The 72,089-nt window shown below is 40.3% G+C and overlaps 1 long non-coding RNA gene and 1 other non-coding gene across 2 annotated transcripts; one reads left to right on the top strand and one right to left on the bottom strand.

The window, feature by feature from the left end:
- Positions 1–13,443: 13,443 nt before the first annotated feature.
- Positions 13,444–46,664, bottom strand: LOC123384414. The gene is made up of 2 exons (XR_006595464.1): positions 46,489–46,664; positions 13,444–14,487 (listed from the first exon to the last, which is right to left on the bottom strand). It is a non-coding gene; the product is annotated as an uncharacterized LOC123384414 (long non-coding RNA).
- LOC111560011 lies at positions 18,191–18,297 on the top strand. Its single transcript, XR_002741454.2, has one exon. It is a non-coding gene; the product is annotated as a U6 spliceosomal RNA (small nuclear RNA).
- Positions 46,665–72,089: the final 25,425 nt, after the last annotated feature.

Here is a 72,089-nt window from a genome sequence, read left to right as displayed (position 1 = left end):
TTATATCTCTAGATTAATCATAATTTCTGATGCATTTCTTTTGAAGCTGTTAATTTTATTTGAGACAGTGGTATATGTGCAGAACATAGAGAAGCATAAATGCAGATTTTTTTTCCCTCCTCCACCAGGCAGTATTATTCTGGAATCTAAAAGTATGTGAACATAGCAGTGAAGTTCCAAAGCAGATATTAGATTTTTATTCTAAAATGAATCTTGATGATGCATATCTTAATGAATAGGAGATATGAATTTCTTTTAATTAAACAACTCGTTATTTCAATTAAACAAACTTCATTTTGTTTCATTGCCATCCTTCAAGTATGGGCAACTTTTGTTTCCCACATTCTATTTCCTGTTGCTTCTCTGCTGACATTTTGCAAGCGAAGAGAGAAGCAAACTATGAGCGCACGTCACTTAGTTTTAATACAATATTAGTATCTGATCTCTGACTCATTAAATGACAAGGCTTGTCATCTTTGACTTGGTACTATTTAACATTGCAGGCCTGTCCCTGATAGCTCTAGTACATATTATTCCCTGAAACATTTGTGAGCAGTACGCATGACAGAATAAGAATTAGTTTAGCAGGGAAAAACAAAATGGTTTCATTTCTGGTGTGGAGATATATCATATTTCTAGATCATAACTATTGATTCTGGGGTCACTGTAAACCAATCTTCAAAAATTGCATTAGTTATTGACTTATCTATATTAACTTTTAAAAATGTGTTCTAATTTCAAAATATAGATACGTAATCTACAATTTAAAAACAATTAAACATTAGCAAAAATTGGCTTTTCATTTTGAAACTGTAAATGCTTTTAATGAATTGGTGCTTGGATACCGAGCTAGTTTAAAGTCACCAGAGGCCCAGGTCCTTTATTTCCTTGTTTAACCATGACAGGAACATTGAAAGAGTGGCTGAAAAACAAACAAACAAACAAACAAACAAACAAACAAACAAAACTCAACCTTTTCTCACGTCTCCATGGAGATTTATGTAAACCCAATGCATGCTTATTAAGTAGTAAGTTCTGTTAGAAATGCCAAAGAAGTCACGGCCTCTCCCCTCAAGGAACTTGTAATGTTGCAGGGTGATGTGAAAAAGACACAGGAAATAACTAAATAATATATCCAAGGCAGCATATTAATAATGCATGATAGTACAGAGGAGATTATTTAAATAAAGACTGAGGAATTTAAAGTAAGGGAAACTTTGCCTTGTGCTTTGGTGGGTCAAGGAGGGAAGCTAGGTCCCCGTGAATGTACCTGCTAAAGGAAATACACATGTAGGAGGGGTTAATTGAGGTGAGGGGGCTGATTGCAGTTTGGGGGCCTGGAAGGGCTTCTTGGGGAAGGGCCCAGTTGAGGGAAGATGCTGGAATTAAAAGTGACCTTTCTTGGGGCACCTGGGTGGCTCAGTGAGTTAAGTGTCCAACTTCGGCTCAGGTCATGGTCTCTCGGTTTGTGAGTTCCAGCCCTGCACTGGACTCTGTGCTGACAACTCAGGACCTGGAGCCTGTTTTGGATTCTGTGTCTCCCTCTCTCTCTGCCTTCCCCTGCTCGAGCTCTGTCTCTCTCTCAAAAATAAATAAACATAAAAAAATAAATTAAAAAAAGTGACCTTTCTTCTTTCCAGTCCGGAGGCTCTTTGACACTGGATCCCAGGAAAGTATTTATATGCTTCTTCTCTCTCATTCAGGTTGTTGCTTGTTTTTCTGGAAATCATGCTTTCCATGAATGCTCCTCCTATAGCTCCACAGGGTGGAGAAAGGATGTGCCTTGTAGAAAGCGATACAGACATAGGGGTCCCATGGGACATCTGCTGCTCTTGGCACTTGAGCTTTCTGATTCTCTGGATACCCAAGAGATGATAGATGGTGGCCAACTGTTGGGCCATTGAGCTGAGCAGTGTTTGCTCCAAGTGTTCCCTTATTTCCGCAAAGTAGGCTCATGCTTAGCGGCCCAAGCAGCCATGACTGTCGATGCTGGTGACACCTGGCATGGGGTAGTGCCACAGTTGTAAGAGCTCTGGGACGGAAGCACAGAGCTCTAGCTCCTTCTGAGATAGCCTGTCCTGATCCTTCATAGGCCTCCCCTTCTATATAGAAAGTGAGCAAGTTGGGCTACAGTATCTCTAAGGTGCCCTCTAGCAATTATATCCTAGTATTTCATATTTGTTCCAAAGCTACAAACATTGGCGTAGCAAAGAATATTTTCCCAGTACAATACTTAATTCATGCTCAATGAAGAAATAAAAGAAAATCAAAGGCTTTACTAATGAATTTAAGATAGTCTCCTCCCTATGACTACCACCATTTGACCAATGAAGCCTCTAAAACCCAGTTCAGTGATGTTACTCCACCCCCTTAGCCAGGGTCTTGCGGTATCCCCCCAGGGTTATCTAGTCCTTTGTGGCTGACTTTTCAGATGGACCTGTTGAGGTTCCAAATTCACCTGCAAGGAGAGGCAGCTGGGACTTTGAATCTGAGGCTCAAGACAGAACCTCAGACAGAGATAGGAATTTGGGGTTCTTAAAAAAATGGGACCCTCAAGACCTGACCTTAAATACTTCCTCTCCACTCCCTTCATAGTAGAATGAAACATTAAATAACCCATTGTATTCACCTAGTGAGTTAGTGGTAATACTCAGAAATCCAGATTTCTAGTCCCCCAACCTAGCCCACAGACAGTGCTTCCATTTAATTAGTCAAATTGATTGAAAACTTAATTACACATAATCCCACAGAAAAGGGAGTTATGATAATCACACATGCAAAGCTTTAGGGATGCAAAGTAGAGGAGGGCCAAGTTTGTGGTAGCCAAATGACTGGGAGAGAAGAATTCTCATCACAGCCATGCTCTCTTCATGGGGGAAGCACTTCGTAAAGGAAAATGTTTTCGCTGGAAGTGGTTTTTCTGCTGGTAACATTTTGCAAAGTAGAATTAAAAACAGGAAAACAATGGGTGCCTGGGTGGCTAAGTCAGTTAAGCGTCCGACTCTTGATTTCGGTTCAAATCACAATCTTAAGGTTTGGGAGATTAAGCCTTGTGTCAGGCTCTGAGGTGCTGACAGTGCAGAGCCCGTTTGGGATTCTCTCTTTCCCTCTCTCTCTGCCCTTCCCTGCTTGCACTCTTTCTTTCTTTCTTTCTCTCTCTCTCTCAAAATAAATAAACTTTAAGAACGAAACAGGAAAGCAGGGTTGGAGGTTTTTATAAAAGGATCTAGATGAACACTTTTTTTAAAAAACTTTGAATTTGCAAGCGAACTGGAGACAATTGATCTAGTTTGGAAATCCCCGGGCAAGGTGCAGTGCTGTCCTTGATGCCATTAGCAGATAAGCAGATATTCCTAAGTCCCGACATTCTTATGAGGCACTGGTGCTCCTACACTGGTATTTATTGGAAAGATTAGGGAGACAGTTTGAAACATCTTATAAATCAGAAACATGACTCTCGTAGGAAAGGAAGTGTGCTCGCAAATCTGAGGATTGGCATTCCCCACACCAAATATAAAATGAAAAAGAAGATAATAAAATAAAAAAATAAAATACTCTCTTGTCCCTCCCTTTTTTCATGTTAATACAAGCACACAGCAACAAAACAAAACCCCACAGTCTAAAGAAACTCCTCCTCTGTTAATGACTTCATTTCAAAAAGGTTTTCAAATTGTGCTTTTCTTCTAAAATAATCATTGCCTATTTTTCTTGCAATGTTTCTGAAAGCCAGAAATTATATCACACGGGCTGCCTACCTGGTGGATCTGTGTAGAGAATGCCAAAATAACAAATTGGAAATTGGGTCAACATCATTAATCGATGCATTATTGTGAGGCATAACTCTAGTCAAACCACACACACACACACACACACACACACACGAATATAACAATCGGTTGGCCCCATTCATGTGTTTCTTTTCTCTTTCTAAACACTGATTTAGCAAAATAAGTTTACTTAAGCTTAAAATGATAACCAAGAAAAAAAACTAAGCTTAAAAAAACAGATTTGGGGTAAGATTCTTCTTCTATTATTAGCTTATTTCATTCTAAAGATAAGGAAAAATAATTAGAAGTAATAATTTCCCTAAATTAAATACAAAAATGATTAGTAAAGATTTAAGTGAAAAATAAATATAACTTTCAGTTCTCCACAATCTAGAGCTCATCAAATTCACAGCAGAGATAACTGAACATATCAAAGATTTTTAATTGGATTAGCCATTGATATAATCTCCTGAGTACATTCATTTGTCAGATGGAGGCTTTGTCTGTCAGCTCTAAAGAAAATATTACCCTTGAAAATGTTGAGTTGGGAAGCATTTCAAAACTGTCCCTTATTCAAATTGTAGCAGACTATTTTGACAAGCAAGTGCACAGAGCGTTTACAGACAATAAAGGGCCTTGCCTTTCTCCTTCTTTGGATGAAGGCAAAAGGAAGGAAGAAGATTGTAATTTGTCTCCAGGAACATTTGTTTTCCCAACAGGACATTAATTCTCTTTGAAACCAGTGGTGTATATATTGGGTATACGATGGGTTTGATGATGCTGATCATTCAGCCATTATGTTACATTCTCATCTATGACTCAAGATTCCAAAATATGTCAGTAGCTCTTGTCCAGAGGTGACATGTAATCTGGCAAGGTGGAATGACCATAAAGACCCCCCCATATATATATGTATGTGTCTGTGTGTATATATATATATATATACACATATATATATTTTTCCCTTTCTTCTGAAAGAAACATTAACGTGGCCATTGGGACCAAGGAGTAGGCCACAGGACCCAGAGCTGAAGTTTCCAAATAAGACAGAGGACATGTATTGCCATCAGCATGCACCATGCCCTGAGAATCTGGACTATGTGTATGTCAACTGTCCCTGAAGAGGGAGGCTTTTCACTGTGACACCAGTGTTGCCATCCCCAAAGTCCTCCCACTTCTCAGGCCATTGTATTAGTTTTTTATGCCGCGCGACAAATTACCACAAATTTAGTGGCTTCAAACAACACTCACTACTATTTTACAGGTTCTGTAGAGCAGAGGTCCAAGCACAGCATAGCTGGGTTCTCTGCGCAGGGTCACGGAAGTCTAAAATCAAGATGTCTGTAGAACTGCATTCTTATCTGAAGCTCAAGGTCTTTTTTGTTAAACATTCATTCACGTTACTCAAAGAACTCAATCCCTTGCAGTTGGAGAACTGAGGTTTCTTGTCTGTCACCTGGGGATCTTTCTCAGCTACTAGCAGCTGGTCTTAGGTCGTATCCATGGAGCCCTCTTATAACACAGCGTCTTCTTTAATGCCAACAGGAGACACTTGGGTCTGCTAAGAGGGAGTCTATAACGTAACTCAATCACAGGAGTGACTATCTCATAACCTTCTTCCTATAACATGATCCAGTCAAAACGAAAATATTCAGCCAGAATTCGGGCATCCAAAATTAATTATAACACTGGTCTCAACTGAGTCCAGTACTGAGGTGAAGGAACGAGGCTGCCAGTTATGGAGGTTAAAGAAGAAAGCGTTGGTGATGAGATAATATGAGGGTTGAGGTTTACCAATGGCTTATGACATGCCAGGCACTCATTCCATATACTGACTCCCATATCCCGCAACCCAAGGACATCTACCTCTGTTGATGTCCTTATTGGATGGCTAAGGAGATGGGGCGCAAAGAGAGAAAGTAATTTCCGGGGACCACATAGCTAATAAAAGGAAGGACAGGACACAACAGTAGGCAATCTGACTCCAGTCCTGCCTCTCAGAAAAAAGAAGTGCAACAAATCTCACACACCCCCAGGGTATGCATTCAAAAGGTTGCCTTGTCTTCTGCCTAAGGCAAGGAAATATCTAAATAATTCTTTGTTGATTAGAAACTATTTCAGATAAAAAGGACTCCTCTCATGCAAGAACAGATTTTAAATTGTAAGTTCCTGGCTAGTAGTAGAATGCAATCGTGGATCTCTTTGTACGGAAAGTTAGGGCTGTGCTGGGGCAGGGGTGACACTAAGGACAATGGATCAGAACCAAGAGGTTCAGAGTTTTGAACGGGGTTTACGGATGTTTGGCTTTTTTTTTTTTTTAATACTTAGTTAACCCTACTAATTTGGCTTTGGACTCTGCCCTGGCATCGTTTTAGGCTCCCCTGAATTTTATTCCGTCAGTGATCTTGTGGCTGTATGTTTATTGTAGTTTATCATGTCTACTTAGTATAATGTCTGAAATGGGAACAAGGCAACAAGGCATGCCGTCCTGATATATCTCTCTGATTTATTTCTCTTTAGAAAAAAATTAGAACATTTTCTGTATGTGTCTTAAATGGTAAAATTCTGCTGAGGTATACAAATACAGTCATTATTGCGAGAGAGAATCCTGTAATAAAGTTATGACCACGTTTAAACCGTTAGTTTCATCCATGAACATAATAGTAGGAACTCCGAAATAGGTAACTAAATAGAGAAATAGACTGGCAGTTAAAACTGAAAGAAAATGAGTTAGCTAAATTCAGGACTGACATTATTTTTTTTTTTTTGAAAAACACATGCTAAAAAAGTGTAAGCAATACCATATTTTTGTTTCATATTTCTTTTCTTATAGGAGGAGTTTTTTGTTGTAAGTAATCATAACACCAACTAAAGTATTATTTAAAACTACAATGTTTTTTAAATTTTTAAAAAATGTTTATTTTTTGAGAGAGAGAGCACAAGTGGGGCAGGGGCATAGAGATGGGGACAGAGGATCCAAAGCAGGCTCTACGCTGACAGCGGTGAGCCCGATGGGGGACTCGAACCCGCGAACTGTGAGATCATGACCTGAGCTGAAGTCGGATGCTCAACCGACTGAGCCACCCAGGTACCCTTCAGGCTACAATCTTTACTCTTTATGGATCTTCTGTTTGCAAATTTGTCTACTTGCCAAAATTTATTTGTAACTCTAAAATCAGTACCTGTACACTTTCAGGGTCACATGCAAACTTGCACAGAGTCGGGGGCAGTCTGAGCCGCCTTACATATTTTCCCACCTGATGTTGAACAAGGGTGTCCTGCCTTTTCATCCCACTCTCTTTCAGCAAACAAGCTTCCTTCCCCTGGTATTTTCAGTGCCATGTTGTTTGCATTTTTTAAAAGTTTTGTGGATTTCACTGTTGAAAACAGCTCCTGCAGCAGGTTTAGTGTTGATGAATCAACAATATCTATCATTTAAGGTGTCTTTAAACCGAAACATACATAAAACAAGGTTATGTGTTGATCCGGTGATGAAAATTTTGTGACCAGAAGCTCATGGGAACCTAACCTTTCCCTTAAGAGCAATGGTTCAGTGTTTGTGATATCTTTATAGAACATAGCTACTAAGAATTATAAGAATTGATTGTAATTCTAATGTTTAGTTATTTACTTCATTGGCCAATGAGTCCTTCAATTTGTGTGAAATTTTTACAACTAGTGGATGATTTAAAAATTGGACATCCATTTTGTTACTCGAAAGCTAGGAGAAGGAACACTCCCAAATCATGCACAACAACATCCATGAGATATCATCTTTAATCCAGAAACAATAAAGAATATATGGTATATGTTCAATATAAGGAAAAAAATTAAATTATTAGGGATATATATATATATATATATATGTATATATATATACCACACTCAAAATATCTCATTCCCCTCTTGTCCCTAATAGAAAATGAATCCCAATTTAATGTAAGATACAGCAATTGTTTTTTTTTTATTTTTTTAAATGTTTACTTATTTTTGAGAGATAGAGTGTGAGTAGAGTAGGTGCAAAGAGAGAGGGAGACACAGAACTCGAGGCAGGCCCCAGGCTCTGAGCTGTCAGCACAGAGCCTGATGCAGGGCTCAAACTCACGGACTCACGGATCATGAGGTCATAACCTGAGCCGAAGAAGGCCGCCCAACGAACTGAGCCACCCAGGCACCCCTAAGATACTGCAATTGTAAAAGTAGCAGAAATCCTGATGGTCTGCGAAATTTCTGTTCCTATACTATAATGCCAACTCAAAATTAAATGACTCTGTTCTCATAATCAAACTGTCATGATAATTATTTACTTTTTGGGAAAAGCTTTATATTTATTCTTATACCTCATAGTATCATCCTACAATGGTGATGTTAACCTTTGATTGAATGTTGACTTTTGACCCTCCAACCATTTAGTAATCCACATGTGGCTACACTGTCTATTCAAGTGAACTTATACCTTGATCCCATTTGCACTTAACATAAGAGATACCATCTAGTACCTGCAGATAATACACGTAAGTCTTACAGTAATTTGAAAGTTCAACATAGCTGGTTAATATTTGTACCAGTTTCTTCTACTTTTGAAAAAATACATGTCTATCTCGCCAACTCATCCATTTAACAGGGATTGCTGAGCACCTATTTTGCCGTGCTAAGAAATGTGCCTGGAACTGAGGACCAAATCACATTATGAGGGACGGTTCCTGCCTTTGGGAAGCCTACAGTCTGGTGAACTCCTTCAGGGCAAGAAAAGGTCTTATCCAAGTTTGTCATTATGGTGCCTCTCAAAGTGTCTGCTTTATCCTAAAAATAGGAAAAAGAAAAACAACATTAAAAACCATACTGTAGGACCAATGCAAACACAGTTACAATGTGGCTGCATGAGACATTTTATTGTACAAGTTCTGCCTTGTACAAATTGTGGTAAAAGGCCTACAGTTATCGTCTCCATGTGTACTTGAAATAAACATTTACAAATATTCATCATCCCTGAATGTGTATTTTTTATGCTTTTACCATTTAAATTTTTTTTTAACGTTTATTTATTTTTGGGACAGAGAGAGACAGAGCATGAATGGGGGAGGGGCAGAGAGAGAGGGAGACACAGAATCTGAAACAGGCTCCTGGCTCTGAGCCATCAGCCTAGAGCCTGACATGGGGCTCAAACTCACGGACCGTGAGATCGTGACCTGGCTGAAGTCGGACGCTTAACCGACTGCGCCACCCAGGCGCCCCTATGCTTTTACCATTTAGAAGAATAAAGGAATTTATTACGATGATTTCGCAGCTAAGGGGTTAATTCTAGAAAATTTCTCCTCAATCTAAGAGAAGTAAACCTTTGTAACGACACCTGGAGAGGGGAGGAAAAACATTCTTATTCATCAGTAGGAAAAAGTGAGTGTTCTAACACATTGAAACACTCCCATAAATGTCGATGTTCCCTTTCCCCCAAAATATCGGCGGCTCTGGTACAGATCCGTGTAATGAGTGAATGCCATCTCATCTCTCTCTCTCAAATGCTATCAGTCATGACTAGTGAGGCCATGTGTAAATGATAACTTATCACTACTTTATTGTTTATAAAGTGGTTCCATGCATAATTTATTCTTTACAATTGTTTTAGTCCTTTCAGGATGCTACAATAAATATAATGCAGACTAGGTAGCTTATAAACAACAGAAATATATTTCTCACAATTACGGAGGCTGGAAAGTCCAAAATCAAGGTGTTAGATGATTCAGTGTCTGGTCCTCGCATAGCAAGAAAGGTGAGGAAACTCTCTGGGATCTCTTTTTGTAAAGGCACAAACCCCATCCACTAGGACTCCACCCTCATGACTAGATCACCTCCCAAAGGCCCCACCTCCAAAACTCATCACCTTGGGGGTTAGGATTTCAACATACGAATTTGGGGGTAGACACGGACATTCAGTCTGTGGCAATAGCTATCTTATGAGTCTGAGCTTTCTATCCCTTTGTAAAGGTCAGGATAATGAGAGTCTGAGTTTTATGCCATCGGCTCAAGTGGTTCAATTAGCAAGATCTGAATTATGCTCAATTCTAGATTTTTCCATTTGACATTTGTGGCTTTTTTAGTCCACGTACATGCCGACTCTCATCACTCTGGTGGAAATCATTAATCATTTGTTGGGCCCAAACCTTCTTATATCTCAGAGTATCATATAAATAATCCAAGTAATACTCAGCCAACCAGTGGTAAAGCATGACCAGGCTATTGATTGGTATCTCTTGTCTGCACATTCCAACTGTCCCCATTCTAGGCTTTCTGGGTCCTCCTGTTCTCACACCCCTATCTCAGCTCTTATCCCCCACCTGAGAGACTCATATCCCTTTCTGGTGCACAATCTGGCATCAGTCTCTAGAATGAGGTCCCTGAGCTACAAGTATCTCATTCTGGTCCAAAAGACAGCACACACATCCCCAAATACACTTCAGGAGATAAAGTCAGACAAGCCCGAGGAATGCAGAATTTGTGATGATACCGCACAACAACACAGAATAAGGAGAATTCTGGGCATTATAACTTCGGAATGACTTCATGTCCATTTCACTTCTGAGCGCTCAAATCTTAGGGTTTCATGGAGAAAGATTTTTACCTTTTTAAGCAGCAACATGCACACTCAACAAATAAAACAAACAGAACAAGAACATTTTTTTTTGCTTCTTGAATGAACAAGGTGATGATAAGAATAGGGGCATATGCTAAAACATAAATTCAATGAGGACGGGACAGTTTGTTTGCTTTGGCTGTTTGTTTGCTGTAACCAGGAGTCAACAGCATTGCCTGGCTTACAGCAAGCATTCAATACATATTTGTTGAAAAAAAAAATAACAACAACAAGCCAATTCAACTACCTTACGTAGAGTCAGCGCCCACTTTCCACCACAACCCTGTCGTGGCAAACCGACAAAGTTAAATCAACAACAAAGATGTATATTTTATAATGAGCTTCCCGTATACTATTTTGGGGATTCTTTTAACCTTCATCAGGAATCTGATAGAAATATTATGTCCTTTAGGAGATGAGGTAACTAAGATACAGACATTTCATGTCCAGGAGGTAAAGAAAAACATCAACGTGATGTGGAAAAAAAAGATACATAAAAAATACATGTAGATATATTGACATGAATGCAATGTTATTCACATCACACTAGGGAGTTACATTTCTCTCTCATCTTGTTGCCTTAGAATGCAGAAAATGCAAAAGACCATTTCAGTCGTTCAGAACCCAGATGAGTTCTATGGGCTCCCCTGAGAAGCTGAGTCCCATAACCAACCATAGCCTCCTGGGCTTTTGGTCCCTTGTTCAAAGAAATGTGCTTTTTCACAGCCTGATTCCCTGTCTTTACACCCTGACTTGCATTTCCCTCCAGATATGTGATCTGTTGAAATCAGTTGTACATCCTTTCTCTGGTATGATTCTCACTACCATCAAGGAGGATTTTATCCACGACTAAACAGAGGTGCAGGGCCACTGGCCCTGAGTCAGCCTACAAGTCAGATGCAGGATCAGAAACACCATCTTGGATTCTTCCCCCCTCGCAAGCCTTTTCACCGATCTCATTCAGTTATAAAGTACAACCTTTCACGCCCAAACCTGGGTGGAAACTGTGCTCGATGCAAATTAATATTGTAGTAAACTCGCATCTGTGAAAATGCAACTTTCACAATTGCAAACCCCTAACTGCGGTAGACGGTGTTATACGCAAGTAACAATGCAGGTGAAGCAAAACATCGCTATAAGTTACCTATTGCATGTACCTAAATGTCAAACGAAGTCGCACAAAGAATATTACTGCTATAAAAAAATAACATTCCCTGCAAGACATGTGTATACATATAGGTTGCATGCATACGGTCTGGAATGTAGCTATTGCAGGCTAAAATTATGTGACGGACGTAGATGTTTTCTCTTTCTTTTCTTTGCTCTATAATTCTATTAATCCAGGTGGTCCTCAGAGTTTGTGAGAGTCATTAATGGCTGTTGATTGTCATTCACAGAACTGGACCATAGTACCTCCGACTTGTGTAGGAGGTAAGTCATACTCCTGGGGAATAAGTGAATTCTATCATGTAACAGATAATCACAAAGACAGTTATGGATAAGTCACAAAAACACATTGACTTGTCTTGTCCTCAATTCAAAATGATTATATGAAAAAAAGAGAACATCTTATTAAATTGGAAATTTGGTTGAAAACCAGCCTGGGAAAATACGACAGCAAAACCAATACATTGAAGGACCCAGATTAAAGTAGTTCTAGAAGTAACTGAACATATCCCAATTTCATCCTTAACAGTTTCTACTAAAACTAACAATGATTGCAGTGAATAATTAGCCTTTGTGTCTCTTCACACTTCTGCAAGTTGAATTTATAGTTTTATCACACAGACTTTTCAAAGAAAGGAATGTTTGTTTGACCTACCTGTGTGTCTTGAAATATGTATTTAGCACAGCTGTTCTTGTGTGTTAAACTCATCACAAAATGCAGCTTTAACGTAACCCACCATTGATCTGCAGTAAGTGGAAACAAACTCTCTCCTTAATTAGTATCATCTAATCCCTTTTTTACATTTCTACAGAACACACACTGTGAACTGTTTAATGGACTATTATTTAGAAAAGTGGCAAAGAGTGCACACACACACACACACACACAAAGGCATAGGGAAAATGAAAACCAGCCGTGTCAATGAAAAATATGTTGTGAAATAATGGGAAAAAAAAGATGTTTCGTTAAGATGAGCCTTCTTGGCATTTCACTGTAGAGATGAATGGCGCCCCAATTACTGCCAACAATGGATACGGAGATACTGAGATTCATTACCTTCAACACCCTTAACTGTCTACCAGTGAATTCGCTTATCTGCTCCTTTTTCCACAGAACCTGCGCGGAGGGGGGAGGAATAAACAAAGAACTGAGTGGAGTAAATGTGTCACAAATTACCACAAACACACTGTGACTCAATGCACTTTTCATTTCTCTCCTCATTAACTGTGCCTTGCTCAAAATGAGCGACTGGGTCCAAACATAATCAAGTCCCACAGATAACAATTGACTTGACTGCTGGGGCAGTCACCACCTCCTAGCTACTGGGAAATAAATTCAGAAATAAAATGAGTTAAAATAAAATTCACTCTGCTCTCTTTTCGGCGCTGAGATAATTTGAAGACCATCAAGGCCCAAAGAAACAATCCATCTCCCTGTGAAAAAGAAGGCCTCCGTGCCACCGCCAATAAGGCATGCCTTTAGTGTTATCAAGAGTGAGTATAATTACACAGGGAAGAGGCCATCAAAGTGTCTTGGGCACTGGTATTTTTTTCCTGAGGTCTTTATCCATAGTGCTACCTGAAATAAAAATAAAAGTCGTATGAGGGAGCCAGGGAGCAGGGAGGGAGGATGGAAAGAAAAAAAAAAATAACCGCTCAGATGGGCATAACTGACCTATAAGTAGGGGAGTACGTTCAAATGCGAACACGCGGATAAAAGCCTGGCTGTTGCTGCTGCTGTATCTTATTTTAAAACAAGAAAGACTGGTTTGAAGAATTTTCGAACTTGTGTGTGTAGACTCCTGTGGACCTGGTCTTATCAAAGCGGCGATTCCCCAGCAAAGCTGTGGAAGGGCTTCTTTCCTGTTGCAGAGATTTTCGTGCTAGCCAGGATACTTTATTTCCCTCTAAAGCAGAACGGAGTGCTTGTAGGAGATTCAGTCACTCGAGGAAGTTGGGGGCTTGCCTCTTGGGAAGAGAAATGCAGGTATGAAAGCTTTTGGGTTTTGCACAGAGGAAATGGAAGGGATTCACGAAATGTGTTTCAAATTAAGACTAAACCAACACTGCCAACAGATGACTCTGAGTCTCCCTTTATTCCATCTGAAATTTTACTTTCCGCTTTAACTTCATGGTGGTGCTCCCCACGTCCCAGCCCCTGTGGCCCCCTTTCCGGCACCAGACATGCTGAATCTTGCCTCTCGCTCCCACTCTGTCCTGGAATCTGGACTGCCTGTTCTTGGGTTCCTTTCCCTCTTCTGTTCTTGAACCTAGCTCATCTTGGAAGCCAAAAGCCTAAAGCCTACTTTCTTTACCCTCACTGAGGTTATTATTTCTCTGAACTGGACGTTAGATTGAATACAGATGACATGAGTTCCTGATCATTCTGGGAGTGACTGAAACGAAACAGAGAAAGTCATTTATACATGACATCGTGTCATTAGTCTAAGAGGTAGCAGGGCAGTCTGCCAAGTGAAGCCAAGTTTCTGGTATGTCAATGACTGAAACCTCCTTGAGCAGCGTCCATGCTTTTAGAGTGTATGGTGAGTTTCATCTCTGCCGTAAGTTACCATCTTGCCAGCAGTTTCATTGTTTATGTCCCATATCTCGGTGCCAGGTGCATGTGACACAGGAGATGAAAAATAAAGCAATAAATTGAGGGCAGCTTCTATGTCAGCAGCAGAGTGCTTCTCAAACATGGTGACTTTCAGAATCACCTTGAGAGCTTATGAAGAACATGGAGTGAAATTCTCTGCTCTAATGCTAATCACCGGCTTCTGAAACATACTACCTTCCATGATCAGTTATCCGCTGCATCCTGCTGGCTCTGGTGACGACTGCTTGGCTGATAGTGAGCAGAAGAGTTGGGTTGGTCTTCTCTTTATCCCAATATACATTCGATGGTGGCATCTATACATACAAGCACTGGAGAGAGAGCAGAAAACAAACTCAGAAGAGCTGGGTTTGAAAAGTGGGCAGAGGTAAAGTTTGAACAAGATGCCTGAGTACTGGCCATGACAGGTGGAAGATTTATCTAAAGTCTGATGAGAGACAATTGTATTTACTCATAATTGTATGCACTTACAGTTTTTTTTACATTTGCAATGATTGAATACCTTTAAATGCCAGCCATCTCAAGCTATAGTAAAATCCCCATTGATGGGATTGTGATAGGATAATTGGCTCATTCCTGTTTCATTACCTGACAGCTCGAAATGGACATATGCAAAACATTTACAATATACCCATTCTACAGAAAACAAGACTTATGGTCAAAGAAGGTGAAAACAGTTGTCACATAACTTCCATGTGGCAAAGTTGAAGTCATGCTTGTCTGGCTGTTTGTGTACCCCCACCGGCATTTATTGCCTTGTTTTGTCTTTATACCTCCTCTGGTTGATGGATGATGTCATGCATTGACCAAAAAGGTTTCAGCTGGAAAAAGGCCCGTGAAATCCAGAGGGACCATCCAGTAGAGAGGCCAACAAAATAGCGTGTGGCAACCTTCCAAAATTCCACCCCAAAAATGGAGCGTTTTAATTTATACCACTTAAAGGTACTCTAAGAAGAACATTAACTCGGACCAATGCTGCCAGACAGCTCTGTGCTTTATAATACTGTGAAGATTCTAGCAGTTCTTTTTAGAATTAGATGCTAGAGTTGGAGGTAAAAAAAAAAAAAGCCTATCTCACTACATTTTTATTCAAATAATACATAGAAATTTTGAACAACTCTGAAATTTAGTGGCACGCAGTTATAAATCCAGTGAGCTAAACCATGCTGGTTTTCATTATACTTCCATTTAATTTTCTAATTAATCTCAGAAAACATTAATTAATTTTGTCTTTTCCACAGTTGGCCTGGCACCCTTGGGCCTGAAACACACAAATATTGCTGGCCTCGAGCAGTAGTAATCAAAATTTCTAATTTGTTTGAGCACGCCACTGTCTTTCTCCTTACTTCTTTCTCTGACGGGTACTTTAAGAATCCTTTAACCCCTTGGCTTTAGATTTTCTACGAATTCATGAATGAAAAAATCAGTAGATATCTCAGGCCAAAGAGATAGGATAAGACAGAAATAAAGCAGGTCGAAGTTTTGATACGGAGACAAGAGTCGGACTCTGTGCTGGGGAATTACTTGTTTACGTTCTGGAGTCATCGTGATCTGGTGCCATTTTGAGTGTGGCATTACCCTGACATCTGCCCAGTGACCCCTCAGGATTGACTGCCTGACTCATCACATAGTGTTTGCAATGTTAACTCACAATGAAGTCTGTGTAGAACCACAGAAAAATGGGCACCCCTAAATGCCAAAAGTGTTAGAGTGGTTAGTTGCCTCTTACCTTTTTCCAGCAAAAGAATATATCTCATAATTTCACTTTTTGCCAAAGCAACAACAAACAAACAAGCAAACAAACAAACAGGAGAGCACCGGCGATTTCCATGTGTCAGGGAGTCCAATTTTGGAAGCAACGAGAGAAGAGTGTGTTACATAAATGCTAAAATGCAGTGGGAAGTGACTTTTGGGAAAGATATTTGAGCTGTAACGCCAAAACATCATTTAAAATGAGTAATTTGTCTCTGTTGACTACAAAGGGCATTTAGGCTTTCTATATTTTATAATGTATATGTTGAAGAAGTCATCATGCCGTTCTACTGAAAATGCCTTCGAAATTTTATTGTGAAATATGCCAATAAAATGTTTGTACTGTATACTTAAAAACAATAATAATAAAATTAATGCCCTTGGACCCACAACCGAGATTCGGAAACAAAACATTTTCTGTCCTTAGCAATTCCCTCTGTGCTGCCATCAAGAGTAGGTCCCTCTTTCTCAGAGAGATAATTATAATATTATCTTGAATTTGTGCCAATTCTTTGCTTTTTCATTCTGGTTATATTCGTATACCTGTATCCTCAAGCACTACTTTATTTACTTTCACCTGTTTTAGAGCTTTTTAATCAGTAACTGTGCTATACTAAATTCCCCTTTTTCAATATTATGCTTTTCAGATCCATTCATATTAATGGATGGACAGTAATTCACTGATTTTGACAGCTGCACTTCATTATGTGAATATAGTAACATTTAGTTGTCCATTGTCATTACTTAAGGCTATTGGCTGTTTCCAGGATTTATTATTACTATTATTATTATTATACATATTTTAAAATATTTTATTTTATTTTATTTTATTTTATTTTATTTTATTTTATTTTATTTTTAGAAAGAGAGAGCACACGAGCAAGTGGGAGGGGCAGAAGGAGAGAGAGAGTCTTAAGCAGACTCCATGCTCAGCATGGACCCCAACACAAGGCTCAATCCCATGACCTTGGGATCATGACCCAAGCCAGTAGACAAGAGCCAGATGCTCCACTGAGTGAGCCACCCAGGTACCCTTCAAAGATTTATCATTATGAACAATGTTGCTATGGACATTTTCAAAAGCATCATTTGGTTCACTTGTGCAACCAGGTAGGATTGGACTTGGGGATTGAAAGGTACGCTCATGTTCAGCTTTAAATGGTAATGCCAAACATTTTGCCAAAAGGTGTATCAGTTTACCCTCTTACCAGTAGTGAAGTTTCTGATATTTCACATCCTACTCCATGTCGGATATAAACTGATTTAAAAAAATTTTTTTAAATGTTTATGTATTTTTGAGAGAGAGAGAGAGAGAGCGAGAGAGAGAGAGTGAGCTGGGGACGAGCAGAGAGAGGGAGACACAGAATCCAAAGCAGGCTCCAGGCTCTGAGCTGTCAGCACAGAGCCTGACACAAGGCTTGAACTCATGAACCACAAGATCATGACCACAAGATCATGACCTGAGCCGAAGTTGGATGCTTAACTGACTGAGCCACCCAGGCGCCCTGGGTATAAACTGATTTTTTAAGAAAATATTTGACAATTCAGTGGGTGGGAAAATGTATCTTATTGTAGTTAACATTTGTATTTCCATGGTTCCAAATAAGATCGAGGCTCTTTCCATGTATTTAAGAGCCTTTTTATATATCTTCAGTGAAATGTCCTTCCACGGCATTTGTCTTAATTTAAAAAGTCGATTTGTTTTTCTCTTTTTGATAACATTAGGAGTTCTTTACTTTTTCTGAATACTACTCCCTTGTCAGTTATATGGATTAGCAATATCTTCTCCCGTTTAATGGCTTATCTTTTCACCACGATCGTGGCCTTTTTTATAAATAGAAATTTGCAGTATTAAAAGATTTAAATTTATCAATTTTTATTACAATTCCCACTTCTTCTGGCATGAATTCTTCTTTGTATTGAGGTCATAAAGATTCTCCTAAAATGTCATCTTAAAGTTTTAATTATTTGGCTTTTGCTTCTAAGCCTTTAATCAACCTGAAATCGATTTTGATGTGTGGTTTCAGGTGGGAATCCAATTTCACTTTCTCCCATATGGGTAACCGACTTGCAAGTTAACAAGTTAGTTTCCGTTCTACTGAAGGAGAACGTGAAACTACAAGACAGAGACAGAGGAGATCTCGTTTGCTATAGCTGATAGAAGTAGCCAGACTGTCGTCATTTCTGTGTAGGCTCTCCAAGCCCCATTCCCACAGGGCAGGGGATGCCCGAACACGAATTGTGTTATAGGAGAGGAAACCCGCGCTCCCTTTGGCAGCGCATATACTAAAATTGGACCCATACAGAGAAGATTAGCGTAGCCCCTGCGCAAGGATGATGCACAAATTCGTGAAGCGTTCTATATTTAAAAAAAAAAAACAAAAAAACAAAAAAAACAAAAAACAGAGAGAGAGGAAACCCAAGCTTAAGGCACTCAAATCTTTTTTTTTTTTTTTAAGTTTATTTATTTATTTTGAGAGAAAGAGAGAGTGAGCATGTGTGAGCGGGGGAGGAGCAGAGAGAGAGAGACAGATAGACAAAGAAACAGAGAGAGAATCCCAAGCAGGCTCCGTGGAGCCCAGCACGGCGCTCGAACTTACAAACCAGGAGATCATGACCTGAGTGAAACCGGGAGTCAGATGCTCCACCGACTGAGCCACCTAGGCGCCCCTCAAATCGTTCATGATGGGCAATGAGCCTATCTGAAGTTTGCCCCAAAAGGAAATATTGTCTTTTTCGCATTAAATTCATTGACTTTTTGGGTTACAATGGATATCTTTAAATATTAAATCCTGTACATAAGATGCATCTCAGTTTATTCCAATCTTTCTTTTTCTCTTAATAAAGTTTTCAAATTTTATCCATAAAGACCATGGCTATTTTCGTTCAGTTAGTGCCTGGACAATGTACATATTACTCATTTGTTCTTATACATCAGATATTCGTTTCTGTAATATTTTGTCTTTGGTACTTCTGTCATAAAGGAACACTATTGGTTTCATTGCTGACTTCAAATCCAACAACCATGCCCATCTCTGATTTTTCCAACAAGCTTTCTGTTGACTTTGTTAGGTTTTCTATGGTAATTATACCACCTGCCGTTAGGGCAGTTTTATTTATTTTTTTCAAGAGAAGGGCGGTTTTATTTCATTCTTTCTTGGTTTTTATTCCTCTTTTCTTTTTTAACTTGTATTACAGCACTCCTCAGCTTCAAACCTTACAATAGCTCATTTTACTCAGATCAAAGCCAATCTCCCTACAATGCCTGGGAGGCCTAAGGTGGCCTCCTTACGCCTCTGAACTCGCCAGCTGCTCTCCATACTGGTTCCTTTGCTCCAGGCTGACTCAACCAACACCTTACTATTCCAGAAACTTGCCAGATACAGCTTGCCTCCAGGGCCTCTCCAGGATCAAGTGCTATTTGCATGAGCTGGGAGTCAGTGGCTTCCTCCCACTTTACAACCTAAGCATCGCACTTGCCTTCTCTTGTCCAGATTTTGCTTTGCACTTAATTTTATGTCTGCCTGGAAACTTCATGCCTCAAATATCTGCATGGCTTAATCCCTCACTCCTTTCAGGTCTTTGCTTAGATATTTCTTTGTCAGAACATTTAAAATGAACACTACTTGTCTACACAAGCACTTTCTAGCCATCTTTCTCCACCCCCAGGTCTATTGAAAAATAATTGACATAAAACATTATGTAAGTTTAAGGTGCACCATGTGATGATTTGATACGAGTATATTATGACACGCTACTATAATTAGGTCTCTTAGCACATCCTTCACCCCATCTAATTACAAACTTTTTGTTGTAATGGGAGAACATGAGAGCTCTATTCTCATAGCAACCTTTAAGCATACGGTACAGTATGGTTAATTATAGTCACCACCTTGTACATTAGGTCCCTAGAACGTATCTTCTACCTGGATGTTTGTACCTTTTGACCAATATCTGCCTATTTTCCCCACCCCTCTGCTCCTGGCAACCACCATTCTGTTCTCTGCTTCTATGAGTTTGATGTTTTTATATTCTGTATGTAAGTGAAATCATACAGTATTTGTCTTTCTCTGTCTGACTTATTTCACTTAGCATAATGTCCTCAGGGTCCATCCGTGCTGTCACAAATGACAGCATGTTCTTCTTTTTTATGGCCGAATATTACTCCATTATGTATATATATCTTTGTGTGTATACACACACACACACACACACACACACACACACACCACATCTGCTTTATATATTCATCCATTGATGGATAGTTAGGTTTTTTCCATGTCTTGGCTATTGTAAATAACGCCACAATGAACATGAGAGTACAGACATTTCTTTGATATGGTGATTTCATTTTTCTCTGTGCATACTTAGAAGTGAGATTGCTGAGGGGCGCCTGGGTGGCGCAGTCGGTTAAGCGGCCGACTTCAGTTAAGCGGCCGACTTCAGCTCAGGTCACGATCTCGCGGTCCGTGAGTTCGAGCCCCGCGTCAGGCTCTGGGCTGATGGCTCAGAGCCTGGAGCCTGTTTCCGATTCTGTGTCTCCCTCTCTCGCTGCCCCTCCCCCGTTCATGCTCTGTCTCGTTCTGTCACCAAAATAAATAAACGTTGAAAAAAAAATTAAAAAAAAAAGAAGAAGTGAGATTGCTGAATCATACGGTAGTTCTGTTTTGAATTTTTAAAGAAATCCTTATACTATTTTCCATAGTGGCTGCATGAATTTACATTCCCACCAATGGTACACAACGGTTCACGTTTCTCCACATACTCTCCAATATTTGTTATTTCTTGTCTTTTTGATAATAGCTATTCTAACAGATATGAAGTAATACCTTGTTTTGATTTGCTTTTTCCTCATGATTTAGTGATGTTAAGTACCTTTTCATATACTTATCAGGCATTAGTATGTCTTTGGAAAAATGTGTATTTAACTTCTCTTCCCAGTTTTTAACTGGGCTTTCTGGTTTTGCCATTGAACTATATGAGTTCCTTACAGATTTTGGGTATTAACCCTTTATCAGATATATGGTTTGCAAATATCTTTTGCTGTTTCATACGTTTTTCAATTTGTTCATTATTTATGTGGCTGTGTAGTGGCTTTTTATTTTGATATAGGTCCACTTTTAGATTTTTGCTTTTGTTGCTTGTGCTTTTGGTGTCATTTCCAAAAACCCGTGGACAGGACTGACATCAAGGAGTGTGTTTCCTGTGTTTTCTTCTAGGAATTTTACAATTTCGTGCCTGTGCTTAAGTCCTTAATGCATTTCCAGTTAATTTTTGCCAGCGGTGTAAGGCAGCAAATACCATTCTTTTGCACGTGGATATCCAGTTTTCCCAGCACCATTTATTGAATAGACAATCCTGACACAATAGTGTATCAATATACTATTGACTATTCTTGGTTCTGTTCTCAAATATTAGTTGACTATCTATACTAGAATTTATTTCTGGGCTCTTGACTCTGTTTCCTTGATCTGTGTCTCCAACTTTGTTCTTCCTCAAGATTGCTTTGGATATTTGGGGTCTCTTGTGATTCCGTGTGAATTTTAGGATTTTTTTTTTCTTTCTATGAAAAATGCCATTGAAATTTTGATGGGGGTTGCATTGACTCTGTAAGTGGTGTTGGATAGCATGGACATTTTAACAATATTAACGCTCATAATCAATAAATACAAATTATCTTCCATTTATTTGTGTCTTTAGTCTTTTTCATCAGTATCTTTTTTTTTTAATTTTTTTTCAACGTTTTTATTTATTTTTGGGACAGAGAGAGACAGAGCATGAACAGGGGAGGGGCAGAGAGAGAGGGAGACACAGAATCAGAAACAGGCTCCAGGCTCTGAGCCATCAGCCCAGAGCCTGATGCGGGGCTTGAACTCACAGACCGCGAGATCGTGACCTGGCTGAAGTCGGATGCCCAACCGACTGCGCCACCCAGGCGCCCCTTCATCAGTATCTTATAGTTTTCTGTATACAGATCTTTCATGCCCTTGGTTAAATTTATTCCTGTAATTTATTATTTTGGCAGCTATTATAAATAAGATTAGTTTATTTCTTTCTTTTTCAGATAGCTCGCTGTTGGCATGTAGAAATGCAACTAATATTGTATGTTGGTTTTGTATTGTGAAACTATTGAATTCGCTGATTAGTTCCAACAGTTTTTTGGTTGAGTCTTTAGGATTTTCTATATGCAAGGTTAAATTATCAGCAAACAGAAATTATTTTACTTCTTCCTTTCTGATTTGAATGCCTTTTATTTCTTTTTCTTACCTTATTGCCTGGCTAGGACTTCCAATACTATGTTGAAAAGGAGTGGTGACAATGGACACCCTTCAGGTGCCTGGGTGGCTCAGTTGGTTAAACATCCAACTCTTGATTTGGGCTCAGGTCAAATAATCTCCATAATCTCATGGATTGTGAGTTCAAGCCCCATGTCGGGCTTGCTCTGACAGCATGGAGCCTGCTTGGGGCTCTCTCTTTCTCTCTCTCTCCCTCTGTCCCCACCTCCAAATAAATAAACTTAAAAAAAAAAAAGAATGGGCACGCTTATCTTGTCTCCAATCTTAGAGGAAAAGCTTTCAACCCTTCACCATTGAGTATGTGGTTAACTATGGGTTTGCCATACAAGGCTTTTGTTATGCTGCTTCTAAACCCAATTTGTTGACAGTTTTCAACATATAAAGGGTGTTGAATTTTGTCAGATGCCTTTTCTGCATCTCCTGATGGTCATGTGATTTTTGTCTTGAAAGACAAACTACTATTAATGTAGTCTATCACACTTATTTGCATATTTTTAACCATTTTTGCTTCCCAGGGAGACTTGATGATGGTGTATGATTCTTTTAATTTGTTGTTAAATTTGCTTTGCTTTATTTTGTTGAGATTTTTTGCATCTATATTCATCAAGTCTAATGGTTTATAGTTTGTGTTGTTGTTTGCTTGTTTTGTATTATCCTTACCTGGCTTTGGTACAAGGATAATGCTGGCCTCATAAAATAAATTTGGGTGTACTCCCTCTTCTTCAAATTTCAGAAGAGTTTGTGAAGGCTTGGCATGAATTCTTCTTTAAATGTTTGGGAGAGTTCACCTGTGAAGCTTCTGGTTTGGGGAGGGTTATTTTGGGAGATTTGGATTACTGATTCAACCTCTTGTTATCGATCTGCTCAAATTTTCTATTTCTTCATGATTCAGACATGGCAGGTCATATAATTTCTGGGAGGTTTTCATTTCTTTTAGGTTGTCCAATTTGATGGCATATTAATCCTTTTGGGAGTCTTATGATTCTTTGCTTTTCAGTGGTATCAGTTGTAATGAATCCTCTTTCATTTATAATTGTATTTATTTTAGGTTTCTCTTTTCTCTTGGTAAATTTAGCTAGTTTTTCAGTTTTGTTTTTGCTTTAAAAAACTCAACTTTAGCTTTTTGATATTTTCTTTTTTTTTATTCTAAATTTCATTTATTTTTTTGTCTCACATTTGTTACTTCCTTCCTTCTGTTAACTTTGGGCTTTATTTCTTCTTCTTCTATTGAACTATAAAGTTAAGTGAGTTTCTTTTTTTTTTAACGTAGGCGTGTAACCCATAAATTTCTCTCTTAGCACTGCTTTAGCTGCGTCCCATAATTTAGTTACGGTATGTTTACGTTCTCATTTGCTTCAATATATGTTTTGATTTCCATTTTGCTTTTACCTTTGAACCGTTGGTTATTTGGGTGTTGTTTACTTTTAGCATGTTTGTAAATTTTCTAGTTTCTCTTCTGTTATTACTTTCTTATTTCACAACATTATGGTCACAAAAATACTTGTATGCTTTCAGTTTTTAAAAATTTGCCAAGAGTCGTTTTGTGACATAACATATGATATATCTTGGAGAATGTCCCATGTGTGCTTGAAAGAAAGATGTATTCTGCCACTATTTGCTGGTGTGTTTTATTTTGTCTAAAGTGTACTTCAAGTCCAATGTTTCCTTACTGATTTTCTGTCTGGGTGTTGAAAGTGACCTGGGTATTTAAGTCCTCTGCTATTATTGTATTGTCTATTACTCCCTTTGGATCTGTTATAATATGCTTAATATATTTAAGTGTTCTGATCTTAGGTACATAAATATTTATAATTATTATATCTTCTTGATGAATTGACACCTTTAACATTATATGACAACATTCTTTGCCTCATATTACACACTTGACCTAAAGTCTGTTTTGTCTGATAGAGGTATGGCTACTTCAGTTCTATTTTGGTTTCCATTTGCATGGAGTATCTCTTTCCATCTCTTCTCTTTGACCATATGGATGTCCTGATGTGAGTCTCTTGTGGGCTGCATATAGTTGGTCTTGTGTGTGTGTGTGTGTGTGTGTGTGTGTGTGTGTGTTTAATCCATTAAGCCATTCTATGTTTTATATTGGAGAATTTAATCTATTTATATTTAAACTGATTGATAGGTGAAGACTTACTCTTGCCATCTTGTTAATCATTTTGTGGCTGTTTTATAGTTTCTTTTCTTTTTTTCCCCTTTTCTCACTGTTTTCCTTTTTGAATAATGATTTTCTGTAGTAATATACTGATTCTCTTCTCTTTTTCTTTTGTGCAAGTACTATAGATTTTTATTTTGCGGTTATCTGGAGGTTTCCTTGAAACATTTTATAGATATCACATTTTTTAAGATGATAATAGCTTAACTTCAATCAGATGCAAAATCTCTACTTTTTTACTCCTCCCTGACATTTTATATTTTCAATGTCACAATTTACATCTTTTTATATTGTGTATGTATTAACAAATTCTTGTAGCTCTAGCTATTTTAACCACTTTTAACTTTTATGATTTTTATTAAAGTGGTTAACACATTACCGCATTACAGTACTAGAATATTATGAATCTGCATATCTAATCTCCTTTACCATGGTGTTGAATAGTTCTATATATTTTCATGTTACTAATTAGCGTTCTTCCCTTCAGTTCCAAAAATTCTGTGTAGCGTTTCTTGTAAGGCAGGTCTAAATGTGATGAACTCCCTCAGCTTTTGTTTGTTAGGGACAGTCCTTATCTTGCTTTCATTTTTGAAGGACAACTTTGATGGATAAAATATTATTGGTTTGCAATGTATTTCTTCCAGCACTTTGAATATATTATCCCCTTGTCTCCTACCCTGAAAAGTTTCACCTGACCAAAAGATTTCAGGTGAGAAATCTGCTGATAGCCTTGGGAGGATTCCCTTTTATGAGAATTTTTTTCTCTTGCTACTTTTAAAATTCTCCCTGTGTCTTTGATTTTAGAGAGTTTTATTATAATGTTTCCCAGAAGAGGGGTGCCTGGGTGGCTCAGTCCATTAAGTGTCTGACTTTGACTCAGGTCGTGATCTCACAGTTCATGATTTCGAGCTCTGTATTGGGCTCTGTGTTGACAACTTAGAGCCTGAAGGCTGCTTGGGATTCTGTGTCTTCCTCTCTCTCTCCCCCTCCCCTGCTCACATTCTGTGTCTGTCTCTCTCTCAAAAATAATAAATAAAACATTTTTAAAAATGTGTCTCAGAGAAAACTGTTTTGTATTGAAATTTTAGGGTGACCTATTAGCTTCATGCACTTGGTTGTCAAAATTTTTTCCAGGGTACAGGAAGTTCTCAGCCATCATTTCTTTAAATAAGCTTTCTACCCCTTTTTTCCTCTCTTCTACTTTTGGAACTCCAGTGGGGAATACTTTGTTTCTCTTAATGGTCCCATGTCCATCGGCTTTCATCATTTTTTTTTCCTCTTCTTATTGGACAATTTCAGTTGCTCTGTTTTCAAGCTGATTGATTCTTTCTTCTGCCTAGTCAAGTCTACTGGCAAAGCTCTGTCTTAAATTATTCAGTTCAGTCATTGTATTTTTCAACTCCCCAAATTCTGTTTAGTTCTTTTTTATGTTTTCTATCTTTGTGTTGAACTTCTTAGTTTTTTTCTTGTATTGTTTTTCTGATTTCTTTAAGTTACTTATCTATGTTATCAGTTGTCTGATCATGTTTAAAACAATTATTTTGAATTCTTTGTTGAGCAATTTATGTATTTCTATTTCTTTCAGGCCGGTCACTGGAAGCCTCCTATGTTCCTTTTATGCTGCCATGTTTCCCTGATTCTTCAGGGAAGACCCCTGTAGCCTTGTTTAGGTGTCTGCACGTTTGAAAAAGTCACTTCTTCTAGACTTTATAAACTGACCTCAGTAAGAAAAGCCCTTCATCTGCAAGTGGGGGTGTTCTGGAATGTGCTGTATCTGAGTCTAGTGGTGGAGGGCCGTAAGTGTGGGGGGAGTGTGGTGACTCCAAGCCCTGGAGAAAAAGGATCTTGATATCTCTTCATCTCAGGCTTCTGGGGTCCACAACATGGACAACTGTGTGGTCCTTGGCTAGTTTGTGGGGATCTATAGCCATCTCAAGAGCTATTACGGTCCTTATTGACAAGGCAGTAGGGCAGGCAGTGGTGACTAGAGTCAGTGGCATACACTCAGGTGCAGGGACCAGTTGTAGGTGTCTGTTTAGTGGCAGGGACTGGTTGTAGATACACATGTAGTGGTGGAAGCCAGTCCCAAAGGCAATGACCAAGGCCAAACGTGGGCATACTGGCTGCTGTAAGGACCCTGGCTGTTGGCATGCTTTATTGTGGGTGATGGGCCTTCCTTCAGGTGCACAGCGGTGGAAACTGGTGTCAGGAATCAGGCCAAGGTCATGCAGGTGCACAGCTGGATGAGCTAGATCAAATGGGCCCCGCCAGTGACAGGGAAAGGGTCAGGTTCAGACTCACAAAGAGTTGCAGAGGCCCTGGATGTGAATGTGAAACCTTATGCCTGCACAGTCTCCCCATAGATGTACTGCAGTGCAGGCCTCTGATAGGCATCAGGTCATCAGTGTGCAGGTGCAGAAACAAATGCACACATGATGGTGGGGGACAGCAGCAGGGATGTAGGCAAGTGTTTTGCCCTTGTACAGCCCCAGAAACCAGGGCTGGCTCCTGGTGTGGCTGTGGCTCCTGCAAGGGCAACTGGGATGGAAGGAGCCAAGAGGAAGTTAGTGTCTGTGCCTGTGAATACCTGTAGGACAAAAAAAAAAAAAAAAACAAGGAGAATGTGCAGGAGGTCTGCGGTGGTTGTGTTAGCCTTTGATTTCTTCTGTGGCAAAGCCACTGTAGTTGTCTGCAGAGCGGGTCATGGGGACTGTGGTTGCTTCTTTGTGCATGCACATCTTAGCTTTGCTGATCTCTAGGTGGGGTGAAAAGGAAACGAGTCCTTTGTAGGGTGCTCTGAAAGGCTGGGGTAATTGGTCACTCACTAGTCTCCCTTTCTCCATTAAGGGAACTTTTTCCAAATGGGAAGTTCCTTCTCAGCACTGGATCAGCAATGCTAGCTTGGGGATCGATGGGGTAGGTAAAACAAAGCTACTTTTCTTCCCCCTTTGTGTGGCCATTCTTAGGTTTTTTTGTTCCACGGTGCTGGTAAAGCTTCTTAAGAGGACTCCAGACCTGTTCCAGGGCTGTCTCTGGTCATGAATAGTAGTCTAATTGTTTATCTGTGTTGAGTAATGGTGGCTGCGCCACCATTTTGGTTGAGCTATTATCTTTATTCTACTATGCAGTAAACAAATCTACCTTTTGTAGGGATTCGCTATATTTCAAGGTTGTTAGCAATATAAGCATCTTTGCAAAGATAGTCCAAAACAAAGGCAGCTAATGTGTCTGTCCACAAGATGTGCAGAAATATGAGAGATTCCTGGGAAATTCTTTTATTATCTTAAGGAAATTCCTTGGTCATAATTTGCTAAGATGTTTATTCTATCTTAAACTACAAACGGAAGTTAAATGTCACATAATTTTTTCCTGCATTTATTGAGACAAGAATATGTTTTTTCTTGGTTGATCTCTAATGCATTGAATTACATCAATCGGTTTTCTGACATTAAACCAACTTTATTTTCCTAGAAAATTGCTTTCTCTATTTTCTCTCAATGAATTTTATCATTTTTAGAACATATAATACTGAGTTCTACTTGCTAATATTTTGTTTATAATGTTTATATCTACATGCATGTGTGAGAGTGTGAGATCTGTATTTTTTTTTTTTTACACTGTCCTTTTCCAATATGGATATGAAGCTTAACTGAGTGTTTCTCCTTGTTCTTATATTCTGGAAGTATTATTTGAGTGTTTGGTAGAATTAAAGTGCTGGTTTTTCCATTTTGTAGGGAGATATAGGAGAAGAATTTTGTTTACTGAGTCCATTTTTAAAAAAATGTTTCAGAATGATGCTGGGTATTTCTCCTTGAGGTATTTTCAGAAGTTTTATTTTTCTAGAAAATGATCTCCACCTTTCTTTCTTTCTTTCTTTCTTTCTTTCTTTCTTTCTTTCTTTCTTTCTTTCTCTCTCTTTCGGTTTATCCTATTTCTCCTTAGATAATTTCTAAGTTGAATAACTGATTCATTAAGTTTGAGACTTTCTTTGTGAGTGTTCAAGGCTACCACTTTCTCTTGAGAATTTAGCTTTAGCAACAGCCCACAGATTTATTAACTATTGTTCTGTTATCATTCTACTTTACTTTTCTAATTTCCCTTATGATTTATTCTTTGACCCATGAGTTATTTAGAACATGGTTTTTAATTTCCAAATATGTGAGCTATTTCTCATTATCTTTTTTTAATGATTTATGACTACATTTTATTGAGGTCAGATCAGGCAAAATGCTCTGTGTGATACATGTCCTTTCATATTTTTTGAAGGCTTTGTGGACTAGCATTTCATTGGTTTTGTAATTGTTCCATATGTGCTTTTCAGAAATAAGTTGTCTTCAATTGATGGGAGATATTTCTATATACACCCATTAGGTGAAATTTTTTACTTATAATATTCAAGTATTTTATATCCCTATGTTTTGTTAATGTGTCTTATTTTTTACTGTACTCTATCATCTATTGAAATATGTGTGTTAAATCTCACTAAGATGTCAGATGAATCCATTTTCCTTTGTAGCCTATAAATTTATACTTTATGTATCTTTGAGACTGTGTTAATAATGTATTAGCTTAAAATTGTCATGTCTTCCTGGTGAATGAAATACTTTACTATTATTTTATTAATACAGCTTTTGGTATTAAGTGATATTTGATCTAAAATTACTATAGCTACACCAGTTTTCTTTTTGTTTGTATGTTCCTAGTTTTTCTTTTTCTTTATCTTGAGATTTAATTTTTCTCTACCCTTTTGCTCAAGGGACCTCTCTTATAAACAGTGAATATGTTTGTTTTATTTGTTTTACTCTTATTATATTGCTTTTACTCAGACTTACATCCTTATCTTTTAACTGGAGATTTAGTCCACTGATATTTATTGTGGTCATTGTTTAATTTGGATTTATTTTTAACTTTGTATTTATTATGTGTTCTCATTTTTCCTGCTTTTCTGTGTGTCTTTTTTCCCCTTCTCATCTCTTCTTACTATCTTTCAAAATTTTTTTCTTGTTCTTTTTTCATTTTTTCCCTTCATTTCTTTTTTTTTATTTTTTTTTAATTTTTTTTCAATGTTTATTTATTTTTGGGACAGAGAGAGACAGAGCATGAATGGGGGAAGGGCAGAGAGAGAGGGAGACACAAAATCGGAAACAGGCTCCAGGCTCTGAGCCATCAGCCCAGAGCCCGACGCGGGGCTCGAACTCACAGACCGCAAGATCGTGACCTGGCTGAAGTCGGACGCTTAACCGACTGCGCCACCCAGGCGCCCCTCCCTTCATTTCTTTAGAGGAACGCCACTCTATATATTGCTCCAGTCAACCAGTGTGAGAGAGTAGAGCCACTTTTATACAATGGAAGCAGGAAGTAATATATGGGGGCCCTTGGTGAGCCACTAGGCACCTTTTGGTACTCTCTTGCCCAGTAGTCACTATGGATGGAAAAATGTAGCCAATGGGACCTGAGGAGGATTTTATAACCAAGGCTCATACCTTTACCAATTGGTCTTAAGGTCATACTACTAGGTAAGCTATCCAAAGCTATAGAGATGAAAGCTGGGGGGAGGGGGGAGGTTAAAATGAAAAGTGAAAAGGAAGACAATGGATACTAGTTGTGGCCCCACAACTAATGCAGCAATGGTAGGGGGTTGTTCCTTCTAACAACCTCCCTCTTCCAAATTCTGCTCAGGAGGAGAATCCCGTGAAAGAGCTCTTGTCTGATCTTTCCCACAGACCCTGTAGCTGTAGCAGATGGCACTGCTAAGATAACCCTGCAAGAGGGTGATGCTGTGGGCAGAACAGAAAACTGGCCCCTTCAGCTGCAGTGCTTAGGATCTGCTTTAAGTCATATTGTCCTCAGGCAGCTGAATTTCAGTCGATGTCTGAGTATAATGAGGAATCAGCGTTTGGCCATTTTTTCCCAATGCAGGACTCCTCTGTGGGCAGTCCTTATATCTGAGCTCCCTGTTAGGATTACAGAGACATTCTCAGAGCTGTAACCCAGTTGACATTTCTCCTACCCAATCCTTTCCACTGGAGTTACTAGGCTTGCATCATAATCTCAAGGCTTTCCCCATCTACTTCTCTTCTTTTCTCCTTTACCCTTCACGGACATTACCCTAAATGCACCTCCCATACTTCCAACTCTGCAATGGCATCTACTTCCCAGAGGACCCAAATTCTTTCCCGTGATTCATTCAGAGTCCCCAGACTAAAAGAAATATCTATCTACTAGTAGGTAGGTCCAAACAACTTAATAAGTATTCACGTTCTACTAACCTATGGACTGTTTGGAAAAATCTCACATTAAAAAAGCTCCATAATTCGTTAAATAAATAACTACATAATTTTTACTTATAACTTACAATTTATATTATTTTGTAATTGCATAAGTGAATAACATAATTAAAATATTGGTCCAGAGTTAGTAATCACCTCTGTGTGCTGATGAGATGTGTGTGCCTTTGTGGGGGGGGGGGGTGCAACTTCTCAAATGTTGGAAAAAGATGGGGCACTGACCTCTCTATTCTGGTTTTATGCTTATGCTCACATGTACTTCCTCTCTCTCTCTCTTTTTTAATCAATAGCAGCTTGTCAAAGATATATTACAGTCATTGCAAGAGATGTAGCATGATCTAATATTGAAACTGTGACTGAGTTAGTTTTTCTCTCTGAATCTGACAGATGTCAACTGTTGTTGTGTTTCCTTCAAAAATTTAAAACCATCCTGTGGCTACTCTGTGGCCCCCTGAGACACTGAAGTGCATACTTTAGGGCATTTCACTGCAGCTGTTTTTTTGGAGGCTCTTGCTCATGGTGACTTGTTTCTTTGCCTGTTTATTATTTTTAGATATGAACTACTCTCATTCTAAGAATGTTCCATGCGTGAATTCTGTGAAGCCTTAGAAAGGATTTGCTTTTGCTTCTGCTAGTTGGCTGAGTGGGCTACTGATCTGATTTTACTTTAAGTCAAATTTTGGATTTCATCGATATTGTGAACTCGGAATAAAATCTCATGTAAGGGACCACTTGCAGGTCTAGATTCCACGGAACAAATTTGTTCTTTCAACCAGCAAATAGTTTGAAAGAGCAAGTGTCCTTGTTCTTTACCTCTCTTCTCCTTTACCTTTGTCTTTTTCTGATGGGAAAGCCTCAGTCCCTAGCTTTACATGAAAATCTATGAGATTGCCTCCTGCTTGAACTGGTCGTAGGCTTACCATCCACCTGATAGCCTGTGTTTTTCTTAGCATGGGAGCTGAAAATTTCAAGGTTGTTCTGATAGAAGCCTCCAGAATGGAAGCTAGGGTTCTAGTTTCATTTCATTTTTCCTGTAAGAAAATTATTATTATATTTTTAATTAAAAAAATTTAATGTTTTATTTCTGAGAGATTGAGAGAACAAGAGGGGGAAGGGAAGAGAGAGAGGGGGACAGAATCTGAAGCAGGCTCTGAGCTGTCAGCACAGAACTCGACACAGGACTTGAACTCATGAGCCGCAAGATCATGACCTGAGCCGAAGTCAGAAGCTTAACCAACTGAGCCACCTAGGCTCCCCATGAAAATTATTTAATACCAGATCAATTCAGCAATGCATTTAAGGAGCTGTGCTTTCTTTCTTTCTTTCTTTCTTTCTTTCTTTCTTCTTTTTCATTTAGTTTTGTTTTTACCCAGTATATTAATTTTTTCAGTAAGGAGGTTCATTCAAGGTATCTAATTTGCCATAGTTCTAGAAATGTTCTAGACCCTCTATTCACTCTTTAATTCATTATGATCTGGCTTCTGCCTCCCCAACATATATACTGCTTTCAGTGAATCGACTCAAACATTTTTTTTTTTGTTACCAAGTCCAATGAACAATGTGTGTCGTCCTTCACATCAATCTTCTCTAACACCCCAACATTCCTGGGAAGCTCTTATTTCCCTGGTCAGCACATTGGTCATCCCAAGCTTCTCACATGTATGTTGTCCCTTTTAATATTCTGTCCAAAGAGCATTTTTGTTCTGATTCTACATCCAGGTAAAGAGAGAAGATAATCTTATCTGCCTCTCTGGCTTTAGTTGTCATTTGGATAACTCACAAATCTGAATCTTTGAAAATCCAGCCATGTAATTGCCCCTATGCATGACCTTCTTTACAAAACTGGTTGCTTTTTCTGTTGGGGAGGCAGAATTTGGAAGTTATGAAAAAGCTATTAAAAGCACCCATTCCTCACTATGGTCCTGGAAGAAAACTTTGTAATTTGTGATGAACTGGTTGCAATTATAGCACACTGACCTGGTAAGGGGTTACTTATGGAAAACTCTCCTTCTGGATTCAATATAAAGATGATATTCTAATATTCACAGAGTGAGGAAATTGCAAACTAGAGTAAATGACACTCCTCCCCCGACTTCCATTCCTGCTCACACAACTGTTATCTTATCTTCCCCAAAGTCTTTATTTGGTCACTTGGATGTTTGAGGTTCATTTGAATTTGAGAAGTTTGTAAGACGCAATCCTTGATTGGAGAGTTAAGATTTTTGGAGGGAATATTGCTTATTCTGGAAGACGGGATGGGGAAGGGGTGAATTAAGAAAGAAGGCAGGACTTGAAGAAATGGCAGGGGAGCATTTTCCTGGGGCGGGGGGGGGGGCGAGGAAATGGAAGAGCTCCCTTAAGAGCCACTCAATCCTGGAAATGATCTCAATTGTCTGAAAGGAGAAGTCTCTTGGTCCCGTATAGAGCATGGATTCCCCGCACCAGACTTCGGCAAGATGTCCGGTTTTCCATTTTTCCTTTCCCTTTGTTGAAACTCCAGAGTTAAAAACTGGAGCCTGGAGGGAAATAGCCTGAGATTTGCCACGTACAAGGATTAGAGAACACTTCATCTATCACAACACCTCTCCCTCTGCTATGTAATAACGCTTTTCCTTTTCTCACTTCCTCACAACATTCAAATTTGAAAGCAGGGACCAGGGTCCCTGGGTAGCTCAGTTGCTTTCGCATTCCACTCTTGATTTCAGCTCAGGTCATGGTCTCACGGTCCGTGAGATAGAGCCCCGCATTGCACTCTGAACTGACAGTGTGGAACCTGCTTGGGATTCTCCCTCTCTCTCTCTGCCCCTTTCTTGCTCATATTCTCTCTCTCTCTCTCTCTCTCTCTCTCTGAATGAGTGAATAAATAAATAAATAAACATTAAAAAATGTGGAAGAAGGAACCGTCTCTTGTTTGCAATTATCATTGACTAGATTCTAGTGTGTGGAATGTTTTATTGGAAACCAAGAAGTTTTTTTGTTTTTCTGTTTTGTTTTTTTTTTGTTTTTGTTTTTTTTTTCGTTTTTCGATTTTAAAAAAAATGTTTATTTACTTTTAGGAGAGACAAGCAGAGCAAGTGCACAAGAGCGGACAGGGCAGAGAGAGAGGGAGACAGAGGATCCAAAGTGGGCTCTTCACTGACAGCCGAGAGCCTGATGTGGGGCTTGAACTCACGAACCATGACCTGAGCTGAAGTTGGACACTTAACCGACTGAGCCACCCAGGCACCCCAACCAAGAAGTTTTGGCTACTCTCCTTTTGAAGAAGAACTGGACATAAAATAAGAACATTAGAAGAATATGTATTTACTTTACTGAGCGATTTCGGAAAGCTCAGCTCAATTGGCTAAGAACAGTCTATCTTCCAGGTCTGAGGGCTTCCCCCATCACTGAATATTTGAGGTTGTACTTCTTAAAAAGAAAAAAAAAATTACTTTGTTTTAGATATTACGATGTTATTTTTCAAACACAGAATCAAAGAGTTATATATTCATCAGCTCCACATCCAGCATGAAATTTTGCCCCAGAGTGGTTTATATATCCTATTCAGCAAAATTAGCGAGTGTATTTGGAGTGAATAGCAGGCTAGCTCCTAGGAGAGGAGGAGGAGGGAGAGGCTACAACGAGAAATAAGTATGGTTCTCCATATACAAAGAGCATTCTGAATGAGGCTTTAACAGTAAGGTTGTTGGCTTTCATAGAATCAACTTTGTGGTTACACACCTAAACCCTCCTCCTTTTCCTACTAGACTCAATTTGTGCAAGAAACAGCCCGTGTAATCTGCTTTGTTTAGCATTTTCCCCAGACAGAGGAAGAGAGCGAGAGTAACTCTTTCTAGCGTGTCTGGTGAGAAATGCCCCAGGCATGGAGCCATAGAGAAGTTCCACAGGACTTTATGAGATTCTAAGATAAGAGGCTACAAGAACTACATGAGAGGGAACTGTCTTCTTGGCCTGCCCTCTCTTCTCTCTCCCTACACCCTGTCTCATACGGTCTACTTGGTTAATCCACAAAAAGGGCACTTCACCTATGAGATTGTTTTTTAAGGACATGACATTACTGAAATGATGTCAGTCGAGATTTATTTGAAATTATAATACTATTCGGAACATATAGAGTATGTCAAATACCAGCTTGTCCAAAATGTATAAAGCGGACTTAGAGTCTATTTTTTTTTTTCTCCTCCAGAAGCTTAGTGCTTTCGTGAAGTCATGAATATTTAGTTTCAATGTGGGAAATTCACACCATTACATGGAAAATAGATTCCTCGTAGGAGATCCTAGACCAAATATTCAAAGGGCTTTCAGGCTTCGGAGGTGAAAAAGACAGAGTCTTTCTTGCCACTGACATGGTGCACACTTGCCTGGTGATCTTTTTCTTTCAATCCTACACAGCAAGAGGCATTGAGGCATTTCAGGTATCAAGCAGTGTTTCTCCATCAGGGCACCTTTCTCAAAAACAGTGTCAGAGATGCAGTGTAACAACATCAGCCAATGACGTCTTCTCGGGGCTCCTTTCTCCCTATTTTTTTTTTTTTAAAGAAAGACAGTAAAATTCCTCTGCGCAATCAAAGGTGACCTCATCCTTATATTCATTTGATATGTTTCATCCAAGAATGATGGCGAGAGATATTAAAGTCTACTACTATGCACTGGGATGGGAGCCAGGAACTTTGATTTGTTTCTTGTCTCCGTAAATGTGGACTAAATAAATTTAAGCAAATCACCTGTGTCTCTGTGTCTGAGCCTCCATGGCGACAACAAGTGGGAAACAGCATCCAGTCTGTCACCTTTGGAAAACTGGGCTGGAGTGGTACACAGTATATGAGCGTGCATGTACATGAGTGCATGTGTGTGCGTGTATGGGTGGGTGGTGATGTGCTTTGTGGGGAGTTCGGGGTTAGAGTGATACCTAAACCTTACGTCAGTAGGTGATGATTTATATGATCATTACTGTTATTATGCTAGAAAGTGGTTTATAAAAAGGAAATGCCATTTGATAGGAACTGTAGTTTTCTGAATGTAGGCTAGGTTAGCGAGGCTTTACTCACCTTAGAACGCCCATGTTTGAAAGTTTCCAAGCAACTAGACCATCGGACTTTATTTGTGGCCACTACATGTTGTTGATACTTAGGAGCCCTTTATGTTTTTGTAAAGTGTGGTTTATATATTTTAATTACATAATTTTAGGGTAAGATCTTACTTGAACATTCTTGAGTGCCATGATTTTTATATGGAAGGAGACAAAGGGTTGTTGAAATTCTCGTATTTGACCAAGTAAACAGTTTCCACACTGGGACTGGGAAATGCTGCTCCCAGTGACAATGTTTCGAGGAAACCCTATTTCCATGTTGCTTCTTTACTCAGGAATTGTTTGCTTTGTCCTCATTAGCTATGGCTAACAGCTAGCCCCTCAGTCTTCCAGGAAGTGTGTCCAGTCTCTCCCTAACTTTCCATTCTCCAGACTAAGCTTTCCTGCTTCTTTAGACTAAGGCATTTTAGATACCTGATTCTTCTTTTTTTTCTCTCTGATTCCCCAGCAGGATGTGTAGGTTCCTGGGGTGCACTACTGAGAGCTGCCATTTTTAATGTCAAAAGTCAAATGTATTTGGGTGTAATTTCCACCTAAAATGAGAGAAGTCACTTAAATAGGCTGAGAGAGATGGTCACCATCAGAATCCAGAAGGTGATGGGCATCTTGCCACAAATAAAGGAATGCATCTAAAGATTGGAACACAGATCCTGGAAGAAAATCCATGATCCAAATTTTGGCAGTAACCATGGAAACCATCATCAAATCCTGGTTCCTTAAGAGCATCATCTGTTTAAAGTTTGAGTTGATAACATTTCTTTAATTTTTAGTTTTAATAATTATAGAAACATTACGGGGCGCCTGGGTGGCTCCGTAAGTTAAGCATCCAACTCTTGATTTCAGCTCAGAGCATGATCTTGCGGTTCATGAGTTCGAGCCTCGTGTCAGGCTCCACACTGTGAGTACAGAGCCCGCTTGGGATTCTCTCTCTCTTCCTCTCTTCCTGCCCCTCCCTTGCTCTCTGTTTCTTTCTCTCTCAAAATAAATAAATAAACTTAAAAAAATAATATTAAAATTCTAAGCATGTGGATATTAGTTTGCCATGATAAACTACCAGAGCCTAACAGCTTAACCTATAGAAATGTATTGTCTCACACATCTGGAGGCTAGAAGTCCCAGGCTAAGGTGCCATGAGGTGGTTTCTAGTGAAGCTTTGAGGGAAATATTTGCTCCAGGCTTGTTTTAGGTAGCCGTCTTCTCCATGAGTCTCCTCACATCACCTTCTCTCCATGCGTATCTGTCTCCATCAAAAATTCCCCTTTTTACAAGAATACCACAGGTATTCTTAAATCCAAAATGATTACGGCCGACCCTAGTGACTTCATTTTAACTTTATTACCTCTCTAAATACCCTATCTTCAAACGAGTCTACATTCTGAGGTACTGGAAGTTAGGACCCCAACATATCACTTGTAGGGAACATGAATCAACCCATCCATACTAAGGTGCTTTCTGTTACTTCCTGTCTTAAAAATGTCCTGTCTTAAAATACGACAGGTTTTCCCTACTGTGAGGGACGAATGATAAAAAGTGATATCCTGTAGTGAATCTGGATTTCCACTGAGAGAGGAAAGAGGAGAGAAGGAGGGCTACTTGAAATCATCGTGTTGTCTTGATATTCACTGAATTGGGCCATTTTCTCCAAAGCATCAGAGAATCAAAGAGGGGTTTGGGGGATGACATCTCTGGAATGCAATGCTGCCCCAGAGAAGGGTGTTTGGCTTGGGTGCTGAGCACAGCATGCTTTAGCCTCCATCTAAAAAGGGGATCCAGCCCCCACTCAGTGATGAGAGATCAGGGACAGAAAGATCTTGCCTATTTTGTGCATCGGTGTCCAGTGCATCTGAAGCAGACTCTCCTCTTGTTCAGGGAGGCGTAAAGATTAGTTTAAAGCAAGGGTAACAAAACGAACAAGAGTGAGTTAAATTACTGTGAATATTTAGGTAGAAGGAGAAAAGGTAAGATTCAGAGAACAGGAAGTCTTGGGAGACACATTCAGGGTTCCCTGGGTGGCTCAGTCAGTTAAGCATCCTACTTTGGCTCAGATCATGATCTCACAGTTTGTTGTGAGTTCGAGCCCCGCGTCGGGCTCTGGGCTGATGGCTCAGAGCCTGGAGCCTGTTTCAGATTCTGTGTCTCCCTCCCTCTCTCTGCCCCTCCCCTGCTCGTGCTGTGTCTTCCTCTCCTAGAAATAAACACAGAAGCCTCGTTACTCATTAAAATTTTCATTATTATAATTTCCCTTTATAGCACCGAGTTCTTACTGACAAGTTGGAATAGGCAAGGCAATTCTGTGGTGGAGAACAACCCGCACCTCTCCCTGCCCTGAAACAACGGAGTTCATTTCTTGCTCACGTGACACAGGCAGCACCATATGGTGCACAATACGGGGGACTCTTCACCGAGAAGCTTCACCGGGGGGATGAAGCAGCCACCGTCTCAACTGGCAGAGAATTCATCAGGGTATTTCATCCACCTGGAAACGCTCTGGTCCCCAAATGGTTTTGCTACCACTTCTGCTTACAACTCACCGGTCACAGCTGGTCACAAGGCCCCACCCAACACCAGAAGGACCAAGAACTGCATAGAAAACTTACCCCCTCCAAAGGGACTCAACCAGCTCCACTTAGTTTAGGGCCTAGAGTTCAAAGTCCACCCTCTGGGGGGAGGTGGGGGGGAGTGGGGGGGTGGGGGGGCATGGGGGGGGTTGATAGGCCCAGACAATTGCACAGCCATAAAAATCTATCTGCTGGTATACGGATTGATTTTCTTATCACCTGTTGAAGGTTCTCTTTCACTCACCCATGAAAAGTTTAAATCTAATGAAATATTTTTAGTAATAGAGTTTTCTTTGGTTCCTTCTCAAATATGTTTAATTTTTTTTTTATTTAAAAACTTTTTTTTTACATTTATTTATTTTTGAGAGACAGAGACAGAACACAAGTGGGGGAAGGGGCAGAGAGAGGGAGACACGGAATCTGAAGCAGGCTCCAGGCTCCGAGCTGTCAGCACAGACCCTGACGCGGGGCTCGAACTCACAAACTGTGAGATCATGACCTGAGTCGAAGTCGGACACTTAACCGACTGAGCCACTCAGGCGCCCCAAATATATTTAATTTTTAACCTGGAGTGCTTCAAGTTTTGACCCTATCTTCATTTGCTTTCCTTTATTATTTTATGCATAATTATTTTAGAATTTATGGCTGCTCATTCTGCTATCTGAATTCCTTGGGAGGTGGGGCTTCTGTACTTTTTGGATCTGTTACAATCTGGGATGGATTTTTATGTTCATTTCTCAAGTCAAGATGTCCTGGACCAGGGTGCCTGGGTGGCTCAGTCGGTTAAGCGGCCAACCTTGGCTCAGCTCATGATCTCACGTCTCTTGGGTTCGAGCCCCGCGTGGGGCTCTGGGTTGACAGCTCAGAGCCTGGAGCCTGCTTCGGATTCTGCGTCTCCCTCTCTCTGACCCTCCCCCTCTCACACTGTGTGTGTGTCTTTCTCTCAAAAATAAATAAACATTAAAAAAATGATGTCCCAGACCTTGCAAATCGTATAAATTCAAACCCTAGACTAGTACTAAAGTAGTACTATGGTTATATGTATAATTTTTTTTTTTGGCCAGGAAAAGTCTAGACTATGACAAACTTTATTTATTCCTTCTCTTATTGGATGAAGAATTTCTCTTCTACTCTTTTTGTTAAAGGTAAACTGTGACCCAGTTAAAACTGGTCACTCTCTGCGTTCCAATTCCTACCTTGTCTTCTTCACTTCACAGTCATTGAAATACACACACTGCTTGGTTACATAGACAAGAAAACACCATTGCAAGTGTTAGCTCATTCCTACCTGCTTCTCATTCAGATGTCAGTTTCTCTATTTTTACCGTAAATGGATTTTCGTTTCTGTCTTGTAATGTCAGCTATATATGTAAGATGATATGCCATACTTTATTTAATGTGCTTAGACTTATAGTCACGTGGTAAATGTCAGCCTTTAAAAGCTCATAACTACAGGGATGCATGGGTGGTTCAGTCAGTTAAGCGCCTGCCTCTTGACCTCAGCTCAGGTCTTGATGTCAGGGTGCAAGCCCTGTATTGAATTAAAAAACAGCAACAACAACAACGCCAAAAAGCCCCTCATAACTACACAAGTCAAAATATATGTACTGTTTTAAGGAATGAACCTCAGATACTCTAAAAGCTGGACCTGATGTTTCTGGGAAATCAAAGTTCTCTTTATCTAATCTCAGATGAAATACTCAAGAGTGTGTTTGGTGCCGTTTTGACAAGACTTTGTACTTGGAGACAAGACACAGTTAATACAGAAGGACTATCCAAGTGGCAGGGAGAATTCGGGATAGCATCAAGACCTAGTAAGCTCACCAAAGGGAGTTTCTTATGCTTTTGCTGGAGCCCCATTCAACAGCAGAGGTATTGTCCACACCCATATGTGCCTGCCAGGAATGTCTGGAGGCCCAGGGAGCTGTTTTCTGGAAATATGCTGTTTCTTTCTTTATAAAACTGCCTATTTTTGAAATTCAAGAAACTTCATTGTTGATAACTTTCCATTTCTTTTTTTTTAATGTTTGTTTATTTATTTAGAGAATGCATGTGAGCAGGGGAGAGGCAAAGAGAGAGAGAGAGAGAGAAAGCGAGAGAGAGAGAGAGAGAGAGAGAGAGAATTCCAAGCAGGCTCCATGCTCAGCGTGGAACCCAATTTGGGGCTCAATCATGACCTGAGCCGAAATCAAGAGTCAGACGCTTAATTCACTGAGCCACCCAGGTGCCTCAGACACTTTCCCATTTCTTTTTAAACAATATTTTTAAATGTTTATTTATTTCTGAGATAGAGACAGAGCATGAGCGCGGGGGCGGGGGGCAGAGAGAGAGGGAGACACAGAATCTGAAGCAGGCTCTGGGCTCTGAGCTGTCAGCACAGAGCCTGACGTGGGGCTCGAACTCACAAGCCACGAGATCATGACCTGAGCTGAAGTCGGACGCCCAACCGACCGAGCCACCCAGACACCCCACTTTCCCATTTCTTAACATCAGGAATGACTCTTCACTCTTTGTACTAGCAATTTTATGGTGAGGCAGTAAAGTGATCATCATAGGCGTGATTGACAAAAGAAATCATCAGCATCATCATTTAATTAATTGATTCATTAAATTAAAAGACCCAATTGGGTTTGTTAAACACGTCACGACACAAGTAGAGGATGGAGTGGTAGCTGTGGCTGGGTATGCCAGGCCTGATGACACATGACAAATTCAGACAATACGTAACAACCGAATTCTTATTATCACCATCACCATCCCCATGAACATTTTACCCAAAGCAGGAATTCACTGATACACTTTTGTCATCATTAGAAACTCTCTACTTGTTCTCTCCTCCCCCTCCCTTCTTCTCTCTCTATTTAAATGTCTTCTGACCCTTCCTAGGTCAAAAAATCTTATGAAAACAACCATAGGGGCACCTAGGTGGCTCAGTTGGTTAAGCATCCAACTTCAGCCTGGGTCATCGTCTCATGGTTCATGGGTTCAAGCCCCGCTGTGTAGAGCCTGCTTGGGATTCTCTAGTTCCCTCTCTCTCTCTCTCTGCCCCTCCCCCACTCATGCTCTCTCATCTCTCTCTCTCTCTCTCTCTCAAAATAAATAAATAACTTAAAATTTTTAAAAACAAACAAACGCACAAACTAGACTAGGCAAGCGAGCTGTTCAGGAAAGGAATTAGCCATGGTGCCTGCAGTTTTGTTCAGCTATTATCCCCTTACATACAGACGGTACATAACTCAAGCACCTGTTCTCCTGTTGGCTTTCGCAGCATCAGAGCACAGGCTCCAGAGCATCTGAGTTTCGGAACTGCAACCCATGATGCCACGAACTGGTTGCAGGAAATATCATCCCCGCCATCGCCTCTTACTTGAAGTGGCAGTAGGCATTTTTTATTTTCTCCCAGCCAAAATCTCATGAAGCATGGCCTTTAATACCAACCTGAAAAGCAAAACAAACCCTGAAAGCAAAGGTCTTTCCTTGTTCCAGGTTCTCTTTCCTTCCCTGGGGCTTGCGTCTCCAATCTTACTTACTACGCTCTAGTATTTTACGCGTTTTCTTTTTCTCTTTTTCTCCTTACTGAATTATGCTCTCCCCCCACCCCCCCAACGCTGAACTTCCTGTTCCTCCACAACATTGCTCTGCTGCCCTGTGATGTACGCGTCTTACGCCTCCTGTTCCCAGCACCGTTGGAAGGAACGAGTGATTATGAAGCTCTTCGAAATGTAAAGTGGTAATAAGCAGGTTGAGGATAATTAAAAATTGTTCTCAATTTCCTGCCCCCTCCCATTCGTATCCCTTCAGTTTTGAGGATTTCCTCACGCTCCTCCAAGCCCTTGTATTTATCCAGCTTAAAAATGGAAGTGAAAGCATTCTTGAGTTCTCAATCTTTTTTCCTCTGGCACTAGGCTCCTGTCTGTCTTTTCACGCATTTTTCATCTCCCATTAATATTTATCGAGCATCACAATATAGTGGGGACTGTATAGCAGGGAAAACCATACGAAACCACTTCAGCCACTGACGATGCAGAAAACATCTCCTCAGTAGCTCTTGACTTCTGTAATACCTTCCCTCTCTGCCTACTTAAAATCCACTTCCAACAGTCATTAAGCCTTAAGAGAAGCTTTATCACCTTGCCTGGAGCTTTGTGCCCCCCCCCCCCTTGGATTATTATTCACCATTAACTACTGTTCGTTTATTCCTTGCTGCCATGAATAGCATTTAGGGTTAAAAATCAAAATTGGGGCGCCTGGGTGGCTCAGTCGGTTGAGCGGCCGACTTCGGCTCAGGTCATGATCTCGCGGTCCGTGAGTTCGAGCCCCGCATCGGGCTCTGGGCTGACGGCTCGGAGCCTGGAGCCTGTTTCCGATTCTGTGTCTCCCTCTCTCTGACCTTCCCCCGTTCATGATCTGTCTCTCCCTGTCTCAAAAGTAAATAAATGTTAAAAAAAAAAACTTTAAAAAAAATCAAAATATGAATCCAGAGAAGAATCTACCTGTGGTTGTTACGAGTCATCACTCTGTTTCACGACCCTGGCCCATGACCAAATTGTACCATCGAAGAGGGTGTTGGTTTGTGAGGGATTCCTTCTTATTCTGCTCCCCGAATTAGTATTACATTGTTCTTTATCAAAATATTCGTTCGGTATATCCCTGTCTTCCTAATGTGCTGTGGGGTGAAGATTATGTAAAGCTGGGGAAGAGCTTTAGTCATAGTCCCGTAACCAAAGAAGTCTGGAGGGAGGGCACTGCCTTGGCCTCTGGGATTCAAGGACATCTTCACATTCTCAAGCATCCTTTGTGGACTTCCCACAGGCAGAGAGCTCTGTCTTGATTGTGTCCCTACGGCATTCACAGCACAGCTACTGGATGATGGCAGATACCTATAGGTCTTCCTAGCCAAGCTTTACTGGAGATTCACTGCAGGGGGGGACAGTAAGGAGGGAGAAATCTGGCCCTGCCTACCCCAAGATGTATTGTTCTCGGTCTTCCGAGTGGTCAGTGTAAATCTCTATGCCAGATACTATTTTCAGGAAGTCTCGTTAAACTGTCGGGAAAATTCCCCAGAGGAATAACCGGCATCTCAGTAAATGACATCTCATGGTAGTTTTCCGTATTTATTTTCCTACTGTTGAGACATGCAGATGAATCCATATTTGGAATTCTTTCTCATTTTCACGCCCTCAGGTAAATGGTAATTATTTTCTATTTGCTAGCAATGTACAGGGTAACGTTTTGAGCTCAACGTGGATGCCCCCCTTTCCTAAATGTTATCTGTGGCTTGAGCTGAACAGTTAGATATTTCACTATCAGATGAGGAGGTAATTAAAGTAATCTTTCATTACTCAGTTTTATTAAGGGCACCGTAAGTAGAGATTCTGGCTTTTAATGTATATTTTTAATTTTTTTGGTTTAGGTGGGTATAAGAAGGAAAAGAGGGTCAGTAAACAGACCGTTAGGTAAAATTGTCATGAAAAAATATGAAAAGGGATTTGTTTAGATAATGGCAAAAGTACATGTAGATGTAAAATGTAGGGTAAAGAAGTAGGGTGACCATATTTAAAATGGATCAAACTTTTTGGGGACACTCAACAATTTCCTAGAAGTTCTCTGTGAGAAGATGCTAGAAAGGGCTAGAAAGAATTCCTTCCAAATGGCTCTTTGGAATGGCTCTTCCATTCCAAATGGCTCTGAAAGGCTGGAGGTTCTCTGAGATGATTTATTGGTTGATTGATTTAAGATTTAGGTTGTGTTAGAGCTAATTATAAAATGGACCATTTTAGTGCCACAAATGAATTTATTTAAATGATTACCTGGGTGGGTGAGGCAAACAGAAAGGTGAGAGATGATGGCAAGTGATTGGTTTATTTATTTATTTTTCTACTTTCTAACAAGTTGAGGTTTTGTTTTTATGCGACCTCGATTTCTCTGGAGAATACATTGGAAACATATGGCAAAATTAATGTAAAGGAGCAACACAAGCCCTTACTGTGAGAAGAAATTGTAGCTTAGTGAACACAGAAAAGGAGAGTCTGCGACTCAGTACATCTCAAGCGGAACATTAATCTAGACTCTGTTTTAATGATATTAGGTCAATTACCACAAAGAAAAATTACATACTGTATGTGGCAAACATTTGGACTCCTCACAAACTTCCTTATTTATGGTTTTAACGTTGTTACGATGAATTAGGACTCTAGATAACAAAATTAAATCCGACTTCATATTCTACTAAAAGTTCTGTTGGACTCAGTGAAATCATAGAAGCAATACTAGGAGAAAAGACTCACTAGAAGTAAAGTTAAAATAGGAATGTTTGGAGAATACAGTCGAGTAACTTTCTACCGTGAATATAGAGTAGGAAGCTGGGAAAGAAGCCAGTTATTGTGCCAGTAGTTTTGAACTTTTAGGCCCAAATACTTCAAGTTCAGGATCCTGGACTTCAAACATGCTATTGAATTGTGATCACTGGATGGAACTTATATGACTCACTGAACATAGCTTCTTAGTTGCCCCTTAACAACTAAGGGGCAACTTAGTTGTGAATATCCCCTTGGTTGTGAACAAAGTTGTGAATATCCCCACCACCTCCAACCTTGTCCCAACTCCACCTCAGCTATCTTGTCTGTTAGGCGGTCAGGTGCGTGAAGCCCCGCGGAACAAGTTCTCACTGAGCTTCCGTCAGAGTTTGATGAGAGACATATGGTTACTATTCCAGTTTTACAGATGGGGATATGGAGGCTTAAGACGGTTGAGTATCATATTGGAAATCACATAGCTAGCAAAGTGGAAAGCTGCCCTTCATCCATGTTCGCCAATTCCAGAACTCTCATTCCTTTGCTATAGCCCTTTGCGATACATTCACTTCATACCGATGTGGGGCTGGAAGGGCAGCCTGGTGCTTTGGAGCACAGCAAATGTCAATGGCCCACATGGTGACTGAACCCATGACCTTGGGTTAGCACATGGCTAATGAACTAACTCAATCACAGAAGCATATTTTCCAGATTCTTCTCCTTTGTTTTTGTTTTTGTTTTTGTTTTTGTTTTTTTTTTGCAGCAGGGTATGCAAATCAGGTAGGGAAATCTATTAAGGCACACACATTGGACCATTTCAATCTTTTTTCTAGATCTTTCTAAAGACTTCAATTTGGTATATATATATAAGTTGGCATGGGCATATACTTGTGTTTGTACGCATGTATGTAACAACGTACGTGAGTACATGCAAAGACGACTATAGAGGTGAAATGTGGACCGCATCATAATTGTACATTGGTGCACATCCCTCTATGTATGTTCCCGTATAATTACCAAATGTGTGTGTGCTGTGTCTATGTATGCACATAATGACCAAGGCATCACTGATTTCGCATCTCACTTCGGGACTCTGATTATACTTGGAACTCTAACGGCACAAAGATGGGATACTTTCGAACGCGAAATTCACTGTTGCACATGGAGAATGAGAGCACAGTGCCTCTTGCGTGTCGCAAGCAAATGTGGGGAAATCTGAAGTTCCAGTCTCCTCTCTTCTTGAGCAACTTTGACGACCTCTGCCTAACGCTGACAAGAAATCCTTTGTGGAATAAAAATATTAAGAAGGTGTTATTTGGTTTCAGTCAGGCGCCTCGGTTTTATTTACATCGCCATCAAATTAAAACATGAACACAAGAGGGGGTTAGAAACAGCTGAGGCTGGGCCGGGCGTTTGTGATGGGGGTTGCCCAAAACAGGTGCCACCACCCACCCCCCCGGCCCCCCCCATCCTTCCAAGATCTGTAATTTTCATCACAGATGACAATTCTCATCACATCATGCTGCCGGAAATGGAAGACCATCACACGTCAAGGAGACAAGGGGAAGAGCCATTGTAACTACTCCTCTGTGATCTCCCCTGAAAAGGAATTGCTTTACCGTCGCCAAGAATTTCTGAATCCAAGTGAGAAAGAAAAAAAAAATAAAAAAATAAAAAAAAAATAAAAAAAAAACACGCTTGCCATGTTCTCAGTACCATTTGCCTTGACAGGAAAAACAACAGCATCTTGCCTCCTCAGCTTATCCCTCGTCAGTGAACTCTTCCCCAAACAAGACACTCCACATCAGCCATTTGGGACCCCTTCCATCAGTGTGCAATGAGCTCTATCCGCGCCGTTTGTACTCACTGCAAAGTGTGCGGGAGCCAAGAGCAAGGAGTTGGTAATCTGGGCACCCACAGTTGTGATGAGGCATCTTCAGTGTAATCGTCCAAATCAAATATTTGGCTGTGCTTCTTCGGATGCGCTATCTCATATTGTCACTGTGGAACTGGCAGGGGAGCGGCGCCCGAGGGAGACGGGGGTGGGGGCGGGGAGGAAGAAGGGGGCCCGGCTGCCCGGGCCCCCTTCCCCCGCCCCGCCCCCCCTCCGTCGCCCTTTGTTCGGCTCCCCGGCTCCGTGACTCCGTGGCAGGCTGCTGAGCCACTTGGACGGGGGCCAAATCCACATCAAGCTAACGAGGGGTGAGGTCGGGTTTTCCTCCGAGCCGCAAAGACTTTAAATAACAGCCCTCATGCTGCCAGTATATGCGCCCGCTCTATGACATCAGCCGCTTCTGTGCTGTTGCCCGGGATGGGGACACGGGGACATGCTTTGGAAGAGCACCTTCTAGGCCACGTGGCGTTTGTCACACACGTGATCTCCTTTGGTTGTGAAGACGACTCTAGAAGATGGGCGTCAGGATGGAGCTATGGGACGGCCTGTCACCCTCGTTGGGGGAGAAACCCTAAGGCCCACAGGGGGTTAACAGCCCGACAAAAAACTGGGAAGAGAGTCTAAGAGTCCCTGTCCATGGCCCCCGCCTGTGCTACTTCTCCATCTGCGGTGATCGCTCCTGGAGAAGAATGTGAAGTTTTAGGTGACATCCAGCCTCGTCGCACCACTGTGCCACCCTCTGTCACAAGTTTTTAAAATGGGAAAGCCCCTTGGGGCTCTTTAAAATCTGCCACAAAATATTTTTTTCTGTACATCTTTTCTGGTCGGGAGGGAAGATTGGTTATGTAAGCAGAGTTTCTCATTACTATTCCTGTGCCACTGACTTCCGTGATTCTGGTTGTGTCCAGCTTGAATGGACGGGGCTGACGAATTTGGTTTCCATGTCCCCATGGCTGTCACCTCGGTCCCTTGGTCCTCAATCACTCTGGGCTCTGTTTTGCTTGTACTCATGGGCCCATAGGCTCATCCAGAGAACCTAGGACCTCCTCCTGATCTTTAGCCCAGGGGCACATGGTTTTCAATCCACTGAGACACTTTCCTATTCGGCTCGCCTACCTGCAGTTCTCCTGTCCTTCGTCTTTCCATTGCTGGGCTTCACCCACCTGCTGGGACACAGTGCTGCTCTTCCTAGACCTCCTGATGCAATTTTTGCATTTTCCTGTGTATTTATTATCTAATGGTTTTGATGTGTCTTTCTGCCTACTGGTCCCCAGAAACTCACCAGGTCTACTCCTAGATGTTATCTACCTAAAAATCCATTGTTAATTTTTAGATTCAGCTGTCTCTCAAGACTCTTCTGTCTTAACGTAGGTACCCATACAGGCCAGTCCATACATGGCTCAGAATATAATGGAGAAAATAGATTCAGGTTACAACAGCTCTTGAAAGTAGATCGGATTGTTTAAAATTTATTTTTAATGTTTAGTTTTTGAAAGGGAGAGAGGGAGAGAGAGACAGAGTGAGAGCGGGGGAAGGGCCGACAGAGAGGGAGACACAGAATCCCAAGCAGGCTCCAGGCTCCAAGCTGTCAGCACAGAGCCCGACACGGGCCTGGAACCCACAGACTGGGGGATGATAACCTGAGCCAAAGTCAGATGCCCAACCTACTGAGCCTCCCAGGAGCCCCTAGATTAGGTTGTTTTAGATCTGATACAGTAAGACAAAGTAAACCATGGTATACCCTTAAGCAGGTAAATGAGCCAGGTAAGAGTGTTTAAAAACAATACTGTAGCCGTAATATGGAGAATAAATTGGAGAATAGAGCAAAATAGTAGACATCAATATAAAGTTATTTCAGACGGACTGAGGAAAATGGCGGACGGGATTGAGAAGGCAAGGGAAGGTGTATTTCCAAAAATGGAGTAAAAACAATTCATTTATTGCTTCATCACATATTCATTGAGTGATCCAACACACATTTAGTTCTATTTTTATGGATGAAAATGTACCCTCAAAATTCACATGCTGAAGTCCAACCAACCCCTAGTATCTCTGATGCGACCTTATTCAAAAACAGGGTCTTTACAGAGGTAATCAGTTAAGATGAGGTCATACTGAATAAGGTGATCCCTTAATCCAATACGATTGGTGTCCTTATAAAAAGGGGAAATTGAAGGGCTCCTGGGTGGCTCGGTGGGTTGAGCGTCCGACTCCGGCTCAGGTCACGATCTCGCGGTTCGTGACTTCGAGACCCACTGCGGGCTCTGCGCTGACAGTTCAGAGCCTGGAGCCTGCTTCAGATTCTGTGTCTCCTTCTCTCTCTGCCTGCTTGTGTGCTCTGTCTCTCTCAAAAATAAATAAATAAAAGCCTTTAAAAAATAAAAATTAAAAAAATAAAAAAATAAAAATAAATAAAATAAAATAAATAAAATAAAAATAAATATAAAAATAAATAAAATATTAAAATATTAAAAATAAATAAAAAATAAAAATAAATAAAAATAAAAATAAAAAAAATAAAAAAAAGGGAAAATTTGGACACAGACAGACACAATTAGAGGGAAGATGCCTCGGCAAGGCACGGGTAGAAGATGCTTATCTGCAAGCGAGGGAGAAAGGACTGGAACAGACTCTGCCCTACAACCCTCAGAAGAAACCAACCTTCCAATACCTTGACTTGAGACTTCCAGCCTCCAGAACTCCGGAACAATACATTTCCATTGTTTAAGCCACCCAGTTTGTGGATTTTGTTATAGCAGCCCTAGCAAATCAATACAAGATTGAACGTGACACTGCTAGATCCTAAGGACACAGCGAGGGCAGGAGGTGGTGGTGGAGGGCGGAGCATGTCTCCTGCTTTGAAAAACAACTTGAGCTATTATCAAGGCAAATCAGAATGTACAACGAGTGATATTACAGACACATGAAGCAGTATCGTCTGCGGATGTGAAAGAAGTTCCATTAAAGGAGTGGCATTTGATCTGGGTTTCAAAGGATGGGCAGGCATCTGTGACAGAGCGGAAGGGGCATTCCAAGTAGAGGTAAAGACAAGAAACCTACAAGAATGAGGGAAAATTAAGGACACAAGCGGGGTGGAGGGTTTGTGTGGCGGGAGAGAGTTAAGAGGTGAAGGTGGGTAAGTGTAGGCCAAAGGAAGGATAGTTCGGCTAAGGGGTTCAGATTTATATCCTGTAACTAGTTAGAAATAATCAACATTTGAAAATCAGGTCAGTGGGGTGAGCGATTCTGAGTTTTTTGGAGGCTAATCTTAATGGCAATGGTGGGAGGAAAGGGAAGAGACTGGCAGCGGAGGGCTCAGACAGGAGGCTCCTCGGGGGTGTCCAGGTGAGAGATTACCAGGTGAGGACAAAGGCAGTATCAGGAACGGATAGAAAGAGAAGGCAGGAAACCAGGTGCATCTGTGAGTGGAAGTAGCTTGAGCTGGAACTATGGATTATAGATGGTAAGGGATGGGGTGCCTGGGTGGCTCAGTCGGTTAATGGTCCACCTCTTGATTTCAGCTCAGGTCATGATCTCACGGTTCTTGGGATTGAGTTCCTCGTTGGGCTCTGTGTTGACAGTGCAGAGCCTGTGTGGGATTTTCTCTCTCCTTCTTTCTCTCTGTCCCTTCCCCTCCCCCTCTCCTGCTCTCTCTCTCTCAAAAATATATATACATATATACATAAGTGGTGACAGATGAGTTGAGGACAATATTACATTGCCCTGAAGTTGTAGGATTTAGCGCGGTACCTGGCAAACAGGAGAGACTCAATTTATGCTAATTATTTATGTGGTTCCTGGTCTCCCTAGGTAGGAACTGAACTATAAATATAAGAGATAGAATTTGTTTGGAGGAGGACTTGGAAGGCATGAGTTTGATTTGTGCCTTTACTCATTCAAAATGTACATGAGTGTCTGCTCTCTGCCAGAGATTGACAATGGGTAGGGCTTTTCTTTTAAAACAAAATAGATTATCAAGAATATTTTGAGAATCTGTAAAAAGCACATATTGCAATGCTAAGAATATTCTGACTTGTAGTTGACTCACAAAAACAGAGAAACAAACAAAAAATAGAAACAGATAATTTCCATACCACATAATGTATTCCAAAGCATTGAAAAGTTTTTTTTTTTTTTTCAAACGACTAAATTCATTTTTTTAAAAAAATGTCCAATTCAAATCTTGGATACTGAAACTTCACATAAATAGTACATATGCCAAAACAGCCCCTAAACCCAATGAAAAAGAAGAAAATCTCCAAAATAATTATAGACTAATCTTCTTGAGGAGAGATGTAAAAATTCTTGCCACCCAATTTTCAAATGCGAAAGGCTCCAACCCACCTTTCTCTTCTTGTCACAAGAGACAGGCTGTCGCTCTTAACTTCTGAAACCAGTTTCTCCACAGCAGCCCTGGATCCCATCCTTCATCAGGCTGAACCCCAAATCACTTGACCCCCCCTTCCTGTCTATTTCTTTCCTATGAATACTCAAATGTCTCCCATCCTGTAAGAGCCCTGCCCCCAGCTTCCCATCTCTGCATCCCTAATTTGCCCTCTCAAGCAGCCATACTTCCTGAAACTGTCCATTTGTCTACCGACACATTTTTCCTAACCAACTCTGCCTTCCTGCTCCATCCCCACACTTACCCCAGGGCAGTCTGTCTCCTGATCAACTTACGCTGCGAAACTGTGAAACCGTGTTTTTTGAGTATACCAGTGAAATGCGTGGGTTTGACACAAGAGCTATTCCCAACTTTGTCTCACTCAAACTTTTAATCACCTATGTCACCATTGACCACGGTCTTTTTTGGAAACAATTGCACCCTGTGTTGCTTTTCTTTAAATTTCTCCAGGTGTTCACGTGAACACCTCCTCTCGATCTTTTTCCTTCATCCAACACTCATGTCACTGGCTCCCAAGCTTTAATGTCAATAAAAATCACATTGGCCTCATCATAAGAGATCTTTATGCAGATTTAACAAGTATTGACTTGATCCAAGGTCAGGCAACCTCCCGAGCATCCCAAGCCCTGGTCTGTCCTCATTCCACCAGCTTTGCTGAAGATTTCATTTACTCCTGTGACTTTCATTCTATTCTGGATCTGACTCCCCAAACTCTGCCTCTATTCTACAACTATATACAGTTTTTGAAGCTGGTAGCCAGATATCTACAGAGTCCCCAACTTGAATATATAGATCTATATGGATTATAGGCCCCGCAGACTTTAGATGCCCCACACCAAACCCATGATGGTGTCTACTCAGCATGTATCTCTTTTATTACCCAAATGGAGGAGAACAGCTAATTGGCCAAGACAGACACCAGCGCTCCCTTCCTTAGTCCTCAGTCACCAAGTCCTCTTGAGTCACTTCCTAAGGAGCTCCTGAATTTACTTTCATCTGTTATCCTAAGGACCTGCTCTAGGTCTCTGTATTTCCAATGTCGTCAGCCTTTAATTCCTTTTCCACACCATGGCCAGAGTCATTGTCCCGAAATGTCTCCACGTCTCCCCTGTGCTGTAGGGGCCTCCCAATGTCCTTCAGGTTAAAGAAGACTTTTTAACAGGGCTTGTCCTATCCATGGACAGTCTCTGATGACCTCTGACATTGCACTTCCAGGTCTCCCACACCATATCCCCCATGTAATAATAAAGTTCTTTGGGTACTTTTTCCCCCCAGATATTCTATACTCATCCCATCTCAAAGATACAGCACAGGGCTCTTCTTTGTCTAGAGCAGTTTGTTCCAATGCATCCTTCAAAGCTTATCTTGGACTTCCATTCCTCTGGGAATTTTAAATAAAAATCTTGATTTTTTAGGCTGCCGGAACATTCTCCCCTTATATCCTATCTATCATTATCATAAAACCCGTTCCACCTTATTATAATTATTTATTTAACTCTCTGCAGATTGCAATCTCATTAATGGGGAGTTTCTTTGTGATTACTTACCACTACCCTGTTAGCATCTTGTGTCATACTTAGTTTGGTGGATAGTGAATAATTAATTGTTGGATAAATGCATAAATAACCACCTTGACAAATGGCATGTACATTTCTTTGTTTTCCCACGTAAAAAGACAAAATCGCATCGGAAGAAAGCCTATTGTCCTTTGTCCTATCTGGAATGTGGAAGGGATTCTTGGAGGTACAACCCACCACCTTGTGACCATGCTGATGAAAGTAAAAAAAAAAAAAAAAGCCAAAGCAAGAAGCAAGAAGGAGACAGAGTTGTGGCTGACGTCTCTAAGCAGCTTCTCAGCCACGGGGCCAAGGATTACTATATCTAGATCTGATGTTACTTGAAAATAGATAATTTCTTGCATAATTAATTAAGCCATTGTTGGTTGACTTTCTGTTATTTGCTGTTGTAAATATTGCCAACTTTCGCCCTCTTTAATCCAAATCATGGATATAAAAGTTGAATAATAAAGACTATGACTTTTAAACAAAATATTAATTGCACTCAGAGTATCACATAGCCTAGTGCAGGCAAACTTTTTCTATAAAGAACTAGAAGTAAATATTTCAGACTTTGCAAACTACATGATCTGTTGCAACGACTTAGCTCTGCTGTTGTAAGAAAAAATGGTCATACACTGAAGGTGTGGTTATGTTTCAATAAAATTGTATTTACAAAAGCAGGTGGCAAAACAGATTTAGCCCATGAGCTGCAGGTCCCAATCCCTGATATAAACTGATGTTATTTAATTCTTCAGAGTCATTGGAAGCTTTCTTCAAATAAATATAAAGTAGCACCAAAAATACTATGTACTGAGTTTCTCTAGTTAAAATAACATACACTAATCCTTTTGATTTATTACAGTTAAATATTAATTAATATTTCTATCATTTTCCAAATAAAGCAAGGGTCTTAGCCCTTTAAATTCCATTACCCTTCTCCCGTTGTGCTATTTTCATGAATTTTAAATCTACGTATATTTAAACTCCACAAGATCTTGTTATTGTTATTATTCAGTTAAGAATCTTATAGATTTACCAAAATGTCTACCCTTTTGTTTGTTTATTCTTTCTTTCATTCCTTTTTCCACATAGGTTCATTATCCTTCTGACTGAAACAAATCACTTTAGTATCACTTTTTGTGTGGGTTTGCCAATATGATATCTGTTCTCACTTGTCTGAAAATATCCTCTCTCAGTTTTGAAGGACAATTTTGCCGGGTATAGAATTCTAGTTAAGTGTGCTTTTTGAATATGTGACTTGAAATCTCTCACTAGGCAGTAACTGCAAGTATGACTTCTAGCTCATTCTCTCCTCTCCTTTTGCAACTCCAATAACACACATATTAGACATTTCAACATAACCTGTATATAACTTTATGCATTTTCATTATTTTCTTGTCTTTATCTTTTTTTTTTCTCTGTGCATTACTCTGTTTCTTACTGAATTGTCTTCTAGTCCATTAATCCTCACTTCAGCTTCATAATTCTATTATTCAACTCATTCATTAATGTCCTAATTTTATTCATTATATATGTTTTTATGGTTTTAGGGTTTAAGATGCTTTTCGTCTTTAAAATTTTTTAAATTCTTTTTTGAGCATATGAATCAGAGTTACGTAAATGTTTGTCTGTTAACTGTAACAGGTGTGCCTGTTTCCTCTGTTTTTTTGTTTTGTTTTGTTTTTGTTTGTTTGGTTTTTTTTTTAGTTTTTTAGTTTTAATTTTACAAACTTTAATATCTTGTTTGTTGGTAGGTCTTGGACTGGTCTGAAAAATTCTCTTCTAATCCAAGGGTTGAAGGGGTTCACTATTGTGCCACACTGGTAAACAATTATGGAAACTTTAAGATCAAAAGATACAGAGGAGTCCACTGTTAACTGTATCAAGTTGGTGTACAATTTAGGAAACGTTTTCATTCCCGGGAAGACTCAGACTTAGGGGCTCATGGCTAATGAATCAATGGTTTTCTGTGCATCTACTATGGCTAACCAGGGCATAAGGCTTGGTGAACACAGACTGGACTGGGTTTCAGCTCCTACTCATTCTTTCAGTGAGGTGCTTTGTGTAGGGTGCAACCTTAACAGGTTTTCATTGGGTCCCACATGCAGATTATCATACAATCAATCTGAGCCACAAAATATACAGGGACTCCAGAAATGTATCAAACCTGTCTTGAGAAGATGAGGTTTGGATCTACTTAGTCTAGAAGGTTCTTAGTTTTTTATATACTTACAAAGTATCTTATACTTTCATATTACAAATATACTTTCAGTCATCAGTTACATATAGCACCAAGAGCTTTTCCCAACAAGTGCCCTCCTTAAAGCCCATCACCCATTTCCTCCTCACCCCCACCCCCATCAACCCTGTTTGTTCTCTGTATTTAAGAGTCTCTTATAGTTTGTCTCCCTCTCTGTTTTTATCTTATTTTTCCTTCCCTTCCCCTATGATCATTTGTTAAGTTTCTCAAATTTCACATGTGAGTGAAATCATGTGATATCTCTCTTTCTCTGACTGACTTGTTTCGCTTAGTCTAATACCCTCTAGTTCCAAGCAAGTTGTTGCTAATGGCAAGGTTTCATTCTTTCTCATTGCCTAGTGGTATTCCATTGTATATATAAACCACATTGTCCTTATCCATTCATCAGTTGACAGATATTTGGGCTCTTTCCATAATTTGGCTATTGTTGGGGTGCATGCGCCCCTTTGAATCAGCACTCCTGTATCCTTTGGATGAATTCTTTGTAGTGCAATTGCTGGGTCATAGGGTAATTCTATTTTTAAATTTTTGAGGAACCTGCACTCTATTTTCCAGAGTTGCTGCACCAGTTTGCATTCCCACCAACATGCAAGAGTGTTCCCCTTTCTCCACATCCTTGCCAACATCTTTTACATTTATTTTTGAGAGAGAAATAGAGAAAGGGCATGAGAATGAGGGAGGGGCAGAAATACAGAGAGACAGAGGATCTGAGCTGGCTCTTCACTGACAGCAGTGAGCCCAATGAAGGGCTTGAACTCACAAACCCTGAGATCAGGACCTGAGCCAAAGTTGAACGCTTAATGGACTGAACCACCCAGGTGCCCCATAAAGATATATTTTTAAACGTGATGTTAAATTTTGTGATATAACTAAAGATGTAAAAAAAAGTACATTTAAATACTCTAATGTGTTATCAAAAGTACACATAAAACATTTCCAGAAATGTTAGTTGGGGAAATTTTGTATAGGCACAGGTAGTTAATATCAAAAGCCTCTGCCAATTTCTTCCATTCATAGGATAGTCTTTTTTTGAGCAAATAAATAACACTCCTAAAAAGACAATTATGACAAAAATGACAATTATATAGGAAGGAGAAAATTACCGGAGCAGTTTTGTGGACTGCATCCAGTTGCAAGAACCCATTTATTGAAGCTGGATATAAAGCCTGTGCAGTGAGCCTTTTAGACAGTTTCTAAAAGGAAATAATAAATAACCAATAGGAGCGGAAATGATTCTTTAAAGACTATCCCAACTTCCTGATGGGTGTCTCTTACATATTTATATGCTATATTAATATATTTATTCATATTTTTTCTTTGATAATTCAGCATTTGGAGTTAAGATGTACCGTCAGAATATCGAACTCTAAGAGATCCTAAGAAAAAAATCATCTGAGGTCAAGAGGCGGACAGTTTTCACACTCACCAAGGACTTCCTTCAAATAGTTATTTCCTCCCCTTTCTTGTCACCTTTCAGAATTGCAAAGGGTCAATTTTGAGGTCCGTTTAATCAAAACTGTTTAAACGAATAGGTTCTTACCATAATTTTTCAAAAGAGCTATTTCAGAGGCAGTCTGTAAGAAGACGCAAGGATTGACCTTTGTGCTGCTGTTAAACGAATAATTGGGGGACAGTTCTGAGCTTCTCACATCTAAGTGCAACGTGACATATTCCGTTTTGAAATTTAACTCACATGCGAACTCCTTCATGAAGCCTTCGCGGATTCTCCTATTGCCTTAAAATGCCCTCCAGCACTTTCTTTTCACCTTGCCTTTTGAAACTTACTGTTTTGCTCTGCTACTTATTTGTCCACCTGTTGGTTGACACCTTCATAGGTGAAGTCATAATTTTATATGCTTTCTATTTTGAATAAAGTTATTCATGGTATTCTTATTTGTCGGGATAGGCTAGGTCATGCTTAAGTTAAAAATCATCTCACAGATCCCAGTTTTTCAACCGCAACAGATACTTTTTTTTACCCATACCTCTTGTCTGGCATGAGCAGAAGGGCACATTCAGCGATGTAGACTGAAAGTTTCTACAATTTTCTAGCTTCATCGTCTCGAAAATGAGGCTTCCTCAGCTGCCATGGCAGAAGAGGCATCTGGGGAGTCCCTTGCCAGTTTATAGAGACTTTCTCTTGCAAGTGATGCATGTTGCTTCTGCGCACAGCCCAATGGCCAGAAGTAGTCAGAAGCCTTCCTGGCGTATGCGAGAAATGCACGTGAGTAACTGGAGTATTTAATGAGCGTCGCGGTCACTGTCTAAACCACCTACTTACCTCCCATCCAAGTACTAACCAGGCCCGACCCTGCTTAGCTTCCGAGATCAGACGAGATCGGGCGCGTTCAGGGGGTGTGGCCGTAGACAACCACCTACTTACCTCAACGCGGCTCTATTTCTCTCATGGGAACGCAGACCCAGAAATTCACTGAAACCCACTTTACCTCAGAGACTAAGACAATTGACTTGATGAAGAGAATGGTGCAAAACTGGAGGAAAGTAGCCACAGGAGCTGTCAAAATAGTCCTTGCCATTTTCCAAGGGGAATCTACTCTCTCTCTGAGCGACAGGGAACAGCAAGGATCTACCAAAACCCGAAGTTGTAATAGGAGAGTGAACTGCGATTTCTTCCTCAGTTGTCATGTGGCATTCTCCCTGTGGGTTTCTGTCTTAACGTGGAATTATCCTTTTCTTGTGAGGATACTGGATCAGAGCCCATGCCAATCAACTCATTTTAACTTCGACAAATAAGATTGCCTTCACAGGTGCTGGGGGGTGGTTAGGGCTTCAACATACCTTTTTGGGGCACACAATTCAACCTGTAGCAGTATATATAAGATATATATCTATTATTGAATATTATAATGTATTTATAAACATTTCTTAAGTTTATTAATTTATTTATTTTGAGAGAGCGAGCTGGTGGGGGAGTGGCAGAGAGAGAGGGAATGAGAGAGAATCCCAAGCAGACTCTGCACGAACAGTGCAGAGAGCCTGATGTAGGGCTTGAACCCATGAACTTGAAATTGTGACCTGAGCCGAAATCAAGACTCAGATGCTAAACCGACTGAGCCACCCAAGTGCCCCTTCTGATACTTTTTTATTAACATATATTATATATTAGAACTATATATTTGCAACATATATATAACATAAATGTGCCAACAAGCAGCAATGAAAGTAATGATACAAACAAACAAAATTCATAAAAGCCTGAATGTCTATCAATAGAAGACTAGTGAGATAAATTATGGCGTTATACATACTGAGAATATTATGCAACTGTTTAAGCAAATGAAGTTAAATCACCATATATTTCATTAGAAACATATCCATGACATTTCAAATGAGAAAAAAAAAAGTTAAAAACGATATGGAAAATATAGAACTTCCAGCTTCATCTTGGCAATGTGGGAAAGCTGAAAATAGCCCACATCTATTATTTGAAAAAATTGGACACAATGTAAATGGAAAGGCTTGTCTTAAACCCATCAGAGAATTGACGTTTCGGGACACACCAGTAACAGGAAATCTGGAGAACAACAGGTACTTGCCGACGCACATAAGGCTTAAGTTAGCAATCATCCCACAGATGGGACGCCTGGGTGGCTCGGTTCCTTGGGCATCCTGAGCTGCAGCTCAGGTCATGATCTCGTGGCCCCCGGTTCGGGCCCCGCGTGGGGCTCTGTGCAGACAGCTCAGAGCCTGGCACCTGCTTCGGATTCTGTGTCTCCCTCTCCCTCTGCCCCTCTTCCATTAACACTCCATCTCTCTCTCTCTCTCTCTCTCTCTCTCTCTCTCTCTCTCTCTGTCTCAAAAATAAATAAACATTAAAAAATTAAAAAAAAAAAGAAATCATCGCACAGATCCCAGTTTTTTAACTATAACAAATACTTTTTTCACCTATACTGCCAACAGCCCGTTAATCTGAGGCAGACCCTGCGGGACACGTTGAGTCAGTAAGAAGATTCAATGGAAATTTCTTCATGAAATATGACAGACTGGGTGTAGCTGGTGTGAGAGTGTGCACGGAGGTGTGGTCACAGACATAGGGAGTATCGTACACTTTTGCGGGCTTGCTTTCTTTTTGCGAACCCACTGGGTCCTGCAGAAGGAGAAAGAGTAACAATACTTGTTGTCTTGTAGTAACGCTGGAAACTCAGTGAATCATGGAGACGGAGCTGCTGTGGGGACTTATTCCTAGGGGAGAGGAGGAGCGCATGCTTGTCCCAGCATCACAGGCAGGGACACTTGCGAAGGCCACACCCCCGGGAAGGAGGCTCCGAGTGCCCATCTCATTATGAACTCCAGCAGAACCTAAAGGAACACACCTCTCTCCCATCCTCCAATACCAGGCTAACAGGCATGACAGAAGTGGCAGGAGAATGCGGCCGGGACAGCTAAAGAGACAAACTCTCTGGGGAGCATCGCACTGGGGGCCCGAGGGCATTTGGGGAAGAGCCTCTGGGCAACGATGTCTAGCAAAGCAGCCTCTTAGAAACCCCCACGGTCATCGTAACTAGACTCAAACATGACCGAGATGTTAGGGATATCACGCAGAAAATTTAAAGTAACTGTAAACGATGTGTTGAAATCTCTCATGAAAAAGGTCGACAACATGTAAGATCAGATAGGCAATTTAGTCAGAGATTGAAACTATAGAAGTATAGAAAAATGGTCAGTGTAAACACAGTAATAAAGAATGCCTTTGAAAAGCCCATCGGTATACTCGACATGGCTGAAGGAAGACACGGGTGAACTTGTAGGTATGTCAACAGATATTGCACAATCTGAAACTCAAAAGGAATAAACACCGGGGACATTTAAGAATAGGGTATCCAAGAGCTGTGAGACAATCTCATATGGATGAAAAGATTCTGTGGGGCTGCAGAGAAAATGTTTTTATGTTTCTGCACAGTTAGAGCTTACTAAGCAAGTTTTCAAACTTGAGATCTGAAACTTGGAATCTGGCCTAACAGACAAGTCTTAGAAGTTAATTTATGACTGAATAAACCTACCTTCCTGGAATATTGACATTCCATTGGTGTTGGTAGTGGGGGAGACCCAAGAACGTGGTGATATTTCTGAGTTGTAGGGCTGGAGACACTGATCTTATCTTTCTTTTGATGAGTTATTTTACATTCTATAGAGTTACAGTAAGAACCTAGGATCCTTTCTACTGTGTTTCCAAATATGATCTTAACATTGCTTTAAGGAGAAACAGTGTATTTATATAGCCTTAAAATATTACTGTCGAATATATATTAATTACTGTGATGTTATTAACATATACCCACAGATTCTTTGAAATTTTTCCCTGCAGGAGGAGGAACTTCATTTCTCTTTTCTTGAGTGTAGGTTGGACTTAGTAATTCACTTTTAATGAATTGAGTTTGAAAAGGTAAAACCAGTAACTACAGCGGGGAAATCTGGCAGACAGAACCTTAACCAAGCTATCAAAGTTGACATCACAAGTAATAAAGCATATTTATACCAAATATTCCCTGATATGATACACTGAATAGGGCACTTCACCTTTATAATGTTCTTCCCCCAAATCCATAAACTAGCCTAAATATGAGAAAACATCAAACAAGCTCAAATTGAGAGTCATTCTACAAAATAAGTGATGTACATTCTTCAAAAGTGTCAAGGTCATGGAAGACAAGGAAAGACGGAGAAATTATTACAGATATGAGGAGACCAAAGAAAGCAAATGCAATGTGTGATCTTGGATTAACCCAGCAGTAGGAAAAGGAGATAGTGAAAAAAACCTGTAAAAAATCAAATTATGTCTATAGTTCAGTTAACGTTCTTAGTTTAGATAGGTATGTCACAATCATGTAGGAAGTTTAGCATTAGGGGACCTGGATAACGAACATTTGAAACCTCTCTGTGACACCTTTGCAACACATGTGTCAATCAAAAAAAAAATAATTTCAGAGCACCTGGGTGGCTCAGTTAGTCGAGTGTCTGACTCTTGCTTTTGGCTGAGGTCATGATCCCAGGGTGGTGGGTTCGAGCATTGCATTGGGCTCTGCACTGAGTGAGGAGTCTGCTTAAGATTCTCTCTCTCTCTCTCTCTCTCTCTCTCTTTCTCTCTCTCCCAATCCCGCTGCACCTCTCGCCCACTCACATGTACTCTCTCTCTAAACTGAAAAAAAAATGAAAAAATTGAAAAAATATGTATAGCATTATCTCTTTAGGATCTTTTTAAACGTTTATTTTTGAGACACACACACACACACACACACACAGAGTGCGAGTGGGGGAAGGGCAGAGAGAGGAAGACACCGAATCCAAAGCAGGCTCCAGACTCTGAGCTGTCAGCACAGAACCCAACATGGGGCTCAAACTCCTGTATTGTGAGATCATGACCTGAGCCGAAGTTGGAGATTTAACCAACTGAGCCACCCAGGTGCCCCTAGCATAATCTCTTTCAAAAGATAAACCAACAGTGGAAAACATGTGTATATTTCTGTAGGCACAGACAACGAGGTACTAGGATACATATGGAAGCATATAAACATCTCTATATTGTTTGACTTGTACTAGTAACATAAATGTCTCTTCTATGAATAACATCCAAAAGTCTTCTGCATTTTTAATCTAAACTCTATTAAGAAAAAAATGCAAACATAATAGTTTATTGGGTGAAAATCACTGCATTAGAGTTAGATTTGGGACATCCGAACTCCATCGCTTCCTGAAACTTTGACACATTTCTTAAAAAACCCCAAGTTTTATTGCTTATATGATCATAAGAATGGCACATTTCTCATTTAATATTTACATATTTTCTCTTCAGTTTACAATTACATCACCAAGAATTCTCATGAATAATATTCCGAAAAATAACACTTACGTAATCCTAACATTGCAAATGTGGTTTATTGGGTTTCATGTTTTAGGCCTAACTACTAGACAAAGCTCAAATGACTTAATAGTAATAATTTAAAATAATAATAATAATAGTAATAATAACCCAGAATATAATTATAGAAATAGAAAAGTAGCTTTGAGCCTGAGAAAAATTGAGTATGCTGGTGAGGAGAGAGGGGAAGTGAAAAGAAATATAGAGAGAATGGTATTTCTCTTCCAAATGAGGAGTCAGAAAATGCTGTGTAGATATAAGGCTTAAGTGTATTGTTTAAAGTTTTATGGGTCACTATAGTCATAACTAAGAAATGTTGGGATGAAAAGTGGGTGATACATTGGGCCACGTTTCTCATTTTTCATAGTAAGGTATTAGTAGATAATGCTTACGGTTAATATAGCAAGAATTACAAGTATTATTAGCATATTATTACAAGTAACTACTAGAAGAATCTGAAACCAAAACACTCACAGGAAATGCCTCTGAGGGGTGGGTCTGTGGGAGCTGTACTTTGATTGTGTGGGCTAGTTATCAGTGTATTGCTCTCAGCTCTAAATTCCCCCTTAGTTGCCTGATCTATGAAAATGGATCTGGACCCTTCAAGTATTTGTTCCTTTGCCTATCTAGCACAATGTTACATTTTGCCAGTAGAGGGAGCCAGAGAGACATTGCAGGAGGAAAGGGCTGTGAGGCCTGGTTCCAGTGTCTTTATCAGCAGTCTCCTGCAGTGTCCACAGTGCCCAGGGCTTCTGCAGGATACCCAGCTCCTCCAGCACAGGGTCCAGTCATGCAGAACACCCAATGGCTGGCAGCTTCCTCAGCACCTTCTTCAAGTAGACACCTCCCTGTGGATAGCCTACCTTTGCACCCTAGAGGGTAAATTTCTATCAAGTTCCAGATAGAAACCTGTCAGTTAGGTTCCAGCCTCCCAATCTCTACACCTCAAATTCAGCACATTGAAGGTTCTCATTGGACATTTGTGTAATGAGATGTAGAGTTGGGGTGGAAATATCTACTGGTGTGTTGGGGGGTCAGCTGTCCCGGGGTACACCTGCTACCCCAACATGATTATTAGTAGAAGCTCTTTACTTTGAAGTGTATCCCATATGGGCAATTTATCATAGACTTCCTCTAATTTTACTCTTTGGTGAGAGCAGGAAGTATTTTTCTTTGTGTGCCTATATGATATATATGGTGGGGTTTTGCTTTTTTTTTTTTTTTTTTCCTTTTCCTACAAAGAGCTTTACTCCACCAAACACATGCATGACTTTATCTTTGGTCCCAGTATTTCTCTGAAGCATACAAGTGAAGCCATTCACCCTATATTCTGAAACCACCACAGTGGCTGGGAACCGTCCCGTGTACATCTGCGTAATCATGCTTGCTCTCTCCCCAACCATCACTCTGCATTTTGTTGTTGTCATATCCATGGTTCACTGAACATTGTATGCACTCAAAAGTCATTGACTTTTTCTTCTTGCAGACTTCTAATGCCTGCTAAAGGCACTTTGGCAACTTCCTATGTCCCTGGAAAGGGCTGATGGTGTCCCTTGCCTAACCAGATGGTGTCTCTTGGGGTCAGAGTGGTGCAGAAAGGTGTGGAAATGCTTTCTGGAACGCAGAGGAAACAACTGACCACAAAGAGCAGAGGAAATGGGTACATGGAGTCATGGGATTAAGGAAGGGATAAGGTTGGGGCATGTTGTGGCTCTGTATCTGGCAGCAGAATTGAAACTAGGGGTAACCAGGTAAAAATCAAGATAAATAATAAAGAAAACATGTAATGAGAAAATCAGATAGTGGCCAGGTCATCAGGTGGCCAGGTAACCCTTTGGTCACACAGGGAGCCTCTAAATAGGCAGCATAGAATAGAAGGAAGTTAAGAAGCACTGATGTGTTGTCTGTGTTAATGAGCACTGTCAGGTGTAGCTGCTGAAAATCAATATTCACACCTGACCATCAGGACAGAACAGCGTCCATAAAAGAGTCATGTCATCTGTTGAGTCAAGGTGGCTGAATTCCCACAGCCAACTCTCACAAGCTTCTCCAATGTATTTAGTGTGAATGAATTGCTTCCTGTCTTATCTATATGCTTACCTGATATCTTGAAGACGAATCAAAGTGGTAAAGATCACAGACATTGGGTTAGTTGTTTTGTGTTACGGTTTTCTTCGGAAATGTGATGAGGAACACAGTTTATTGCAGACCACAGGACATCCTTTTTGATCTATACCCAAAGGCTGAGTGAAATCGGTGTTTTATGGAAAGATCAATGAGGACATGGGTGAAGTTAGGACCTATCCCTCAGGTCTACTGATTACTTAAGTTGCCACTCTCCCTCTGTTGATGACAGATTATGTTTGACAACATCCTGAGACAGGTCGTCCAGTTTTGTGGAATTGTGTAGAACGTAAATTCACCTATTTAGCACTGTCATTCCCACCTTACGTGGTCAAATGGAAAGAAAAGTTCTTTTTGATCAGAAGACATTGAATCCAATTATGGAAAATGAGCCAATTTCATTCCAGTAGTGGCGTATCTGGTTCATGCTTGGGATTGCCTCGGGTACACAGTGTCACTTAGCCACGTGACGACCTTGGGAGGGACAAACCACCACAGCAGACAGATTCCCAGATCTTCAGCAGCGATTACCCAGTAGGGGCCAACCTGAGCTATCGGATTTAGTTTGGAGAGCAGCCATTGCATACACAGAGGCCAGAGAATGTTGCACTCACTCCTTAAAACTTGTGGCTGGCTCAAATACTTAATTGAAATTTTGATGAAAATTTTCAGTGTTCTCATGAACTCAGAGAGGCTGCAATCACTTCTGCCCAGTTAAGAGGGTAATCGGGGGCATTTGCATTTCCAACCCGCTAGCAACAACAGGATCCGTAATTTTTTAAAGCCTTGAAAATATTTATACCGATAACTTAAAACTACTTGGATGTATGTTGAAGAGCGCATGATCCAAAAATGGATAGCGTGCATCTGAGATACAAACTGGAAGAAATCTCTGTTTCTTTCCCCTTAAATATTTAAAGGATCTTACAAAAAGGCTTAAGATTAAGTTCAGAAGCCCTGTCTCCCCGCACCCTCCCAAAAGAAAACTTACCAAAAAAGCAAAACTTTAGTAACACAAATAAGAGCTCTGAACAGTATTTGAATTCCCATCACACCACACCTGGTAAGAATCAGTCTAGCACAGCATCATCCATCATGCTGGGGCTGTCAGTTTTGACATCCTTCAAGTCTACGTTGTGTGCTTAATGACTACATGACAGAAAATGTAAACAGACACCACACATACAGGTATGCGCTACATATATGTGTGTGTATATCTGCCTTTGAATGTTTGGTGTAAAGAAATACTCCCCCCCCCCCAAAAAAAAATCAGAGCACCCAAAACGGCCACTTAAAACACACACGTGTGCACTTACACGTTTGCCCCTGATAGCAACCCACACACACACACAAAACAAAACAAAACAAAACAAAACAAAAACTGAGCAATTTCTGACATGAAAACCCAAAGCCCAGTCCAAATAATTTACTCAGAGCCAAAGGAAGTAGATCAAGAAACAGATATCAGTATGTGCTCACCGAAGAATAGACTATGGACTTATTAGACATCCCCTTCACCCTTCGTTGTGACACATCAAATTGTGACTTACTAATAGGGATTCAGGAGTAGCTGGTGAGCCCAGCACAAGCCCTGTGTTAATAATTCATCAGGCACACACACAGAAAAAAATGATGGTGAAGTACTTGAATATTTGAAAGCCCATGTGCATTTTTGGTTCAAACAACAATACGACAAACTCAGACTGCAATTTTATTATTAGCAGATTGCTTGCTTTTAATTGATCATGGGAGAAATTTCATTCTTTCAACAGCTTATTAAATACTGCAGTGCACCAGGATTATTGAGTTTCACATTTTTTTCTCGTATTCCAGAAAAAAAAGCATCATTTAATGCTCTGCAAAGTGCCCATTTTGGGGTTTAGCAGTAACATATTTATAACTGTAAAAGTCTCCAATTCCCTCCACCCTTTGTGCAGCACCCCCTCCCTCCACTCAGGGGTGCAGATGTAAAGAAACAAGCATGTTAAATGAAGAATGACAAAAAAGAAAATGCGGATTCTAAAACTCCAAATGGTGCCGTTGTTTTTCATGAAAAGGCACAGAATCTGTTGTGCTACTGCTAGTGACTCCCAAACACAAGGTAAAATACAATGACTATTTCTTTTTGATTTTGCTTTTAATGTTCTCATCTTTAACTTAGTCAACTCTCAAGTGCGGCAGCCTCGGTAAAAGTGAATCATAGCATGAAATGTAGTATTCAAATTTCTTAAGATATTCTCGGAATGTCAGATGTATTTCATAGTAAAATTCTGTCAATTTAAAAAAACATTGGAAATGCACAGAGAAAATTATGTATATGCACACACACGCTCACAGACTCACATGTATATATTTCTCTATGTGTGGGCAAGTTTTCGTGTCTAATTTTTTTTTACGTTGCCCCATCAGAATGACGGTGATGCTTTCTGCTATTAATTTTGCATCATCAAGTTGTTTGTCTCAAGCAGAATTTCTCAAGGTTCTGGGATGATTAAGACTCCTGGCCATCCCTCTGATTTAGTCTACACTCTGTCAGGTCTCCACATGGACAGAGAATACAGCAAACCAAATCTTCCTCCTGCCTCAACCCTCGGTTCCAGGGAATATTTACATGAGACAGACACAGATGATAAAATATTCTCTCAACTTCCTCTTCGTATTTAAAATAATTAAAGCGACACTAGGTAAGCGTGGCCAGAACCAAAAAAAAAGGGGCTATGTAAAAGTGAATCTATGACCACATACCTCGAGAAGTGGTACACGAGTTTTCGTTTTATTTTTGTTTTATCCATGAGCAAATATTTAATTTCCAGAAGGAGGATGGTGTACGTTAAGGAACTAACAGCGACACAACATTGCTCTCAAATAGCTAATATCTTCTGTTCTCTGGAAAGGGTTATTTTATTTTGCTTTTCCAGAAGATATAGAGATGACTTTTGGGTAGGTAACTCTTGGAAACAAAATAATTCCACATGAGGGCCAACCCGCGGCCACTGCACACATTAATTCAGAGTCTAGTTTCTTACTCGGTTGGAATCTTTCTCATTACCTCATTACTTAATCTCACAATGGCAGCTTGCAAGAGGGAGCCCCCTCCCCGGAAAAGGACATCTTTCAATTTTCACTTAAAACAACAGAACGGATCACGAGTGCGACATTCACAAGGAAATTTCACTGGAGAGGGGGAAACAGCACGCATCTGGCCCTAGGAGCCATTCTTTCAAAGGTTATCGGCAATTATTGCTTTTTCAAAGCCCAGTTTTTCCTGCATTTCAGATGCCAGAATATACTTCATACAGTATTAATAAAGGGTTACACCAGAATTAATGAAAAGGTTCCGTGTTCACATATAATAAATAAGTACCTAATTAAAGGCATGGTTAAGCCAGAAGCACAGATATTGTCTTTTCTATTAATATCTATTATACTTCTTCAGCATTTACTGTGAGCCTCTTCAACTGACTGATGCCTGAAGGGAGAGCTAACAAATCGCTCAGCTGGTGGCTGGCACTGGTCTGGAAGAAAACTCGTAAGGAACACTTTGCAGTTCTTTTAGACCCTCTCCACCAGCTGTCACCAGCTATGGGTGCTGAAAAGATCCTGTCACTTCATCCAAAGGGATTTACTTGGTCAGAAGGAAAATTTAAATACAAAGCATGCAGCTAAGAAGCCAGTGAAAAGGATTATGAGCATACAAGAACACATGTGTATACGACGCTAATACATCCTTAGGAAATTTCAGATCCCCAAAGCCAGGATTACTGCCAGGGGCAGGGTGGTAGGCGAATGCGGGGACCTTTACCAACGAAAGTTATTATCTTCCAACCATTCATTTCAACTTTATAGGTCTTTCACCAAGGCCATTAAAAAGAAGAAGAAGAAGAAGAGGAAGAAGAAGAAGAAGAAGAAGAAGAAGAAGAAGAAGAGAAAAGAAAAGAAAAGAAAAGAAAAAAGAAAAGAAAAGAAAAGAAAAGAAAAGAAAAACTCCCATCCCTTCAATGGCGAGCTAAGAAAACACATTCAGGTTCTAATATTGTCGGGGATCACCTGCATGCAAAACACCCTGTCGTCTCGTGTACACGGTCTAATTTTCTTACCCTTGTCCAAGTGCACCAATGTGGATGCATCTGGTGGTTTAAGGATGGTAAAGGCAAATCAAAGCAGGAGATGTTTTGGATGCACTAACCTGCTGGACAAGGGACTTAGGGGCACACTGGAAATGAGAGAGGAGGTAGCTGACAGGTCCGTGGCCAGGATGCTCTGGGAGGCGGTGGAGGGAAGCCGGCATTCTTTGTGGTATGGGAAAAGTAGAGTCCCTGCTGTTTTTGATAGAGTGGGGGAAGGAACTCGATAGACCTGGTGAAGAAAAAGGTCATTTTATTCAAAGGAGCAGAAGAGAGCACGGTTCAAGTGTGAGCACCCAACACTAAAACTGCGTATTTCCTTATCCTGATTGGCAAGGCGGTCATATTAGATTCAGGAAAGCGGCATTGGCTTGGCCAGTGTCTACCTTTCAAAGAAAACTCCGGCCTCTGGACTGTCCTGACGGGACTGCTCCAGGAAAGTGGGAGAGGGGAGAATTATACAGAGCCGGGTACCTAAGGCTCTATCTTGGTGCCATGTCAATGGAGACTCTCACCCGGCATGTGAGTTGCGAGCTTAAGCCTCGTTTGGTCTCAAGACACGTGGTCAAATAATTTTCAAGGGTGCGAGGCGTGGAGGAGAAGCTGGCCCTGCAGGAGTGGTAGACGGGGTGGGGTGTGGAACACAGGCGTCTAGCAACTTCCCACTCCCGAAGAGAGTAGACGGGGAAAAGAGAAGATCCGAGGTTACAATTGCCCAGGGCAGGTTTTAGGAGAAACTCGTCAGAAGCTCTGATTAGAAGCGTTTGTAAAAAAGGAGCGAGCTGTCCAGAAGTGCAGCACAAGTTGAAAAGGCTGCCTTTAGATGTCACTACAACCTCACTCCTGCATTTCCGAAATGCCCATGAAGGATTAGAACAGTTTGACGCTCGCCCATAGTCACCATAGTCACTTCCAGGAGCTGCTGTATATTATCATCCAAATTTCTTCACAGGGGTTATCACACAGTGGTCCCAGCAAAGCTGATTAGGGAAGAAGCTCGACTCTCCATAACCTGTATGCCAGCTCCAAGCCTCTGCCCACAGTCACCTTATTCACTATGGAGACAGGCCAGGAGCAAGACCATGACCATGACTGCGGAGTAACGTAGCAAATGCAAATGAGATGCGCCCTCCCCCATCTACTGGGAGGGCTAGGCCGTGGCTTCCTGCGCACCCAGAGTGATCCATATTCCTCTCCTTCTTTCTGAGCAGCTTCATTCAATTGCACTCATTTAAAACTCCTAGTCCTCATTTAGCAATATGGCTTTTGTTTTGTTTTTGCTGACATCCCGGGAGAAAAAAATCTGTATCTATAGCCCTACATAATACATTTAAGAAACAGCAAAGGAGCACTTCAAGATGCCTCTAAACCCAAGTGGATAATATTTCTTAAGTTCATAGCGGTTTCCTAGGAAGAAACAGGCCCACAGAAATGTGACCACCTCATCTGAGCCTTATTTTGCCTACTTAAAGCAGGCGTTTCATTCTGTGGCAACGCGACATTTGGGCTTGAATTACTTTTCCACAGGGAGGCATGGCAAATGCTCGCAATTTAAGAGCCATGTATCCAAGAAAGTCCAACTAACTATTAGACCAAAACTAACTCTGATAACTGGCATCCAAACTAGAATCTGGGAAAAACTCAGACAAATCAAATATCCAGTGAAAACATTACCAAATGCTGCACAACGCAACTGCCTATACATTTCTAATCAGTATTCATTTCCTGTCCTTAAAATAAACAGAAAACAGATTTCTCCGTTTTCCCTAAAATCAATCTTTCGCAGTATCTGTCAGTTGCTTTTTCCCAATTAGTATTCTACATTCATTTATTTTCGTTGTAAGTTAATTTTTTTAACATACCTTGGCACGCATGTTTCATTCAATACTTGTAAATGAAATGACAGGCTTAACACTGTGTTCCGTAAGGCCGCCAAACTTGTAACTTTGTTAATGAATTGAGATGAATCAAAGATACCTTATTAATTATTGCTTGGCTGGTAGGTAAAGCTTTGGCTTTTCACCTCACTGGCCTAGAGAACAAGATTGCCTTTGGCCATGTCCAAGGGGCTCATTAAGGCATCTCTGGGGAACGGGAAGAAATTGTTAGTGGAAAGCAATGGTCAGTGCTTCTCCCAGAGACCCAGCAGGGAAAGGAAGCCCTCATCACGGAGAACTAACAAGGCTGCATGTACTACACCTGTAATCAAACTGGCCTCGAAATGCCTGGAGACCACTGTGCTCTCTTTGTGATTTGGGAAGTTATCTGAAAATGCTGAATCCAATCCATAATTGATGCGTGCACGCAATTATAATCCTCCAGATAGCTAAAAAATGTTGCAGTTGCAAGCCTCAAGGAGTGGTAAACTTTAACATGCGTGGCATAAACTAAGATATTTGATATAATAAAAGAGAAAACTATTTTGTTTCCTGCATTGGCAGGAGGAAGGTAATTGAATATATGCCTGTTTTTCTTAATGAGCGTAATTATGTACAGCTTTTTGACGATCGGTAGACTAGGGTATAGGCATGATTGTAAGAAATGTATTTCAAGTCGTTTGTATTGTACATATTTCTACGTGTGCCTAACTTCTATCGAACAAAGAGTGGAAAGGTCTCCTCTAAGTGAGGTGAGCCATCAGGCATGGGCATTCCTTTCAAACAGAGACATGTGCTCCTGCCAGCTTGGAACGATTGGGATTGGGAATTCTGGCAATGGACTCAGAATCACCAGCTACTTCATTCACTCACTCATTGTATTAAAAATATTTGTTAAACTTTCAAAATGGCAGGTCTCCCAAGATGGTTTCGTAATGAGGCTGCGAAGTCCATGGGCTGATGTGCTGGGTGCACCAAGGCGGTCAGTCAACAGTGTTTATCGATTGCTCACTGTGGGCTGAATGCTAGGCTGGGCCAACCTGCTTGTGCAGCATGAATCGGTATTGGATGTCAATGAAGAGGAAGCCCCGAAATGTCACGGGCACACTGTGCGGGAGCTGCCGTTCTACTGACTAACTTTCTGAACACAACAGAGCAATGACATGGGAGACCAGAGGACAAGGCCCCCTGTGCACCCTGCCACGGATGTATGTTTTCCCTTAAGGCGAAGCCTCCAAAACTTCTTCCTCGAGGTCGGCGGACGATAAATATCCTGAATGGCGATGATGCTCTGAAACAAGGCATCTAGTCACAGGGCCGGCCTTGACATGTTTCTGGTTTATTTGGCCAGACTGGACTTGGTTCTTGATCTTCAAAGATCCGTTGTCCTTATAAGGGGAGAAAAATGCAGCACAGGGATGAATTCAAGAATCCGAGATGTTCTCGTCATTAAGGATTATTTCTAAATATTACATAGGAATCCAAGGTTTTCTCATTATTCAAGATCATCTCTAAATATTACACATTTGGTTACATTAAAAGTTGGGTAAATTTGTCTTAGAAGTTGAATTCCAAATGAAAACAGGACTCTTAAATTTAGTAAGAGGTCTAAAACAGTCTTATTGGCTAATAGATGTAAGATAATTTTTATTTTTATTTTTTCCTCCTCTCCTTAAAGGTTACTAATCATTTGAAATTAATAGCTAACCATATCAGCTTAGAAAAAATATAGAAAGTTTGAATGGATAGGGAAGTTGTATTTATAAACCATGTAGATCTAGCAGATAATTTTTTAAAACCTGTCTTTTGGCCCTGTAATATTTCCCAAGATAGCAAAAAAGAAAAAAAGAAAACCTGAGGGAAATTAATTTGATTACTTTTTTTGTTTTTCGTTTTGTAATCTGAGCTTATGGAAAAACCGTTATGGTGAGAGTTAAAATGTATTCAAGCTTTTCGGCTAAAATATGTAGATCTCATTCTATCAGTCTGACAAGATTAATAAAATAACAAAAAATATTTAGTACATAATTTGGAGATATAAAAACTATTTAAGATAGGACCAATTCTACCCAAAATCAAAATATGAAACACATATGCTTGAGTTCACTTCTGGTCAATATGCATTCGTATAAAAGGAAATTCAGGTTACTTTCTAGAAATTTGCATACACCAGTGATCCTCAGGGCTGTTATTTAAAAAAAAAAAAAATTATGATGCCCGCTAAGGAGTCTCTTCTGGTATTTCGTTTCTAGTTGTTCCCTTTCCATGACATTTTATTAGCAAAGATACACCGTGTGTTTGGTGATGCAACGTGGCCATTTAGATGGCCCTTAAACCATTATAATATC

This window comes from Felis catus, chromosome A3 (assembly GCF_018350175.1).
Source record: "Felis catus isolate Fca126 chromosome A3, F.catus_Fca126_mat1.0, whole genome shotgun sequence".
NCBI lineage: Eukaryota > Metazoa > Chordata > Mammalia > Carnivora > Felidae > Felis > Felis catus.
The sequence above is the reverse complement of the archived record's forward strand: the minus strand, read 5'-3'. Positions and strand labels throughout refer to the sequence as shown.